A 72089-nucleotide genomic window follows, 5' to 3' on the forward strand; every position below is an offset into this window, starting at 1 on the left:
GGGCATGGCACTTCCCTTTATTCATGTGCCAGCTCTCGTTCACCGCATCACTCCAGGGGGGATTTGTTACCATATACATGTGGTAGTGATGTGTGTGAACACACTAGGACCGCCGGGGCATTTTTTCCCTCTTTAGGAGGTTTTTTCCCCCGTGCATTGTATATACGCCCATCACTCTAGGGCTATCTATCTTTCCATTGCACACTAAGTAACACACTCTCTATTGTGTGCCTTGAGCTTCCTTCGTCTTCTCCAAGCTGTGTGTGTTTCTCTGCAACCCTAATTCCAACAATACACAATCATTTTGAGTATCGAATTGCAACAAATCTAATCCTCTTTAAGCAAAGATAGAATTCTCACTTACATCCATTTAAACAAGACAATAGATTTGTTAACATTAAATATGTTTTATAGGTGTCAAAGAACCTATCAGCTATGATCCATGTCCTACTTTAAAAATATTAGGTTAGCTTCCTAAATTGAATTTTTGAAGTAAAAGAAGTTTCTTCTTAAAAAGTTATTTATCTTGTGTTTCCATCAGGAGGCCACTACCCCTTTAGATGGAAGGCGTTTAACAATATGTACTCTTCAAGTGTCAATGTTTTTACACTTTCAAAAATCATATTTTTAAATCATAAAAGATCATGTATTTTTTGTCATTTTCTATATCAATTGACTACCAACGACATGATCTTTTAATAAAAGGCAATCCATGTTTTCAGAGTGAATCTCTTTCAAATTTCCAACTTCTTCCTTTCATGAATCAATAGTCAAAGCCATATTATTCCACATTCTCAAAGTATTAACGCATTCATAGGTGGCTTCAAAGTATCATTCATTCAACATAGAATCCAAGATAAACAACAACTACCTAGAGAAGGAAAATTAGTTTCCAATGTATTTGACCTAGAATCTAACAAGTAGGTTTGACGATTCAATCAAAGAAAAATTTAGAAATCGACTACAGGGTAAAGCAAGTTGTCTTAAGCAAAAAATTAATGCTTAGCACAACCATCCGAGTAGAGTCCGGTAAGTGTATACAATGTAAAGTCTATGAGATGTTGGAATTAGGGTTGCAGGAAAACACACTACAGAGACTCTATTACTTAGTGTGAAATGAAAAGTTAACATAGCCCTAGAGTGATGGGCGTATATACAATGCATGGAGGAAAAACCTCCTAGTGAGGGGAAAAATGTGCCGGCGGTACTAAGTGTGTTCACACACATCGTATATGGTAACAAATCCCCCTTGGAAGTGATGTGATGAACGAGAGCTAGCACATAGAGTATAGGGAAGTTCCATGCCCTGTGAGGACATGATCAGTCCGCAAAGGGGAGTAAGCCCAAAGCTTTTCAGAAAGCTTCAAACTTCTCACCAAACAATGCCTTTGTGAAAATATCTGCAAGGTTGTCATGTGTTGGAACATAAGCCAAGCTGATCCCTCTTGTTGAGAGCCTCTCCCTAACATAATGGTAATGCACCTCAATGTGCTTTGTGCAAGCATGAAAACTTGTGTTTCTCGCCACTGCCAATGCGCTCTGACTATCAGTGTAAATAGTGTTGGCAGTGTCCTGTCCAACATCGAAATCAATCATAAGGTGTCTGAGCCATACACACTCAATTGTAGCTGTGAAGACTGTTCTATACTCAACCTACCAATTGGAAGTGGCCACAGTAGGTTGCTTCTTGCTCAACCATGATATGCATGAACTGTTGAGCATGAAACAAAAACAACTTGTGAACACTCATGTATCAAAACAACTAGCCCAATCGAAGTCCAAAAAAGCATGAAAGACTAGCAGCAATGATCCCCCCCTTGGGATAAAACAATCCAAGATGTAAAGTGCCACTCAAGTAGCCAAAAATTCTCTTAACAACTTACCAATTCTTAGACCTTGGGCTATGCTGACCTGTGAGACTACAAACTGAATATCCGACCTCGTGTTGCATACATAAATAAGGCAGCCAATAACAATTTGGTAAAGAGTGGCATCGGCAAGATCACCAGTATCATGAAGAATCAATTTCAAAATTGTTTTCATGGAACTGGCAATAGGTTTGCAATCCTCAAGTCCAAACTTACATAGAAACGTCTCTATGTAACTTGTCTAACACAAGGACATACCACCATCACACTGCTTAATCTGTATGCCCAAGTAATGATGCAACAACCAAATCTTTCATCTTGAAAGTAGCATTCAAATCAGCCTTAAATTCAGCAATATGTCTCTCATTTGGTCCAGTGATCAGCAAAGCATCCACATAGAGAACCACAATGAGAAGTACATCACCCTCATGCATTATATACAATGTGTTTTCTGTTGGACTGTTACGAAAGCCTCGTTTGACCAAATGGCCTTCTCATACCAAGCACGAGAAGATTGCTTCAACCCATACAAAGCTTTCTTACATTTGCACACTTTATCCTCTTATCCTTTCTTGACAAAACCGCGAAGCTGCGTTACACAAACTTCCTCAAATATGTCACCATTCAAGAAAGCAGTAACAATGTCTTACTGATATACATCCCAACCGAAATGAGATGCCAATGCACATAGAAAACGCACAATAGTCATATGACAAGTGGGAGAAAAAGTCCCTTCATAATCTATGTCTTTTTTATGTGCATAACCCTTTGCAACAAGTCAAGCCTTATAGCGATCAATCTCACCATCCACCTTGCGTTTCAACTTGTAAACCCACTTTGTACTAATGGCCTTTTTGGTAGGAGGCAAATCACATAAAGTCCATGTGTCATTTTCTATAAGTGCACCATATTCTGATTGCATGGCAACCATCTAATTTTCAAAATTATGTGCTTCATCAAAAGACAGAGGTTCCTCAACATCACATAAGCTAGACACAGCCAAAGCATAACAATCTGATGCATACGATGCATGGCAAGGACCTGAACGAGTACGACTAGACAAAGGTGCATCCAATTTACTGTTACGCAAGTATGCACCATCCATTTTGGCATACCTCTAGCCTGCTCATTCTCATCCCTTTCAATCAAGTACATCATGTACATCTGTATCAATAATAGGCTGATCTGTAACATTTTTAGAAACCCCCATAGGATGTACATTTGCCTCATTTGAATTTACATTCAAACTTCTACCACTGAAAAGAGGCAACAAAGTGTCATAAATGTCATGTGAGCTTACATTATTGTCTCTAGTACATGACATCAAGGGCTGAATAGGATCATCCACAAACACAACATCCCGTGAGACCCAGATACACTTTTTTGCGCATGATACAACCTGTAACCTTTGCTTTCAACACTATAACCAACAAAAATACATTTGACAACCTTATCATCCAATTTCCTGCGCTGCGTTTGTGGCAGCAAAGCATATGCCAAACAGTCAAAAACACGCATATACTCAATAGAAGGCTTTCTATCATGACATGCTTCATATGGAGTCATAGACTGCAAAGCTTTTGTAGGACACATGTTAAGTACATAAGTGGTACACATGATGGCGTCAAGCCAAAACGAATGCGGCAAAGCTCGACTTTTGACCATACATCGTTCCATTTCTGTAAGTAATCTATTTTTTCTCTCAGCAACACCATTTTGTTGAGGTGTATACGCCACTGTACATTGGTGTTTTACGACTAGCCAAAAATACATTAAATTCATGAGACATATACTCCCCCCCTCGATAGGAACGGAGGGTGCCCATAGTACATTTTGAGACATTTTCAGCCATAGCCAGAAATTGTTTGAAGCACATAAAATACTTCGGACGTCGCTTTGAGCGGATACAGCCATGCATACCTAGCTTAATCATCAATGTAAGTCACAAAGTAAAGGTAATTGCCCAAGGACGGAGTTTGCATGGGCCCGCAAATATCACTATGCACGGGTTGCAACTTGCACGTGGCCCTAACTGAACCGTGCTTTGGAAACTTGGAACGCTACATCTTACCAAAAATACAGCCTTCACAAACATGTTTAACAGGTGCTTCAAGAGGGCGGCAAAGAAGTAACCATATCACATTTTTGCAAACGCAGTAAACTGGTAAAATTCAGACGCCCAAAATGTGCATGCCAAAGTTTTGCATATGAAATAGTCTTAGAATCCACAATTGCATTTGCAAAATTATGTCTACAATTGTCGTAAACAATGAACTTATACAGTCCACGGCATAAAATGCCAGATGCAACAATTTCATCACCAAAACTGAGATCATGTACTATACATGTGTCATCCACAAATTTGACTACAAGACGAAGTCTAGCAAGTGCAAATACAAACAAAAGGTTCTTCTTGATCCAAGATACATAAAGTGCATCAACAAGTGTGAAAGAATTGCCATTTGCAGCAATTAGCACAATATTTTCAAACTCCCTTGACCGGAGAAGAGGCATTGTTGGCACAAATGACTGAATTCCATGAGGACATCCTCAAAAGATATAAACAAGTCACGATGATAGGTAATGTACTTTGTAGCACCACTCTTAAAGTACCACATGAGCATCTACAACAACTGACAAACATGCATCATAGACAGAAGGATCATAAGTGCACTTTGCACTAAAAGCCCATTTTGCATCAACATCACAGTCTCCTTTCACAGCATCTTCTTTCCTTTTTCACCAGAATTCGCAAACGAAGCATTAGGAACTGGTGATTTACCACTCGCTGAAGAACCATGAAAAGTGGCTACATTGTTGTTACCACCTTTTCTTTGAGCAGCAATGAAAGCATGTTCAGATCACCAAAATTCCAAGACGAATTGTTGCCAACAGAAGCATTAGGAACATGTGATTTATCACTCGCAAAAGAATCATGAGAAGTGGCTACACTGCTGTTAGTAAATCCCAACGAGCTTGCTCAACCGTAGGCAAAGCAACTCTGGCAGCATCAATCATGCCACCAAACCCTACAACATCCTCAACATCGTTTACATCCTTTGAGCCAGGACGTATATCAATGCCTTGCACAATGTTCTTAACGCCCTTCCACACAAGGACATGTTGCATCATGTAAGCCCACATATGGTAATTGTGCCCATCCAATCTATATCCTCAACAACAAACATCTTGAACACATCTGTGTTGTTGTCAACCATGGCGAATGTTGCACCTAATGTGAGAACTGCCCGAAAAGAGGAGAAACAAGGCAAGAACAACACACGTTATATATCACAAACCGTAGAAGACTGTAAGGGATCTGTTATGCAAAAAACGGCACTGTCAAAAATTCTGCACAAAATGGCTAAATAACCTACGTATTACTGCTTGTGGTGAAAACGAGGGCCAAAATGAGCTCGAATCAGAAATCTAAGGAGACAAACTCTAGAAGCCTTCCCACAGTATTTGTTGACATGTTCACACTCGCCAAAGCTCACAGAAATCGACGAAAGTGAGCAGGCATATGTTGGAGCTAATGGCGACAATCCAAGAGAACGCAACATGCTCTGGTGCCAATTTAGGGTTGCAAAAAAACACACACAACTTGGAGAAGACGAAGGAAGCTCAAGACACACTACAGAGTGTATTACTTAGTGTGCAATGGAAAGATACCCCTAGAGTGATGGACATATATACAATGCACGGTAGAAAAAACCTCCTAGTGGAAAAAAGTGTCCCGGTGGTCCTAAAGTGTGTGTTCAGACACATCACTACCACATATATATAGTAACATGTACATGGTAAAAAAAGAGTGCATCAACAAAACATACAAGCTATAAAAAAGCAACAAACCATATAAATCCTAAAACCATATGAACAAGGTTTTAAAAGTGGACTAAAAATGTTTGCAAAGTGGTGGGCCAACTAGGAGACCATTGGTACTTTAGAAGAAAGAGAGCATAAAGGCATTCCTAGGAAGCCTTTTTAAACAATCATAAAGCCGTTACAAAAGCACCAATATAGCAAAAAGCCCATCAATGAGCTCCCAAATAACACGGATCCATATTCAAATGTATTGAACTCGTGTTTTTCTAAATAAAAGGTATTCTAATGGATTCAAAATAAATATATTTACTACTTACATGGTGCAAGGACACTCTAAAGGGAAGAAAACACTAGATAAAAAAGAAGACCTCGAATGTAGTAATATGCACTCGACCATCTCTCTTTATATAAACACAAAGAGTCTTTTGACTTTCCACTTTCATGGGTTTTTTCATTCATAAACTCACCCTTCACTTATTCACTTTTGATGTTTTGAAAGGCCTTTCAATTTTCCAAGATTGGAGAGACCTAATATTGGAGTAGAGAAAAGAAAAGATGTGGCCACCAGAGCAATACAATATGATGATCACCACAAAGGATTCCAAATCTAGTTAAAACATTGGTCTAGCCATAATCTTCTAACCATAAGGTGTAGTAGCAAATGATCCAGCTGTCAAAAAGCATCAGTGAGCTTACGATCACGAACCTGTGCAGAACTCTTCCACCGCTTGTTCTACCTGGCCTTTCTCGCCCCTCCACCTCACCCTCACCCTTTCTCCTCCCTCTCCAACCACCCCAAGGCAAGTTTTGAACTAAACAAATCCTTTGCATGGTTCTTGGCTACAGAACTAGACCTATTTCAAGTTCAAGGCTATATGCTTAACACCTCTCTCTCTCTCTCTCTCTCTCTCTCTCTCTCTCTCTCTCTCTCTCTCTCTCTCTCGTACCCTCTGTATGACATGAAAAGCGAGTTAAAATACAGCCAAACCCAAATGACAAGATACGACCGAGGGAGGAAAAAACCCACCAAATAATCCTGTAGTACAAAGCTGAAGAGGTGAAAAACCAAAGGTGTAGTAGAAGGGATACAAATACAAGTAGACAAGGCCAAATAGAAATCTGAGAAGTGATGAGATGATAGCAATGCAACATGAACCTATTTGGGACAATCTTCGGCCACCAAGCGATGCAGCAACCATAGAAGCAACCTCCTGCGACTTTCCAATACTAACAATTGGCAAAACCTGAAACCACCATCCACATTGAAGAGAACAGCTTGTACTAAAGATCCTGATCACTGTGGAGAGAGCCTTCAAGAATCACCAACTCGATAAAGCTACGGAAGCTCCAGCCTGCAAAAAATAAGCATCCTGAGAATGCAGAGGCAAAGAACCTCCCCCATCTTCAACCACCCAAATGTCTTCCAAGACCAACACCTGTTCCACAAACAAGGGAAAACAAACATCCATGCACGGGCACAGGCACACACATCCCATGCACAAACAAACAACACAAGAAACAAGCAGCACATGCAACAAACATCGCACACAAAAGAAGACAAATGGACACACCACAAAAACAGAAAACAAGAGGAGGAAGCAAAAAGGAATGCCGATGGACAAGAGCCCAGATCTGGCGCAAGGTGGGTGACAGTGGTGGCAAGTCATCAAATGCAGCAGCGAGCTGTAAATGCAGGCAAGAGAAGAGCAGTACGGCGTAGAGAAAAACTGTTGGGCAGTGCACTCAGTTAACTCCCTCTTTTCCTCTTCTCTGCCCCCAAACCCCCGTTACACATACAGACCTACCCACCCACCCCTCACACACACCCAATTTTTTAGTCTTAATCCCACTGGGCCTGTTCGATAGAAGGTCTACTAACAATCTACTGTTTATAAAGAGCAAGTTTTAACTTTTAGAAGAGTTAAGATCTGAGCACCAGATAACCTGGAACTGTAGTCGTCACACCAAGTCATATATGCATATTATTTGAAGTTCGTCTGAGAACAAGTACATACACAACAGAGGACCTTGGAGCAAAACAACAACTCTCAAATGACCAAGTAATACAGAGTTCTCTGTCTTTCCACAAATGTATAATTTAGAGGTTTTCCCAATTCGATAGTCTCACAAATATGTAGTACCAATAAAATGAAGAGATAACTACCCACGTGAAGAAAGATAAAAGCAGAGAAATGCGACCGCGGAGCCTATTTCTAAGCTTCTTCTAGCTAGAAATTGGAACCGCAGGCGATAAGCGGCAGCCTTGCATGCGCCTATCTCAAAATTGAATATCAAGAATCTATGTGGCTTTAATAAACTGTTTAACATGATGCAACATTGTTATAGAGAAGAAGCTGCAGTAAACTCGATCGCCGTGGATATCCACTGTGATGCCCAATCAAAAACCTCTGCTTCAGCATTCATCATCAAACCGAGCGGTGTTATTGTTACCTAGTGTACAAAAAAGCCATCAACCATTTTTTTCCAGTTGTCACAAATCTAGACAGAAAAAGAAAATCAATGTTGTACTACCACTTACATAGCCTTCACTCAAAGCTCCGAAGTCGAACTGACTATTCATGCTCCCAATTTCAGCTTCTACAGTCTGCAAAAAACCCAAGTTTGAAAGTCAAAGAGATGTAACTCTCAGCGATGTATGTGTGCGACTATTGACTGTACTAGTGCCTCATTTTGCAAGGAAATGAAGCAATTTCGAACAACATAAGAATGTGAAACTGCCTGGATTAACACAGCTGAGAGAGGTTTTGCCTCTCTTTACCATCCCGGCCCGGAGAAATACTGGCAACAAGAAGAAGGAAGGGGTCCATCTATCTAATCCCTGCTTAAATTGAGCAGGGATTAGATAGACTAGCACCCCTTTCGGTATTTCTTATTAATACTTCGCCTAGGTACAACTCCCAAGGGTCCTCTTCTCCCAAGAATAAGGCCCCAAGGGTCCTTACAAACAGTACAAGGGATGCCCAATACACCCAAAAGCTTTTGCTCCGAAAAGCCCGTGCAAAAAGACTGCAAATCTGCCAGCGCAAAACGCAGAAACAGCCTGCCACGTCATAGTGCAATTTACGGAAACTTCAGCCAGGGTTCAAGCTTTTGACGTTTGCGTTTAGGCCCCTTGGCCGGTACTCATAAGTTGGTAGGGGTTAGGATTTTAATCCCTAATCCCTTAAGACCCCTCGGCCGATCTTCTGGGTTCAGTTTCTCTTGTCCTCTCGGCCAGTTCTTTCCATTTGGGCGCGCCATGTCATCACTTTGTGACAGTCCCCCATCTTGTAAGAACTGTAAAACTATGTACCCATGCACTAGACTTTCACAAATCCAGCACTTCTACACAGTCATTTGTCATTGATCAATAACATTTCTATCGAGGGTCTAAGATACAAATCATGATTATGGTAACCTATTTAGCAGTCACATCCAGACCGCGTCGATCTTTTCACAGATGTCTTGATCTACTAAGACTGGATACACACTGCCTATGCACTTGCCCATCACTTTTAAGGATGGACGGGTACCGCCTTGATCTATAATGGGTGTCTTGATGCACTAATAATTGCATACCCAGGCAATCTCACCCAATTAGGAATATTCAGTGGTTGGTACATCACAATGCAAAACAATTGCTCACATATGCATGTTACAAGACAACGAACAACGTTGCTAAGCACTCCCCCGAGACAGATGGTCTGCGGTATGAAGCTACTCAATGACTACTTCGTAAACCCCCCCGCAAATAGCCTAAAAAGGTTTGGGCCATGAGCTCAGAGGACTGATACAACCGAACGCTCCCCAAACCGCAACCTTCGTCGCTTGGAGGTTTCAAGCATACAACCAAACGCTCCCCACACATCCTATTTGCGTCGTTCGAAGGTTTTTCAGCGTACAACAAAACACTCCCCAAACATCCTGTCTACATCATTCCGAGGTTTTCAAGCATACAATGAAACGCTCCCCGACATCCTGTCTGTGTCATTCCGAGGTTCAAACATTACCAAAACAGCATTTTTCCTACTCCCCAGCAGGAGAAAATCACCAAGCATTGAAACCAGCATTAAAACCAGAGTACAATTCAAATCGGCACCAAGCCACGCTTAAAACAGATACAATCCATTTCAAACAGTATTTTCTCAAACAAAGTTCAAAAGTATTTAAACAACCAAATAATCCATTCAGGTTTTACTTCGGCCAATCGAACTTTGAGGATGGCTGGCTTGTCCTTCTGCATCAGGGTAATGGTACGGTTCCGGATCTAGAGGGTCGCGTCATTCTTGTCGTGCCAAGGCATGCCCAAGAGAACGTCGCAATTGCCTAACTTCATGATGTGGGAATCGGCTTTTCCATGGTATCCGTGTATGGTCACCGGAAGCGCACCGATGAGAGGTACCATGCCTAACTTCATGATGTGGGAATCGGCTTTTCCATGGTATCCGTGTATGGTCACCGGAAGCGCACCGATGAGAGGTACCACCTTCTGGGTCTAACTCTGCTTCAATTTCTCGTCTCCCTACATCATAGTCAAAGTCCATCTGCTTCAGAAATTCTGGATGGATGAAGTTCTTTGTAGCTCTAGGGTCAAAAAAGATCAAGGCTTTTAAGTTGTTGACATTGCCATAAGCTCTACACAATTCATTTGTACTCTCGAGGTTTATGCCATAAATATCAAGGACTAGTCCAATAGCGGGTCTAGCTCTCTTAGCCGGAGGTGGCCCTGGGGATCTTTTTGCCATCAGAGTAAAATGTTGCTATGAAGACGTCGAGGCTCGTTGAGGACATGTATTGAATGTATGCCCTATTTGAAAACATTCGAAGCATCTGCCTTCTTGTAACAGGTTTCTCGTTGACGCTGTGTGACGAGGCCTTTGAGGTTGGGTTTCACGAGACTCCCAAGGATTTGGTCGTTGTTGCCGAGAGTTCTGGTTAGTGGTCGGGGTTGCTTCCATGGCAAACTCCAGCTTTCCTTTCATGGGTTTGTAGCCGACCGCGGCATGGTCCATAAGCTCTTGCATGGTTGAGGCTTACTTGGACAAATAATATTCCTGCAATGGTGATGGTAGTCCAATGGTGTATTGCTCGCACTAGTCCTCCAAGGGAATGAACTTAAAGACACCGGAATGTATATGTCAAGAGACCTTTGGTTATTGTCATCCATGGTCTCTATGGCAAGCGTTTTCAAGTTGCTCCATTCTAACAAGATCTCGCCTTCAAAGAGAGAAGTCATATAATTGCGTGCAAATTTTGTCTTGAAAGCTTGCCAAGTCCTTGAAGCATGCGGTTGTGTCGCGATACCATTGCATAGCATTATCTTTAAGAAATTCCGCTACTCGAGACATCTTGGATTTTTTTGGATAGTTCCCCAAAGCATAGATGTTGTCAAATTGTTGTAGGAACTGCAATGCTTTCTTCCAATCTTTCACCCCGAAAATGGTGAAAAATTGGACTACCGTGCCGCCATCTTTGCAATCCTTCAGTTGATTAGGCGCATACCCCTTTTACAGATAGTAAGGGTATTCATAAGGCTCCAACCATTGTAACCTGGTGACGGTGGTGATGGGGGAGGTGGGGGCAACGGCGGTTGCACTAGATCAGGGTCAAATGGCTGCACCATATGCCTAAAGAGTCCCTCAATCAGAAAAGACCGCTAGGAAGGTTGTCGGTTGGAAGCTCCTGTACTTTCTGGTGCCGGAGGAGGAGGAACCACCTAGGGCATCATTAGAAATTATTGGAAACCTTGCAGCATCAGAAGATTCTGTTGGGGATGCAGATATTCTGTTGAATCTATAAACGCTAGTGGTCTTGGGTTCCTTATGGCTTATGCCCCTTACGACAGAGTGATGAAGACGGGATCGAGCGCGATGGACTAAGGGTGGGAGTGGCTAGTAAGTCCGGGGCAAGGACACAAAGATTCTTTGAAAACTTGCTCTGTCTGCTCTTAGGGACCAATATGCTTTCAGAAAAGCACATGCCTGAAGCTATGATACCACTGTAACAGAACAAGCAACACGTGCCAAAGGAAAAGACCAGACAAGACAACTTTAAACACTTCAAAACAACTGAACTGAGAGAGAGTGCACGACACATGAGACGGGGAGTGGCGAAGTTCCACCCCACAAGAGCATTGGCCCCACACCTTGGCGCCTCTATCAATATTTCTTTATAATGTTGCAACACAGTACAAGCGGGTACTCTGTCCTCTGCACTCCCACGCGGAGACATGCCAGAGACCGAGCCCATAGCACATATTTGAAGGCCCTTGGCCTTGAAAGAACAGTACATTGAAAGCATTTGTTTTAAAAGCACCTGGGCTCCAAAAGCTAGTGCTAGGAAGCTGTTTGTACAATTTGCCACGTCAACAACAGCCAACGCAGAACGCGGAAATCCGTACAATTTGTCAGCATGAATTGCAAAATTTGTTCGTAGAGCTTTTTGTCATCTCCTTTACATTGAATACCTTTGAGTATGTGTGGGCTGCTTTATTTTATTGTTTTTAAAGTCCTAGGGACTTGGGCCCCATCAAACGGGGTCCCATACGTTGGTAAAAACTTCTTTAGTCATTTGGAACTCTCTTTTTTAAATGTATGCCCCACTCAGCGAGGAACTGCAAGCTGGTGGAAACTTCTACTTCTAGCTTTTGGGCCGTCGGCCAGGATCTGCAAGTCGGTTCATGTTTTCAATGGCTTGATACGTCACCAGTTTGTGACACATTTAGTGCCATGTATATCTGCTAACCTTTATCATGGAGTCTTTCGTGAAACCTCTCGAACCGCGTTTCAAACATGGACCGAAACCTTTGGAAGCCTCTGAAACCATTTCGCATTTTGAGACTCTAGCTACTATGGGTAGACATCACAGCACATTGACGCAATGATGAATATTTATGGAATTCATATAGAAAGGTATTATACTCATGAGAATCCATCCTTGAAGGGATTCTTCAACACCCTTCCTTGTGCATGGGTTGTGTTTTGAACACCATTTACTAAGGGCTTCTTGTGTGGCTTGACCGTCGTTGAGAAGAGCTAGAAAAAAATTGTCCATCGTGCGCAAAGTAAATCTCAAATGGAGGATGGGAAGGGTTGCAATTATGAAATTAAGCTCTTGTCATGTCTGAGGTCTTTGTAATGGGCTAACAGTGATATTGTATTTAATGACTGTATGTCGATGTTCTTGTTGTTTTTGTATTGTAGCTGGCAATATATTGTTGTCCATCTTGATTGATGACTTAGACGATCTATTTCTCGTACAACATCATGATCAACCTTCATTTGTTCTGATGTCACTTTCTCAAACAAGTATAGTTGGTATGGATCTTTTATGGTGGGAAGTGTGTCCATGTGCTTTTATACTTGTGGGATGGAATTCAAGTGTCAGTAGCATGAGACCTTGGGATCTATCAATTGTATGTGTAGAGCCTTGTACGGGAAATTCCATACTAAGAATTCTTCCAGATTTAAAACTCTCTTACTTTCCTTTTGATTGGAGTCCGATTATGGCAAATGTTCTGAGTAAACAAATTGTGGCGTTCGTGGCGTAGTGTCGGCCTATGGTCTCATTTTAAACTCCACCACCCATTAGATAGACTCTGTGTCATAGTAGGTGAAATCTTTCACGAGTGGATAAGTTAGGTTGAATGTCATAAAATCTAATATCTAACCACCCCAAATAATTTTATCATATTAAATTGATCATTTAATGTGGGAGAAAAAACGGGAACAAGGGTTAGAATAAAGACATGTGCTTACAGACCTAACTCAACACGGGGGCAATGGTAAAGGGGTACCAACAGGGGAATTGGTTTTGGGCAAGTTTTGGGGCTGTTATACTGCCGAAATTTCGCCAGAACACGTGGTATCTAGTTGGATATAGGTAAAGAATTCTCAAGATTCTTCTTCTAATTTACCCTCTTAAAGTATAAAGAAATACCGAAAGGGGCGCCAATTTTGGGGCCTACAGGTTGTCAGGGTGTGCTCGGAGCATTCTAGCTTCCGAGTTGTGTGTGCTTTAAGTGTTAATTCCCATCGCAGGTTACCTTTCCAAAGTTCTCTCTGTGTGTGTCTAAAGTAAACATTTTCGAGTGAAAGCCAAAGTCTACCGCCCTACAAGCCGGTTTCATGGTTCCGTTGCAGGGATATAAATCACTTTTTCCTCAAGAAGTGAACCTTGGTTGTTTTGGGTAAAGACACAGAGTACAAGAACGCGGGATTACACTATGGCCGACAAAGGGAAAGGCATTATGGAAGAGGGGTCCTCTTCGTAGGACAGCAAGAAATTCTTATGGTGTTTGAGGTTGGCGAGAATTCACGGCCACCCCTGTCTGCACCTTTTCCTAATGAGAATGCTACTCCAGTACAGGGCTTTATGACTAGGCAACTTGAGGATGATGCGTTCAGGACTCAGTTAGTTGCCGCGGTGAATGTGTTTTCGCGACTGGTGCAGAACCCAAGGTTTATAGAGTTCTTCCAAGCGCCACCAGTGCCACATCAAAATAGGCAACCTACACCGCGAACAGAGCTAGATGAAGTTCCTGGGATTCCTTCAGCTAGTGATAGAGCTTGTTGAAGCTAAAGCCCAAGTACTTCATGTGTCTCAGCAGAATAAGGAGCACTCGCATGTTGCGGAGTCAGGGGCTCCAAAACAGGTTCCTCCCGTCCTTGAACAGGTGATTAGGACGCCTATTTCACAGGCTATGCCAGTTCAGCCCGCCACCTTTCAGAGCCCGCATATTGTTTTGAATGGACAGGGAACCGGTTACTAGGCAATGCATCCAGTTTTTCCACCACCCACGGTACATCCTCGGTATTTTGGGGGTGGATCTGTGTTCCAGAGTATGGCTGGTTATGCGCCTGGAAGCCAACCGTACATGACAGGAACAGTGTTTGGGGGTGTGCAAGGCATGATGCCAAACCCCATGTATGGTAGCATGAGCATGCAGCAAGATTTTCAGAGCAACCAGGGCCAATTTGGGGTGCCACAAGGTCATTTTGGCATGGTGGTTTTTCTGGACAGCAGCCAAATACGGCACCTATGACACAAAATATCAATGGCCAAGACGTGCCGATGATCCCTACTATAGTGCCCATGTTGCAGACAATTCCTTATGACAATTTGGGGGCTGGAAAAGCCGAAAGCTTACAAAGAAGGTGGTACAGCTGTAAAGTTTCGCACTTTCAGCGGCTTCGAGGATAAGGCAAAGGCTCTTACTTTCCTCCAGCAGTTTGATACAGCTTACGCAGGAGGGGATTTTATAGAGGCCTCTAAGGTCAGGAAAGCTGCCACTTTCTTGAAAGACAATGCGCTTCCATGGTGGACGACATTGTTAATGCAAGGACAGGCACCCGCCACATGGGTCTACTTCAAGCAAATGTTTGTATTTGCTTGGCTGTCAAATGAATTTGAAGCCGACGTCATGACAGATTGGCACCAGCTTACTTCAGCTACTTTTAAGAGCTTGCTGGAGTACAATCAGAGGTTTTGCAAAGCGTTACTCTCAATAACCTCCTGCAGATTCGTGCCAATGACAAAGCAGATAGAGAAGTATTGTTGTGGACTGTCTCAAGGGCTTCGGGACTACTGTACCAAGAACAGAGTGGCTACCCTCACCCAACTTATGGAAGTTGCTAACAATGGTCTTGCCTTGTTGAAAGGAGAGGACAGTGGGTTTCCGAGCAACAAAAAAGAAGGGCAGCAGAAGAAGAATCCCTTTGTGAAAACGGCTCCTGAGGCGTGATAGGGGTCAGAAAAGGCCAACAAGGATAAGGACTTAGCCGGAACTTCTTGAGCGCAGGCAAAGAAACAGAAAAGGAAGCCTTTGTTTGAAATGGATGGTATCTGTTTTTAACTTGTCTTGGTGCCGATTTGAATTGTTTGACTCTGGTTTTAATACTGGTTTCAATGATTGGTGATTTTACTCCCGGGTGGAGTAGTGAGAAATGATGTTTGAGAATGCTTGTTCATACTCATGGCCCGGACCCTTGTGACTATTTGCGAGGGGAGTATTGAATGTGTAAGGTGCAGCGGAAGTGAATGTTGAACTTTGCTCAAGATGAGTGCTCTGGACTGTGCTCAAGGGTTCCTTTTACTTACAGAAGGGAGAGCCTTCCGTTCCTTTAGTGAGAGAGTGCAATAGACACAAACAAAGTGGTGATCACTATGAATGAAGGTGCTGAGACTGAGAGATAGAGAGAGAAGAATATGACACCAGAATGTTGTCAAACCCTCCTTCGAAGGCCCCACTCTCTATGGCGAGAGCGGTCTACTATTGATTGCACAAATCTCCACAATGCTTGGACTCGCCGATGATGTCGACGACGATGAGGACGACGACGAGACGGGCTGAAATTTGAAAATGCCAAGGGCTGAAATCTGCAACTCTTTATTTGCTGAACTCTGACTCTATGTCGATGACGACGGCGGTGAAGACGATGCAACGACGACGCGCTGAAAATGCAGATGCTGAAGTCTGCGTTTTCCGGGCTGAAACTGCAAACTACGTTGGATCTGACCGTGCAACAAGGATCTACCTGGGAAGGTGAGATCTACGAGGTTTGGACTTGTTCTGCGGTGAGTCTATGCTGAAACTGAAAACGCTGGTGTTGCAATGGATCTTGTCGCGCAGAATCTGCAAAACGCTAAGAGGTCATGCTGATGCAAAATGCTAGGGCTGAAAAGAGTCCTGCTGTGGAGAACTGCTAATGCTAGGACTGATCTACCGTTCTGCAAAACGCCAGGGCTGGTCAATCATGCAAAAATGCTAGGCCTTGCTGCTGATGAAGAAAACGCTCGGGTCTCTTGTGGGGGTCCTGTTGAGAAGGTGTCTGTTGAACAAAGATGCTCCTGCTGCCTCTTCTGTCAGAAATGCTATTGCTACGGTTTTCTTATATAGTTCCTTGCAAAATTGCCCTACCTAGTTCCCAACAAAAGTCACTTAAAAATAATAAGTGGAAAATGCCAAAAATAGGGGAAATAGGTATATGCACTGTAAAAATGCTCCCGATGGGTTCTGATGGAAATCTGATGATCATGTTGTGTGCAACCAGAGGATATGCATCTATTCTAAGTGTCTAGACATGCACGATCTGTGAACAGACTCACAAAAGTGCCAAAACACTTCCTATTCTAGACTGACTGTGTCACAAAGTGATGACGTGGCTGCCGTTTGCTTGGGGTTGGATGACATGAATGCTTGTCTGCAGAAACCCTAATTCTGGAAACCCTAACTCTAAAACCAACAAACCCTAATTTCTGCCAAAAACCCTAACTACTAGAAACCCTAATTCCTTGACGACAAAAATGCCACGTGGCAACAGTACGGACGCGGAATTTGCGAGCAGTTTTTTTTACGTGAGATTTCTCTTGCGGCAGCTTTTGCTATGCTGGGACTACTTTATTTTTTAGAATTGCTTTATTTTGGGAAGCTCAAGAGAGAGCTTGTCAGAGAAAAGAACCTTTGCTTTATTTTAAGCTTTTAGGGCTCTGCTTTTGGCATCCCTTGTAAACAGATAAATACATGGTTTGGGCTCACACTCTGCAGAGCATCTGGACGCAGAGTCTGAGAGTGAAACCCAACCACTCTTGTACTTGAACTTTGATTAATACAAAAAGAAATACCAAAAGGGGCACTAGTCTTTGGGGCCAATATCTCTAGGCACAGAACTCCGCCGGGCCAGTGTCAATCTATTGTGAACTGTGAACTGTTTTGAAGTGGTTATTTGGTGTTGTCGCGGTTGATTCTTGACTTGGAGTGTCCAAGTCAGTTACAGACTGAACTGAACTGAATCCTTGTTATGAAGTAGCTTCTCCACGTACACAAAGGGTTACATGTGTCACGTGACATCCCCTCCTTTTCAAAGTGACGTACTGGTACCGAACTGTATGGCGTCGAGGGAGATCGCCAACAACGTCTGGATGAATCCTGGGAAGGACTCTTCGTCGGCCCACTCTAATGCGTGGGTCATGCGATACTTGAACTTCATAAAGGTCTGCAACGCTTGCTTCTTTGGGCCGCGCCGAAAGCGACACAAAGTCATATGTGGCTCCTTCAATGCTTCAACTTCGCCTATAGTCATGCGTTTACCATCTTCAAGAATCTCCGAGGCTGAAAATTCCTAAAACCGCTTCCAATACAAAAACATGAATATACCTGTTCCATGTAAAGTGACTGGAAAAATACTATTCCTTCGAAAAAACTGTGCATGCAATGCAGAAGAACAAAGTGACGGAGTGCCAAACCGTCCATCAAACACACACAAACAATGAGATCGAATCGTGACTTTCTGATCTAAATCTATCAATTGTGGCAAAACACAATGGAAATGCCTATGCTTGATGGTCAATCCTTCTTGTGCTCTTTCGGATACTGTGTTATGCCAAGGAAGAGACATGGAATGTGACTTCTTTGAATGCAAACATTTCTTCTTTTCATGAGAGTTCCAAGAGGACTTGGGTTACGTGCGACCTCAACAAGCAAAAAAATAAATTATGTGGTTCTTGTGGTACTTTCTTTGAGTAATACAGAACACTGCCAAAGCTCTGATACCAATGTTAGGTGCAGCAATAGTGAATGTTGAACTTTCCTCAAGATGAGTGCTCCGAACTGTGCTCAAGGGTTCCTTTTACTTACGGAAGGGAGAGCCTTTCGTTCCTTCAGTGAGAGAGTAAATGGACACAAATAAAGTGGTGATCACTGTGAACGAAGGTGCTGAGACTGAGAGATAGAGAGAGAAGAATACGACACCAGAATGTTGTCAAACCCTCCTCCGAAGGCCCCACTCTCTATGGCGAGAGCGGTCTACTATTGATTGCACAAATCTCTACAATGCTTGGACTTGCTGACGATGTCGACGACGATGAGACAAGCTGAAATCTGAAAATGCTAAGGGCTGAAATCTGCAAATCTTTATCTGCTGAATTCTGACTCTATGTTGATGACGATGGCGGTGAGACGATGCAACAATGACGGGCTGAAAACGCAGATGCTGAAATCTGCGTATTCCGAGCTGAAACTGCAAACTACGCTGGATCTGACCGTGCAACGAGGATCTGTTGTGGGAAGGTGAGATCTGCGAGGTTTGGGACTTGTTCTGCAGTGAGTCTATGCTGAAAACTGAAAACGCTGGTGTTACAATGGATCTTGTTGCGGAGAATCTGCAAAACGCTAAGGGGTCACTGATGCAAAACGCTAGGGCTGAAAACTGTCCTGCTGTGGAGACCTGATAACGCTAGGACTGATCTGCTGTTCTGCAACTGTCAAGGCTGATCTGCTATGCAAAACGCCAGGGCTGGTCTGTCATGCAAAAACGCTAGGCCTTGCTGTTGATGCAGAAAACGCTAGGGTCTCTTGTGGGGGTCCTACTGAGAAGGTGCATGTTGAACAAAGGTGCTATTGAAATGCTAGCGTTAGGGTTTTCTTATATAGTTCCTTGCAAAATTGCCCTACCTAGTTCCCAACAAAAGTCACTTAAAAATAATAAGTGAAAAATGCCAAAAATAGGGAAAATAGGTCTATGCATTGTAAAAATGCTCTTGATGGGTTCTGATGGAAATCTGATGTTCATGTTGTGTGCAACCAGAGGATACATCTATTCTAAATGTCTGGACATGCACGGTCTGCGAACAGACTCACAAAAATGCGAGAACACTTCCTATTCTAAACTGACTGAACTGAATTGAACCCTTGTCATGAAGTAGCTTGTCCATGTACACAAAGGGTTAGATGTGTCACGTGACAGAATGATTGAAAAGAGTTGTTGTGACTCCCGGCTTGGACCTGGATGGTTATGCAGGAGGAGTATTAAGAAGTCTGAGCAGTGGTTACTCTCAGCACCTCCAAACGACGCAGGCTGCGGTCTAGGGGGCGTTTGGTTGTAAAAGGCCTCTAAATCTCCCGGCCCGAACCTTTTTAGGTTATGCGGGAGGACTGATGAGGGTGTCGTTGAATATCTCCCGGCCCGGACCTTGCTAGGTTATGCGGGAGGAGTGTTCGTCGGGCAACTTTATGTTTCTATGTCTTGTAACATGCATATGTGAGCATTTGTGTTGGATTGTGATGTGCCAACCACTGAACATTCCTAATTGGATGAGATTGCCTGGGTATGTAATTTTAGTGCATCAAGACACCCGTGGAAGATCAGTGCGGTCTGGGTGTGATGGCTAATTTTACTACGCCGGAATATCAAGAGTTCCGATCTGGACGAAAGGAGAAGCCAACTCCTTGATCAAAAGAGCCGAAAGGAGAAGCCAACTCCTTGATCAAAAGAGCCGAAAGGAGAAGCTAACTCCTTGACAAAAAGAGCAAACTGATTGTCCCTCGGAATGACCCTAGGAAATTTTTGAGCTAGCTTGAGTTGTTTCGCAGATATGTTGTAATCGCGGACGATTACTCTCTTTCAAGAAGGGGAGATGTCACAAACTGCTGACGTGTCAAAGCCCTGAAGAATAAAGCCAACTTGCAGATGCCGACCGAGTGGCCTAAACCCTAAGAAGAACAAGTAATAGAAGAAGAAGTCCTACCAACTTATAGGGACCCCATCCAATGGGGTCCCCAAGTGACATAAAGGATTAAAATAAAGCAGGACCCACACACACACACAAATCCGGAAATTGCGCTGACATGATGACGTGGCAGAACTGTACAGATTTTCGTGTTTCACGCTGATAGTGCTGACGTGGCAGTTGTACGGGATTCCGTGATTTACGTTGGCAGCTTTTTGGCATTGCTTTTGGCCCAAAAGCTTTTGAGTTTGAAGGCTTTTCATGTAAACTACTTTTCATTAGCCAAGGGCCTTTAAATATGTGCTAAGGGCTCATTCTCTGGCATGCTTCCTGGAGAGGGTGCAGAGTCTGGAGTACCGGCTTGTATTGTGTTGATGCAATATAAAGAAATACCGAAAGGGGCGCCAAGGTTTGGGGCCAATACTCTCTGGGGTGGAATTCCACCACTCCATGTCGCGTGTTGTCTCTCTCTCAGTTCAGTTGTTATTTAAGTGCTAAAAGTCTGTTCAGTTTGTTCTTTTCTATTGGCACGTGGTGCCCGTCTTTGACAGTTCAAGCTCATTGAAACGTTTGATCGAGATTCTACGATGAGAGCAGTCACCCTTCTTCGACAGTTATTTGCCATCAAGTTTCCACCCAAAAGTCTTTGCAATCATTTCTTATGAAGGGTAAAGTTATTCATGATCAACTAGCGGCTATGAAAAGTGCACTGACTAGTCAATTAGCTGCTTTGGTATTCACAAAGTTGCTTGAGGTGTACGAAACGGTGTCTAGGACACTTCGGCTAGAAATCACGAAGCAAAAGCTGGATTTGATGATCTTAGCTCTTTTCTGATTGAGGAGGAAGCCATGTTAATAACTCAAGGCAAAATTCAGATTTTTGCCAAAAGTGTGGAAGCACTTGCTGCTTCGGATTCCAGAAGAAGTCCAATAGCCGTTGTTACAACTATGAAAAGCGTAGTCATTTATCTAGAGATTGCAAATCCAAAGGTAAAGACAAAGGCTCTACAAAGGACAAAGGAAAAAGCAAGCATAATGAGGAAAGCAATGATAATGACTCAAGGAAGGAAAGTAAGGAATCTGTTGGTGTGGTGGAGACTACGCTGGCAAGGACTCCCGCCTTCTAGTTAAGTGGAGACCGTTGCCGCCACTAGCTTAAGCCAGAGAGAGGATTGTGGCAGAGAGGGGCAAGCAATACTCCATATAAATAGTTTGGAGCCTAAGTTATCGGTGTTTGAACACGTGGGTCAAATTCAAGGCACATGCATCTCGCAAAGGAACCAATCAAACATATCTAAAACACTATGGATGAGTGCACCAATCCAATGTTGTTGGCCGGATTATGGACAGGATGTGTTTCACATTTCAATATCTTGGAATATTTTGGAAGTGACATGTTCACAAATCACAAATGGGGATTCTTTTCTTAAACGTAGTGTGGTCTATAGTTCAATATGCTAAAAGACAACTTGTGCTCAAGATGGCATTCTTCTAAGGTACATAGTTGGAGGTAGCAAATCCGAGGTGTATCCAACAAGGAGGTGTTGCTTGGGTGTCCATGGTAGCTTCTTCATCGACGACTTGGTCTCACCATTTATGTCCACTATGAGTTGCAGAGAGGGTGTTAAAGTTATGGCATCTCAAGTGAACTATCCAATGCGATCCCATTATTTATTTTGGTTGTTAGGTATTTATTTTATTTATTTGTCAAAGTCTAAAGACCAAGACAGACCGAATCAAAGTCCTTGAACAATCGAGGCTTCTCAAGGACACTAAGATTTGGTTTGCAGGAAAATGGGCAGTTTATCGAAGAGGTAAGTAAAGCCATTATCCAAGAGTTTCGAACTCCCAAACCGGCCCCCTCACCTACCCCTCTTTAGGTTTTGATCATCTTATCTTCTCTTTTGTTTTCAACCCTCGTTGGACCCTTAGGCCTTAACTAAGACGTATCTGACGACCCCCTCACTTAGAATGAATCCTTATAATGGTTTGATTTCAATCCCATAGGTCATATCTGACCTTCGTGGACGATAATTCTCTCTCTCTCTCTCTCTCTCTCTCTCTCTCTCTCTCTCTCTCTCTCTCTCTCTCTCTCTCTCTCTCTCTCTCTCTCTCTCTCTCTCTCTCTCATCAGAGGATCCGGATCACTTTGGCCCGACATGCACGACGCCCGGTCAAACCACTGACCATGGAGGAGATTGATGAGATCCGCCAACGACCGATGCTGGATCTCCTGTGATTTAGTTATCCCAGCTAGCTGCTTAGTTCACGCCTAGCAATTTAGGATTCCATAGCATAGTATTTTTATTGTCATTTTGTTACTTTTGTTACTCTGACTTTGTATCAGATCCACCACATTGTAGCTTTATGGTCTCATAGGTCACTTTGGCCTTTTAAAGACGTTAATATATAACATTTCATCTCATCTCATCTCATCTCTCTCTCTCTCTCTCTCTCTCTCTCTCTCTCTCTCTCTCTCTCTCTCCCACCCACCATGGACAAGTTGCCTCCTTTTCAATACTCTCTACAGGTACCCTTGAGGTCTCTGACACGGGTAGAGATTAATAGACTCATTCGTCAGGATCTGATCCAGCTGGACACGAGGAGGACATGGATAGAGCCGATACAGGAGTTGGGCACAAAGATGGCTTTCTATAGAGAGCAACTTCTCCACCTCACGGGGGATGGGTTTGTGATTCGACCTAGCTATATGGACACGCATCTTTCTCATGGTTTGCGTTGTGCCATTGGCCAGATACGCACGTCCTCACATTAGCTCAAGATTGAGACTGGCAGATACAGAGGGACACCAGCAGATAACAGGATATGCCGCTTATGCCATCTAGAGCCAGAGACAAAGGTACATTACATATGTCATGGCACAGGGTACTATGAGATACGAGGCTGCTTTCATTGTCTATTCAGAGAAGGTTTTGGGCCTCTATCTAGGGTCATGAGTTATGAGGATCAGAGATGTCTTGTGCTATATCTACTCGAGTTACACATGCATAGAGAAACTTTACTTGGGAGAGCTGAAGAGAGACAACCCCAGAGACAAATCACAGATTTCTTTACACTGGATAATGTACACCCAGAAGAACAGACAGAAGAGCAGCCAACAGTGGAGAGGTCTGCCCGCACTACTGGCATTCTCATAGACCGAGCATTGGAGCTAGGTGTGAATGATGTCCAGCCAAATGGCAGTGAGGGTATCCTGAAGGAGCTGTGGAGCCGCACTTAGAATACGAGCTCTCCAAACATTCCATAGTGTAATACTAGTGATGACTGAAAAAACTTCATCACGTGTCTGAGAATCCCCCTGCCAAGCAATATGTGGTAGCATAGCCAAAGTCCCTCGCCGATAACCAGTCAAGGTAAGCATAAAGGCTGGATCTGTATCTGAGCCCTCGTAGAAAAGATGGGGGCCGGGCATCGGCATCAACCATGAGACAGATCCCCAAGTAATCCATGCTGAACACCTGCTCTGCTAAGCAGAAAGCAAACTGCAAGCCACACTACATGGGAAGCTGAGCATGACCAAAGACAGTGTGTAGGTGACTCAAGTAGTCGCAAAGGACAGCGAGTCCATAATGGATCATGACCCATAGTAGCTAGCCAAGTCCCAACTGGAAGCCCCGCATGTGCAATCATCCACATGAAAAAAGAAATACGACGAGCCGCATGTAAATCCCAGATGGCGGACCAAAACTGCTGTAGATAGGCATGGGAGAGGCCTGAATGTAACCAGAAACGCATACGAGTAGGCTGCTCTGGCTGCTGTCTCATCAATGCTAACCGTCCAATCCTGACAGTGTACTCAAAGAAGGATACAGGAGCACCGGTGGGTTCAAAGTGAGGCCAATGCCACTCTCCTGGGTCCCAATAAAGCTGAGACAGGGCACGACCCTCCCACACCCAAAGCCTCCAAAGTGCAGCATCAGCGGAAGTGAAACGGGGGTCAACACAACGACGCTTCCTGCGGGAGCCAACTACTCTAATGGCCTCCCATCGAGCTCCAGGAAGGACAAGGTGCGGAGAGGTGGCATCATATGTCAATCTAGCATGAATCCCCTGAGACTGGTCAGTATCAACTGTGAATAGCATGGTGTCTAAACATACTAATAAGAGAGTGCGCTCTCTCTCTCTCTCTCTCTCTCTCTCTCTCTCTCTCTCTCTCTCTCTCTCTCTCTCTCTCTCTCTCTCTTTGACTGCTGCTGCTGACGCGCGCCAACTGCCTGTTGCTGACCTGCGCCACCTGCTTGTTGCTGCCTGCGCGCCACCTGTTTGCTGCTGCCTGCGCCACTTGCTGGCTGCTGCCTGCGCGCCACCTGGGCTGCACCCTGCTGTTCAGCTGGACTGCGCCCTCCCCCCCCCCCCTGTTGTGACAGTGCGCCGCCACCCCCAACCCCCCACCACACGGCATTACTAGCGTCTGAACTGCGCCCCCCCCCCCCCCCCCCCCCCCCCCCCCCCCCCCCCCCCCTCAAACCCGCAGGTGCATTACAGTGCGGACATTTTCAGATTTCCTGCAGGGAAAGTTCAGAATCTCAAGATTTAAATAATTTGCAGCATTGACAAGAAATTGCAGAAATTTGCAGAAAATCAAAAATGTATGATTGATATGGGGAACACACATGTATGCATCATGCGGGACAGGGATGTATGTGTGATGTGGACATAGGGGGTTTGACTTGGCAGAAAGGGCAGATTGTATTTTTTATTTTTGATGGACGTAATGACTGCTTCGCCGGTATGTAAGCCCCATCCGAAGGCAACTTTTGTGCTTACAAACAAGCGGATTACACAAATGGAGAGGGAGATGAAAGGCTGGAAAGCCGATATGGAGGGATGGTGGAAAGAGAAGGCCAACCTTCTTCAAATGTTTCTCAACGAAGGCGCGCAGTGGAAGAAAGAGAAAGAGGACCTGCACGCAGAGCTACAAGCAATTAAGGAGGACTCCAAATCACTTAAAGAAGAGGTCTCGGCTCTCAAGCGAGAACTTGCCGATAGAGCGAGTAGTGGACTAGAGGAGGGGGAATTCCAGCCTTCGGTAGTAGAGGAAATCAAGGTCATCAAAGAGCAAGTACGGATGATCAAAGAGGAGGAGAAACAAAAGATGGTAAAGACGTCTTCGTGGATGGATGCGATCACGAAGACGCAAAAGAAGGCGGATGAGACCGAGAAGTGGATAGAAGTCGCTAAGAAAGGCAAGGGGAAAGAAACCACATCTGTCCCCACTCCTACAATCATCAACATGACTCTAGAAGAAGAACAACGAAGGAAAACTAGAGCTTTGCATATAAGAGTAACCGGTCTAAAAGACTGAGATGATGTGGAAGGGGAAGTTGAAGAACTTCTCCGCATGATGGGTAGTGAAGCTACTCATACAAAGGCATGGAGGGTGGGGAAGAAGACACAAGGCAATGGGGAGACTTCAAAAGGGAGAGCTCTAATCATCCGTTTCCCATCCATGGAGGCAAAGAAGGACTTCTTGAAGAAGCGTCCTACACTAAAGAAAACGGGCATATTCCTTGGAGATGACCTCACTCTCACACAACTTGCGCATATGAGAGAGGTAATGCCAGAGATTCAAGCGGCAAGGGAGAAGGGAAAGACGGCCTTCTCCAGAGATGGCCGGGTTGTGATTGTAGAGCGGCGCTCCACATGACGGTGCGAGACCCGTGGGACCACCCTCAAAGTTGTCACGTGGAATTGTAATGGATCTATGCGACTTGATGTGGGCGCCTTTGAGGATAGTTTCAGGGGAAGAGACATCGTCTTCTACTCTGAGACACATCAGGCCCATGGGCAGTCTATGCCTCACATCAGTGGATATAGATGGGAGACTGCCTATAGACAGTAGACACGATCAGAGCGCAAAGGGCAGGGATCAGGAGGAGTGGCAGTGTTATTCAGGGAGGAGTTGCAGCCATTGATACATATAGCCCGCAGAGATGAGCAAGCTAGGTACATGTGGGTGAGGTTGAGAGCAGAGACAGACAGATATCTTTACATTGCTATTTGCTACTTTCCCCCGAGCACGTCAGTGTATGCACCGCCCAGAGGACAGTCCCCTTTCTCTATTTTGGATGATGACATATGGGAGTTCTCTAGAGATGGTGACATCATCATTCTAGAGGATTTCAATGCTAGGACTGCCCATCATCAGACAGTATTTTATGATACTTCAGAGGAGATGCTGAGAGAGCTGGATGCTGCAGAGACAGGCCTATCCAGACTATCACAAGATGGAGAACACACTGAGTATGGACGACACTTGATAGACATGGGGACTGCACATGGATTGGCCATCTTGAATGGCCTAGAGAGATTTCCCGCCTCAGGGGGTTTTACATGCTTTCCACACAGACATGGAGCCAACACAGTGGACTATGTCATGGCACAGTCGAGCCTCATCTCTAATATCCAAGATCTCACGATTGGACCAAGACCTGTTGGTGTGGCAGTGGATCGTGCTCTTGTGTCAATGACCATCTCCTTTCAGTTTAGTGTAGCACACAGGCTACGGACAACAGCCCCTACTCGCTACACCTTCACGCGGGAGACAGACTCTGTATACATAGATGGGATCTACAGACGCCTATGCACAGAGGAGCCAGGGCGACCTCTGGAGGAGCTTACTACTATATTGACACAGACACTACATGATGCAGCAGCAGAGGCATACCCACATACCCAGCGTGAGCAAAGACGCTGTTCGAGCATGCCCCAGAACAATTGGTATGATGAGGAATGCCGGGACACTAGAGCTAGACTTCAGAGGGAGGTGCTTTTGGGGGACATCAATCACAGACAGTCACAGATTGACTTCCGACGCCTAGTGCGACGGAAGAAGAGGGCATTTTTGGCTCAGCTAGAGCAGGATCTATATCAGTTGTTCTTGAGTCAGGATTCACGTGAGGCATGGCGGCTCTTTCAGGAGCACTCTCCCCCCCCCCCCCCCCCCCCCCCGCCATCACTTCTACAGAGGACTGGGGCCAGTACGCATCATCTCTGTACACAGTTCCTGAGCAGCCCTCCCTTCCCGACCCCCCCGATCCATGCCCACACACACGTGCTTTTTTCACCGCAGAGATGGTGAGGAAGGCCATTGACAGGATGAGGACTAGGAGAGCTTACGATCATGATGGTTTAGTGGCTGAGCATTTCACACATGCCCGAGATCTACTAGCAGAGCTTCTAGCAGTGATGTTTAACCGTGCCATGTGTGAGGGCTTGCCTGATACTTGGAGCCTATCTACTATTGTACCTATCTTCAAGTCGGGAGACCCTATGGAGCCTGGGAATTATCGCACTATCATGATTGGACACACATTGGCACGGTTGTACGCATCCATTCTTGAGCAGCAGCTGAGTAGATGGGCAGAGAGGGAGGGGATACGCGCAACCGGGCAGGCAGGGTTCAGGAGGGGTTTTTCTACTCTTGACCATATCTTGACACTCAGAGCCATCATTGAGGAGGGTAGATCGCGTGGGAAACGGATCTATTGTAGCTTTGTGGATTTCCGCAAAGCTTTTGACAGAGTGCCTAGAGCTAGATTGATGCGCAGATTACAGCAGATGGGAGTACCCACAGAGCTCATTTGGGGGGTCATGGCATTATACAGGTCAGTAGTGGGGCGGGTACGCACCTCAGAGGGCCTATCCACCCCGATTCACTCCACTATTGGGGTGAAGCAGGGCTGCCCGCTCTCTCCTACTCTATTTGGTATGTATGTGGATGAGGTTTCTGACTACATTTTGAGAGATGGTGATAGAGGTGCACAAATGGCAGGGACATGGATTCCATTATTGTTATATGCTGATGATATTGTGTTGATCTCCGACTCTCCGGAGGGGATTCAACGTCACTTGGATGCTTTGAATAGGTTTGCTCAGGAAAGTGGTTTGTCCGTCAACCTTGGTAAAACCAAGGTCATGGTATTTAATACCACCCCACAGTGGATCAGGAGGTCAGCACCAGCATTCACATACGGCCAGGCGACTGTGGAGTATACAGATGCGTACACTTACCTCGGAGTGGTTTTTAGTGGGCCAACATTTTCATTGAGGAGGGCAGCAGAGACTAGACTGACCAAAGCCCATGCAGCATTGGGTAGATTGGAAAGGATGTGTTCACATGTTTAGTTTCACGAGCCTAGGACGAAGCTCTGGCTCTTTGACACTCTGGTGGCTTCTGCATTACTTTATGGAGCTAAGATCTGGGGACCTTCATTAGATCATTACGGGAGGACAGGCCGCAGTGATGGATGGGGGGACATGGAGAAGCCTCTGGTCTCTATGATCTCGCGGCTCATTAGAGCCAAGGCCTCACTACCACGTGCTATTGTTCGAGCAGAGCTAGCTGCCCCCCCACTAGTGGTTGAGGCGCTCACCAGATCGGTCTCCTTCATACACCGCATGTGGGAACTTCCCAGAGACAGATATGCTCGCCTTGCACTTGAGTCCTCTCGAGAGTTAGCCATGCAGGGAGATACAGCAAGCTGGTATGGGGAGATGACATCATGGTTTCAGGCGCATGGGTTCAGCATAGACAGATTGCCTCCCTTCCAGTACTCACTGGATGCACCCTCTCTGACTCTTACACAGTCCGAGACCACCAGGCTCATCCGCCAGGACTTGACTCGGCTAGACACCAAGAGGACATGGATACAGCCAGCACACGAGCTGGGCACGAAGATGGCTTTCTACAGAGAGCATCTCCTCCAGCTTACAGTTGATGGCTTTGTGACGAGGCCGAGATACATGGACACCCACTTGTCTCATGGGATACGATGTGCTATGGCCAGATACGTACATCTTCACACCAGCTGCGGATCGAGACTGGGAGATACAGCGGAGTACCAGCAGAGGCCAGGACATGCCCCCTGTGTGACATCGAGCCTGAGACAGAGTTGCACTACACATTCCACTGCCCCGTCTACTACGAGATACGAGGCCGCTTCCATTGCTTGTTCAGAGAGGGCTTTGGACCATTCTCCAGAGTCATGCAGTACGAGGATCAGAGATGCTTGGGTTTGTTTTTGCTCGAGCTACGAAGACATAGAGAGAGCCTGATGAGAGGAGAGGCTAGCCAGTCCCAGAGACAGATCACAGATTTCTTTAGAGCTGCCACTGGACACCCGGAGGAGTTACTACCACAGCAGAGCTCGTCGTCTCACACCAGAGGCACACTGATCGACCGAGCGACCGAGCTTGGAAGATCCAGACGCCCACGACTGCGGAGGACTACACAGCATCGACGGAGGCTGCATCAAAGGATTCGGATCACTTTGGCTCGACATGCACGACGCCCGATCAGACTACTGACCATGGAGGAGATTGATGAGATCCGCCAGCGACCGATGCTGGATCTCTTGTGATCTAGCTATCCCAGCTAGCTGTTGTTCACACCTAGTAGTTTAGGATTCCATAGTATTTTATTATGACATTTGTCATTTCATTTTTGTCATTGTTATCTTATTACCCTGACTCTGACTTTGTACCAAATCCACCACATTGTAACTTTCTGGTCTCATAGGTCACTTTGGCCTTTTGAAGACGTTAATATAACATTTCATCTCTCTCTCTCTCTCTCTCTCTCTCTCTCTCTCTCTCTCTCTCTCTCTCTCTCTCTCTCTCTCTCTCTCTCTCTCTCTCTCTCTCTCTCTCTCTCTCTCTCTCTCTCTCTCTCTCTCTCTCTCTCTCTCTCTCTCTCTCTCTCTCTCTCTCTCTCTCTCTCTCTCTCTCTCTCTCTCTCTCTCTCTCTCTCTCTCTCTCTCTCTCTCTCTCTCTCTCTCTCTCTCTCTCTCTCTCTCTCTCTCTCTCTCTCTCTCTCTCTCTCTCTCTCTCTCTCTCTCTCTCTCTCTGGGGATCCTATTTTCAAGTCAGGGGATCCTATGATACCCGGGAACTACGGTACCATTATGGTAGGTCACACTTTGACCCGACTGTACGCATCCATTCTTGAACAAAAATTGAGTAGATGGGCAAAGAATGAGGGCATAAGGGCAACAGGACAAGCTGGATTCAGAAGAGGTTATTCCACTTTAGATCATATTCTTACGCTCCCATTATTGAGGAAGGAAGAGCAAACGGGAGAAGGATGTATTGTTGCTTTGTGGATTTTCGGAAAGCTTTTGATACAGTACCAAGGGCCAGATTGATGCGCAGGATGCAAGAGTTAGGGGTCCCCAAAGAGATTATTTGGGGGATCATGGCCTTATACGGATCAGTAATTGGTTATGTACGTACTCCAGAAGGGGATTCCGACGTTGTTCATTCCACTGTTGGAGTAAAGCAGGGATGCCCACTGTCCCCTACTTTATTTGGTATGTACATCGATGAGGTATCAGATTACATTGAGAGAGAAGGTGACAGAGGTGCTCAACTTGCAGGGTCATGGATCCCTTTGCTGTTGTATGCAGATGATATTGTATTGATAGCAGAATCACCAAATAGAATGCAGAGGCAGCTAGATGCTTTACATCAATTCGCGGAGGACAATGGACTGTCGGTAAACTTGGGTAAAACCAAAGTTATGGTGTTTAACCCCACACCGCAGTGGGTTAGGAGATCGGCACCTACATTTGCATATGGCCAGGATACAGTAGAGTACACAGATGCATACACATACCTTGGGGTGGTATTTGCAGGACCGAAGTTTACTCTTAAGAAAGCAGCGGATGCTAGATTATCTAGAGCCTCTGCGGCCTTGGGAGGGTTGGAGAGGATGTGTTCACAAGTGCAGTTTCAGGAACCACGAACAAAACTGTGGCTCTTTGATACTATGGTGGCTTCGGCTATGCTTTATGGGGTCCAGATCTGTGGATCAGGATAATTGGAAGTCAATGGAGAGACCTTTGGTATCTATGATTTCCCGATTGATTAGAGCCAAGGCCTCCGTACCACACGCGATTACCCAAGCGGAACTAGCGGCCCCTCCGATAGAAATTGAAGCTCTTACCAGATCAGTGTCCTTTATGCATGGTTTGTGGGATACAAATAACTGCCGATATACTAGATTGGCCCTCGAATCCTCTCGACAATTGGCAATGAAAGGGGATACATCATGCTGGTATGCGCAACTGTCATCGTGGTTTCAGAGACACGGGTTCAGTATGGAAAGATTACCCCCCTTCCAATACCCACTTGAGGCTCCATCACTGGCAATTACACGAACGGAGATTAATAAAATCATCCGACAGGATCTTATACAGTTGGATACTAAGAGGACATGGGTAGACCCTACACAAGAACTGGGCACGAAGATGGCCGACTACAAAGAAAACTTCCTACAACTATCTGAAGATGGATTTGTGATTCGCCCAAGTTACATGGATACCCACCTGTCTCATGGTTTGAGATGTGCTATTGGTCAGATTCGTACATCCTCACACCAATTGGAAATTGAATTTGGCAGATTTAGGGGAATCCCACCTGAAAGCAGAATTTGCAAGTTATGCGGAATGGAGCCGGAGACAGAATTACACTACATATGCCACTGCACAGTATACTACGAGATACGTGGGCGTTTTCACTACCTCTTTAAAGAAGGCTTTGGACATCTAGATAGAATCATGCAATACCAAGATCAAAGATGCTTAGGCTTGTACCTACTGGAACTACATCGGCACAGGGATAATCTAATGAGAAGACAAAGAGCACTACAGCCTCAGAGGCAGATCACAGATTTCTTCGGATCGAGTGAAGCAGGAGTGGAAGGGGAAGCAAGAGGCCAGCAGCCAACACAAAGGAGTACCCACATTCATACCAAAGGCACCCTAATTGACAGAGCGATTGAGCCTAGGAAATCGAGACGACCAAGACCAAGAGGCAGAAGCACACTTCACCGGAGGAGACTACAACAAAGGATTAAAAGCATTCTAGCCAAACACCCAGAATGCTCCTAAGAAGTTTATTTAATACTTTGTATTTAGTTTTTCACATTCACTTTCACACTTTTCACACCTAGTACTTTAGTACACCACTTTGTATCAGTTTGGTCTCATAGGTCATTCTGGCCTTTTGAAGACGTTAATATAACATTTCATTTCATTTCTCTCTCTCTCTCTCTCTCTCTCTCTCTCTCTCTCTCTCTCTCTCTCTCTCTCTCTCTCTCTCTCTCTCTCTCTCTCTCTCTCTCTCTCTCTCTCTCTCTCTCTCTCTCTCATTCTCTCCTTGGTCTCTTCGCTTCCGCATCGTCAAATTTGACATCATCTTCTTCCTCCTCTAACATCTGTGTCATCCAAGCCCTCGTTGTCATAGTTGATTGCATTCCTAAGGTGTTTCCCAAAAGCACCACGATGGGTACCTCAAGAACCGAATGCATAGAGACGAGCACCCTTGGCCGCCATGACGGAAAAAGCAGGCTTTCTTCCAACTAACCAAGAAAGATTTGACTTGCGTGGTTTGGGAACTAGAACATGCCCCAAACTAACCATCTCTCGATACACTTGGCACTCAACCTCTTATCTATAGACTCTCAAGAGTGATGGAAGAATTGGATCCTTTCTGGTTGGTAGAAGACGTCGACTTTGGTTTTGCTTTGATTTCATTGGCATCTTTGTATTTAGGGTTCACTGTTTGCCACTTATTATAGACTTCTGTCATTGACTGAATCCATATGTGCTTGGCATAGAGAGGATCTTCCACAAAACCAAGAAGTCAATCCATGCAGACTTGTACCTCCAACTATCGCCATCAATCGGCAAGAGTTGAATCTATCTCTGGGTCGAGAGCCACTCACAAGGCGGTGCATCCATAGCAAACACACAACTAAACTGGGAAACTGATAACACCTGAACTTAAAAGAGCACAGGGGATGAGACATGAAAGAGCGTAGTTCCCTACCCAGATACACTAAGATAGGCACGCCACACGGTACTACTTTTTATAATGATAGCTTTGCCGAGGAGCCACTTTGCAGGCGTGTAACTAGACACTAATCTTCCACAAGTGAATCCCAAGGCATACTTGAATAGGCACACGAACCATAAAGCAACTAATATAGTGCATTCAAAAGGAAAACTTCTGTCCCTCTCTCTCCTTAAGGCATTCAAACTTCAAAGGCAAATTTCTCTCCCTTATACCCCTCAACAAAATGGTGTTGTGAGGGCCATGAGAAAAATGGCTACACCCGCTTGCATCATGTCTCTCTCTCTCCCCCCTTCATCTTGGAATGAAGTTGTGGCTATCTTTTAAGCTACTCTCTCACAAAAGCAATGGACGGTATCATTTCAGAAGAGTTTTTTATAGGTCGTAAACCCATCGTCCATCTGCATGATTTGGGTTGTGATGCCCATGTTCATGTGTCTTCAAAGAAAAGGATGACTTTGGATGCTAAATCATCAACAATTATAGTTGGAAGGTAGAGTCTAGACAATGTAGGAGGTTGCCTGCGTCCCTTGGAAAACCATGTGGACAAAATTGCTCGAGTATCTATTTCAATTCTAGTAGCCAACACAAAGGAAACATGAAAATATTGTTGCTTGCCCAAAGATCGTGAAAATAACCAGCCTTTGTCTTGTTTGCTGCTAAAATTGTCAAAAATTTGAATAGGCCCTTTCACTGAAAAGGTGGGAATGGGGGTAGTGCAAAGATAAGCACGCTTAACCAGAGCCTCACAAATAACATCTTGAGAACTTCCAGAATCAAACAACACGACCACTCTTTGAACATTGATGTGACAGTAACATTTAATGAGATCCTCGTTGTAAACGTCCCTCCTACTTATCTTCTAGCTCTACCAAACTTAGGATGTCAACCTCAGGGGTTGAACTAGGTTGAGGAGTGGTAGAATTAGATTTATATTCTTCCTTTGAACAGCCTGTTTTAATGTGACCTTGAACGTGACACTAAAAGCACCCGGTACAAAGCTTGTTCCTCTTTTGTTAATTGCCCACCGAAAATTATCTCAAAGACTTTTTTATTAGGAGAGAGTTTAGGTTTGTTAGATTTATACTTAACCCCAATTCTATTCCTTGTCATTCTTAGTATTTACCATTAATTACCATCGTGAGTTTTCCCTTATTATGATTCATCTCCTTAAGTTGTAATGATGAGAGAGAACAAAATTCCTTCAAAGAAGGATCCCTAACGAAATCCTGCGGACTGGAAGGCATAATCCCAAAAAGTCCTTTTCTCTGCTTATGCCTACCTCAACGGTGTACATGAGGTGGAGCCTAGCTGGTACTGCTAACAAAGGCTCATATGAGCTGGCGGACACTGATGGAGCGGGAAACTATTGGAGGCTTGTACCTAGCTCTCTGGCTGGCCATTGCGGAGCACGGTTGTTTATCTCAATAGTGCTGCAAGCTTGGCTGCTGCTTCATGCTGAGGCAAACAAGACATCATTTGGAGCCTACATGGAAGCTCTTAAGATTCCATTCAGTATCGAGGAGGCGGTGTTAGCAGAGAGTGCATCTCCTAGATGTGTTGGAGACTCTATTTTGTACAGTTAAACATGTACACTCTAGATACGGAATTACGATTTTGGAATCGTTGGTCATTTTGGACATTGCAAATCATAACAAAACTTTCTTCTTTTCCTTCTAGCAAATATAAAAGAACTGCCCCATCCAACACTACATCATAAAGGAATCTGTGGTAAAAAAACATGTCTACTTAATGATGAGGATTAAGCAAATCTGTAAGGTTGAAACCTTGATGGCTTACAAAAAAATTGGGATGAGGAACCTCACATCATTCAGAAAATATAGTTTTTTTGAAGATGCCGAGGGTCCAGAACCATTCTCAGGGCCAGCAACTGACTCAATCTCCGTGTTCTTCAAAGGAGAATTCAATCGGCGAGCAGCCGCCTGTAATTTGCAAAACTTGCACGTCAATTATCATTTAACAAAAGGATTCACAACAATTAGTCTTGTCTTCACTGAGAACACTGATGCGGGAGGTCATTCATGCATTCAAAGTCTCTTGTTGATAAAGTCATGTCCAGAAATCATATTCAAAAATAATAACTCTTCATTTAACTGATCTGATACAATTCTTGCAGACAATAGTAAGGGTACAAAATTCAGATGAATCGACAGGTAATAAGCATAATGATTCTGTGAAAGTGCAAAAGGCCAAATCTCCAGTCAAACAAGAGCTGATTCAAAGCATGCTGTCTCCAGACTTGACTAGTCCTAAGAAGGGTGAGTACCTACACACGATACAACAGTTTCCTAAGAAAATTTTCTGTAATATTGTTTGTACAAATCTACTCTTGAGGTGATGCCAAAAAAAAAAATTCCATTGCCATCCTTTCAGAAATGATCATAGCCCCACTCAATTGTCGTAAAATTACACAAACAAACAAACATATGGTCTTCGGTCCTCACACAATCCCTCCATGTTAAAAAGTACCTTCCCTAAAAGCCACTTACACTCTCATTATACTGAAGAGAGCTAGTATAAAGTGTGAACCACATACCACCGCAGATGCAGCTGAGCTAAGCTCAGCAAGGCACACTCCAATGGCACTCTCCTTGCATAATCCAGCCCCAGAGAAGCGACTGCTTGGTGACACTGCACGCCACTTTGCAGCCAACCTTGAAGATCCTTGTCGCGTAGTTCTATAACCCTGCACACAAAGCCATATGACTAGGCCAACAGGACAGAATAAAACGCAAGCAATAAGCTTTTATTAACCTTGTTCTTCAAGGGATTTGTTGGGATATCAACGTTAAGATAACATCCTTTCGAAACAAATTCTCTACTGGTATCTCGCAAAGCAGCCTTGATGATTGGCAGACAAAGACTGGCAGCCATTTTGAAATCTGTATCAATACTTTCTCCCCTCTTCCTGTTTTATTTAAGATGGATAGTTAAAATATGTATCAGAATGGATAAATCAATATCTTGAAAGCTCAATGCATCATACCAGTTGAGTGAAAATGCAATAGCAGGCACTCCACAAATTAGTGCTTCCCGAGCACCTGCCACAGTTCCCGAATAAAGTCTGCCACATGAAAAGTAACATTTTAAGCCGGCAACAGCACTGTAAATGAAATGCTACTTTGTGCCTTCTAGATCTTTTTCTGCCAACTTGAAGCATGTCAGCTGTTGAAGAACAAAAAGTGGACGTGAAGTAAGCTACTTCTCGGCACCATAAAAGTGTTGTTTGTGACACACCTAGGTAAATGCACATGCACATGGCTCTATGTGCCACATGGACATGCTACATCGACTTCCAGAGCCAATCCTATACATAAGAGTGTCTTAGAGACTAGGGTATTTGATACCGGTAATTTTGTAAGCATGTTCGCAAGACCTGCATGCTCGGGTTTTCCAGTTTTGGAACCCTCTTGCATAAATGGTTTGTATATGTCTTGACGGATGTTATTGCACTTTGGTGGGCATCATTACGAGCATGTAGATTTAGCTTACAGGAATCCAAAGTGCCAACTATTCAGGAGATGTGCAATAGTTCCGCCGAGAAACTAAGCAATCTAGACCCCTCTTTAAAAACGAATATGATTAATTTTTTAAATCATGTCAAGTCATTACCCTACCTCAAGTGAGCAAAATATAAGAGGATACTCCCATACATATAAAAACCACGATCTGGAAAAGGGAGAGCACCATCTCCAAAGGAGAATCAACATTGGTGTTTCCTACACCAGCCAATTGGCACCCTTTTCTTTAGGGTTCAGCCACAGTGGTTCACCCCCATCTCTGCCAAGCGACTCCTCTTTGCTGGTGGAAGTCGGCTAGAGTACACGCAATCTAGAGCATATACCACATCGGTAACTGCATGGAGGGGCCTTGAGAGGGTTGGTTGGAAAACTATCGGTGCATCATTACTAAGAGAGAGAGGCTCACAGACCGGGACACACACCCAAAGACAGATCACAATGTTCTTCCATCCAAAGATTGAGCAAAGACAAGCAGCCAGAGAGGATGGATACGAGGCATATCACTAGCAAAGGTATATGGAGTGATTGAGCAACACAGTTGGGGAGATCCAAGAGGCCTAGGATGAGGGGATGCTCCCATCACCGAAGGAGGTTGCAACAGAGGATCAGATCTATATAGGCGAGACATGGGAGACACCCTGAGCAGACTCTCACCATGGAGAGCATCGACATGATCATGCACCAACCAATGTGAACCATCTTCAGATTCTGATACACATATATCCACCATTTTGTATTTGTTCTTTGAGATACACACCAACCTTTTGTATATGTACCCCTCAAGCTCTTTGATACCCACCTTTTACAACCCTAGTAGTGTTTCTATTTAGTTAGTTTCTTTCTTTTAGTTAGAAGTGTTTCTATTTAATTAGTTTCTTTCTTTTTATCCGGACCTTGTATCACATTCAGCATGATGTAACTCTTTGGTCTCAATGCTCATAGGTCATTTTGGCCTTAGCAGAAATTAATATAACACTTCCCTTCATCATCTCTCTCTCTCTCTCTCTCTCTCTCTCCCCCCCCCCCCCCCCCCCCCAACAGAGGAGATGACTAGGGAGCTTGATGTTACAGAGATGGTGTCACGACGACGTGGCAATTGCTAACACGAATTATTGGTTTCTTTCCGATGATTTTTGTTTAAATTTTGGGGACCCTCTTTTTGAAGTTGCAAATGGCCGGACATTGAATGGCCCATGTGAAATTTCACCCGCAGACGGGAAGTTGTTTGGACTGGAATTCGAGTAGTAAAAGGGTGTCTAGGCTCGGTTCAAAGTCATCTAGGTTCCCTTGCCCCACTTAATAAGTTGGTGGATACTAAGAAGTTAACTCCAAAGAGGCATAGTGACAAGGTGGGGTCACCCAGAGAAAATCGCCCAAGAACTTGGCTACATTGCATTTTTGGACGTTGTCCAAGTGGTGAACAATGGTCAGATGGCCAGTGAGAGTCCAATGGAAGCATTTCCTAAAATTTAGTGAAGTGCTATTTTGGGCCACGAAATTTGTTCGCGTCATTAGCTTCAGAATGACAAGAGGAACATTTTATTACTCTGTTGCAAAGTCAACTGATGCACCAATCAAGAGATTTTCAAGTGGGAAGCCCAATGCGAGGAAATTGCATTCATGAGTGCCAAGTGGCACTTTTTGGCCAATTTACCAAGTCTAGGAGAACAGAACTCGTAACTGACTTTTTGGAGCAGTTTCGAAGGTTGATAACTCTGATTTTCAACCATTTCTCTGCATTTTTGAGCTTCCCATGACTTTACCTAGGACCAAGGAGCTCATTTTCAGCATTGGAAGGCATCAGATGCGTGTTTACAGGGCTGTTTTGCTGCGTTTTCAACGATACGCAGGTTTTGGCAGCCATGGAACTCTTCCCCTTTTGCATCTATTTGTTCACAGATGCATTACAAGTCAAGCGCAGAAGAGGGGGCGCTCGATTTATGATGGGGGGATGCTTCATTGAGAACCTTTCACGTTAAGAGCTATTGACTGCAAGCTTTCCCTCATGTACAGTGTAGTGCAAGAAGTCATGTCCTGCACATCTTACACTGCTCTCTCTCTCTACGTGCAGCAATGTGATGCCCCACAAGAGGGCTCTTCATTTGAACTATGTACAGCTGTGTGGTCATATGTGTTTTCGCTGAGGCAAGAACCTCTCTGAGCAGTAACAGGAGTAGCTAACTGCTGCTCCAAAAGCAGGCACCGGTGAGGGTGATAACCTCACCGTACAAGTGCGTTTTCAGCGCTGGTTATGTGCTGAATTTGGACTGTTTTTCAACCATACGGATGCCAAAACCATTGGGAACAGTGCCCCACTGTACAAGGACTGTTTAGGAAAAAACAGTAAATACATCGTGCTGTATCTACTGTTTTTGGGCAAAAAACAGAGGGTTTACCATTTATGTCAGTGGAAGTGAGTTCCAGCAGGGGAATTGGTTTCAGGCAAGTTTTGGGGTTGTTATGCTACCGAAATTTTGCCAGAACAGGTGGTATCTAGCTGGATAGAGGTAAAGAATTCCTAGGACTCTTCTTTGTAATTTACCCTCTTAAAGAATAAAGAATACCGAAAGGGGCACCAATTTTGGGGCCTACAGGTTGTCGGCTTTGCTCGGGGTATTTTAACTCCCGAGCCGTGTGTGTGCTTGAAGTGTTAATTCCCATCGCAAGTTACCTTTGCAAGTTCTCTCTGTGTGTGAAAATCTGGAGTAAAGTAAAGAATTTCGGGTGAAAGCCATCGTCTACCGCCCTACAGGCCGGTTTCAGATGGGCCTATCCACACTATCACTGGATGAGGAGCACACTGAGTATGGCCATGGACACATGGGGACTGCACATGGATTGGCCATTTTGAATGGCCTATAGAGATTTCCCACAATGGGAGGTTTTACATGTTTTCCACATCGACATAGGGCTAGTACAGTGGATTATTTTATGGCTCAGCCAAGTCTCATTCCATTTTTTCAGAATTTCATGATGGGCACTAGGCCAATTGAACTAGCAGTTGATCATGCTACCTTGTCTTTCACGCTCATGTTTCAGTTCGACACAGCTCCATTAGGAAAGGTCTCCACACACACTCGGTATACCTTCATGAGGGAGACGGCTTCTGTGTACATTGATGAGATATACAGGCAACTATGCACTCAGGAGTCGGGACGGCCACTAGATAAGCTCACTCAGATACTGACAGAGACGCTCCATGATGCAGCATCAAAGGCATATCCCCAGTCAGTCTACACGGAGACGATCTGGGAGAATGCCCCAGAACAGCTGTAATGATGAGGAATGTAGAGAGACGAGGATCGGACTAAAGAGGGAGGTGCTTATGGGTATTAACACAAATAGACATCACGGATTATCTTTCGCCGCCTAGTGCGACAAAAGAAGAGGGCTTATATAGCTTAGTTAGAGAGGGAACTGTATCAGCTATTTATAAGATAGGGACTAAGGTGAGGCATGGAGGCTATTTCAAGAGCATTCACCACCACCACCCATCACCTCCACAAAGACATGGGGGGAATATGCCACATCTCTCTACACAACATCAAGGCAACTACCTTTGCCGGACCCACCACAGACATGCCCAGAGACATGCACTTTCTTTACTGCTGAGAGGGTAAGTGTCACGTGACATCCCAACCCTATGTGTCCGTGGACAAGCTACACCACAGCAAGGTTCAGTTAGTCCAGTCAAGTCTAGATTAGCAGTGATCGAGCACTTTTGTGAGTCTATTCGTAGACCATGCATGCCCAGTCACTTAGCATAGATGCATATCCTCCGGTTGCACACAGCATGATCATCAGTATTCCCTTCAGAATCCATCAAATTCAGTCAGGGGAATTTTCCAGTGCATTTAGCCTATTTTCCTATTTTTGGTTATTTTCACTTATTATTTTTAAGTGACTTTCCAACAAAAGTAGGTAGGGCAATTTTGCTAAGTTAATATATAAGCAAACCCAAGCTAGCACTTTCTGGCAGAAGAGGCAGCAGGAGCTTCCCGCTCAACATGCAACTTCTCAACAGTACCCCCCCCCCTCATGACCCCCTAGCGTTTTCCATCTCCAGTAGCCATCGCCATAAAACTCCAGTGCTTGGTGTTTCCAACCCTTACCGGCAGCAGCATCAAGTTTCCACTAACGCTAGCCATCCTTGGTCATCATCAGCGATTTCAGCCATTACTAACACCAGCATCATCAGGCACTTCAGCGTTTCTGCTTTGCAGAGTCAGATCAGCCTAGCGTTTTTGGCTAGCAGCAGGAACCATCAGCGTTTTTCAGTTTCAGCCCTTATTGCATCAGAACCATAGTGTTTTCAGCCTACGACACAGTAGCAGATCAGCCCCCATTTGGTTGCAGATGATCCCCCATTTTCAGCCATAAAAACGCAGCCAAAACAGTCATTTTCAGCCACTGAAAGTCCCGAGATTCAACGATTAGAAGATCTCAGATTTCAGCCATCAAGTCGTCGTCGTCATCGGCATAGTCCCATTGCATCAGTCCATTGCATACGCATTGTACACCTTTGTGCAATCAAAGTTAGACCACTCTCGCCGACGAGAGTGGGGCCTTCGGAGGAGGGTTTTACAACTCTCGGGTGTCGTATCTCTTCTCTCTCCTTCTCTCGGTCTCATTCACTTGCACGCACAATATCCACTCACTTTGTTCGTGATCATAGCACTCTCCATAAGACGGAAAGCTCTCTCTTTCCCTAAGAACTAAAAGGAACCTTGAGCAATAAAGATCACTAATCTTGAGAAAATACAACATTCATTCCGCTGCACCTTACAGTAAGGAAAGCCATTGACAAGATGAAGACAAGGAGAGCACATGATCATGATGGTATGGTAGCGGAGCATTTCATCCCTGCCAGAGATATGCTTGCAGAGCTTCTTTCTATGATGTTTAATCAAGCCATGTATGAGGGTTTTCCTGGGACTTGGAGTATGTCCACGATTGTGCATATCTTCAAGTCAGGAGATCCCATGATTCTTGGTAATTATCGCACAATCATGGTTGGACACACATTGGCTAGGCTGTATGTCTTGAGCAAGAGTTGAGTAGATGGGCAGAGAGAGGGCATAAGACTGTCAGGGCAAACAAGATTCGGGAGAGGTTTCTCTACTCTTGACCAAATTCTGACACTCAAAGCTATTATTGAGGAGGGTAGACACCATGGCAGGAGGATCTATTGTAGCTTTGTGGATTTCCGCAAAGCTTTTGACACAGTCCCGAGAACCAGACTTGTACGTAGACTTAGACTACAGGACATGAGTGTGCCTCCAGAGCTGATTTGGGAGATCTTGGCTTTATATAAGACATTGGTGGGGCGGGTACGCACTACTCAGGGCATGTCTGACATGGTCCACTCCACTATTGGGATGAAGCACGGATGCCCCCTATCTCCGACTTTTTGGGATGTATGTGAATGAGTTTTCAAACTATGTAGAGCAAGAGGGAGACAGAGGTGCTCAGCTAGTAGGGACATGGATTCCGTTGTTGATAAATGTTGATGACATTGTGTTGATTTCATATTCTCAAGAGGGGATGCAGCGTCATTTGGATCCATTACAGGTGTTTTCCCAGGATAGTGGAATGTCAATGAACCTTGGTAAGACCAAGGTAATGGTGTTTAACACCACGGCACAATGGGTTAGGAGGTCAGTTCCCACCTTTACGGGTGGTCGAGAGACTATGGAGTATACATATGCATATACCTATCTTGGGGTGGTCTTTAGCGGCCCGGTATTCTCCTTGAGGAGGCAACATTAGGGAGACTAGAGAGGATGTGTTCACAAGTTCTCAGGAACCTTGAACAAAGCTTTGGCTTTTTGACACTCTAGTGGCTTCAACTATGTTTTATGGAGTTCAGATATGGGGACCCTAGGTGGATCACCGTGGCAAATCTGGTAGCACTGATGGATGGAGAGACCTCTGGTCTCTATGATTGTCAGATGATTGGGCTAAGGCCTCAATTCCACATGACATTATTCGAGCCGAGCTTGTCACAAGACGGGCACCACGTGCCAATAGAAAAGAACAGACACAAACACTTTAAGCACTTCAAATAACAACTGAACTGAAAGAGAGAGACCACACACGACACGGAGTGGCGGAATTCCACCCCAAAGAGTATTTGCCCCAAACCTTGGCGCCCCTTTCGGTATTTCTTTATATTGCATCAACACAGTACAAGCCAGTACTCCAAACTCTGCACCTTCTCCAGGAAGCATGCCAAAGAATGAGCCCTTAGCACATATTTTAGGCCCCTGGCCTATGAAAAGCAATTTACATAAAAAGCCTTCAAACTCAAAAGCTTCTAGTCCAAAAGCTACCAGCGTAAATCATGGAATTTCGTACAACTGCCACGTCAACAGTCAACGCAAAACGAGGAAATCCGTACAGCCTACCACGTCATCATGTCAACGCAATTTTCGAAAATCTGCCATGTCATCAGTTCATGCGCAAGCCTTTGTGTGTAGGTCCTGCTTTGTTTTAATCCTTTATGTCACTTGGAGCCCCATCGAACGGGGTCCCCATAAGTTGGTAGGACTTCTTCTTCTGTTACTTGTTCTTCTTAGGGTTTAGGCCCCTCGGCCGGCATCTGGAAGTTGGCTCCATTCTTCAGGGCGTCAGCAGTTTGTGACATCTCCCCTTCTTGAAAGAGAGTAATCGTCCGCGATTACAGCATATCTGCAAAACAACTCAAGTTAGCTCAAAAATTTCCGAGGGACAATCAGTTTTGCTCTTTTTGTTAAGGAATTAACTTCTCCTTTCGGCTCTTTTGATCAAGGAGTTGGCTTCTCCTTTCGTCCAGATCGGAACTCTTGATATTCCGGCGTAGTAAAATTAGCCATCACACCTAGACCGCACCGATCTACCACGGGTGTCTTGATGCACTAAAATTACATACCCAGGCAATCTCATCCAATTAGGAATATTCAGTGGTTGGCACATCACAATGCAACACAAAAGCTCACATATGCATGTTACAAGACATAGAAACATAAAGCCGCCGATGAACACTCCTCCCACATAACCTAACAAGGTCCGGGCCAAGAGATATTTAACGACTCCCTCATCACTCCTCCCATATAACGTAAAAAGGTCCGGGCCGGGAGATATAGAGGCCTTTTACAACCAAACGCCCTCCAGACCGCGCTCAGACTTCTTAATACTCCTCCCCGCATAACCATCCAGGTCCGGGTCAGGAGTCACAACAACAATACTCCCCCCGTAAAATAACCAGAAGAGTCCGGGCCATGAGTAAAAACAACACTTTTCAATCATCATTTCTCACTACTGCACCCGGGAGTAAAATCACCAATCATTGAAACCAGTATTAAAACCAGAGTCAAACATTACAAATCGGCACCAAAACAAGTTCAAAACAGATACCATCCATTTCAAACAAAATTCAAGCAAATTTTCAAACAAGTTCTCAAACAGATTTCAAACTTAAAAAGCAATCTCGACATCAGTCGAGCTCGAAAAGTCGACTGACTTTCCATCCTAAAACCTGCACCAAAAAATTAGGGTTAGGTTCATTCCATAGGGTCGTAGCCGAGCCCAGCATGGTCCATCAACTCTTGGACAAACAGTGTTTCTTTGGCGGCGATGGTAGTCCCAAGATAGCAATCGCACTCGACCTCCAAGGTCATCTACTCGTGAAGAGACATCTACTGGGAGATGTCGAGAAACTTCAAGTTATAATCTGCTAGGGTTTCCATGGCAAGCATTTCAGGATACCCCACTCGGCCAGAAGTTGCACTCCGAAGGAAGATGTCAGAAACCATATAGCTTCGAGCAAAAAAAATTCTTGAAAGCTTGCCAAGTCCTTGGAGTGTGTTGCTTGGTAGTTGTAGACATCAACATCTGCATGGCACTGCTTTTGAGAAAAACAGTGACTTGAAACAAATCTTGGATCCTTCTCTTGCAAGTGATCTTAATAGCTTATGCCCTGTAAGACATGAGCGGTGAAGATGGGAGCGCGCCCGAAGCGCGATGCAGTAAGGGTGGGAGTGACTAGTAAGTCCGAGGTCGGAGCACGAAACCAAAATTTCAAATGAACTTTGGAAGTGCGATCTTGCTCTGTTTGCTCTTTGGTAGGACCGGTATGCTTTCAGAAAAGCACACGCCTGATGCTCTGATACCATTGTCACAAGACGGGCACCACATGCCAATAGAGAAGAACTCCTTGAATGCACCCTCCCTATCTCTCACACGAACAGAGATCACTATACTCATACGTCAGGATCTGATTCAACCAGATACCAAGAGCACATGGATACAACCGATATAGGAGTTGGGCACGAAGATGGCTTTCTATAGTGAGCATCTTCTCCAACTCACGGAGGACAGCTTTTTGGCGAGACCTAGATACATGGATACACACTTATCTCATGGGATACAGTGTGCTATTGGCCGTATACGCACATCCTCGCATCAGCTTCAGATCGAGACTGGTAGATTTCGAGGAGTACCAGCAAAGGCCAAGATATGTCATTTATGTCATATTGAGCTAGAGACAAAGCTGCACTACAAATGTCACTGCCCAATGTACTATGACATCCGTGGCCACTTTCACTGCTTGTTCAAAGAGGGTTTTGGACCACTTTCTAGAGTCAATGCCTAGGCCTGTTTTTACTCGAGCTGTGCCGACACAGGGAGAGCTTGTTGAGGACATCAGGGGAGAGCCAGTCTCACAGGCAGATCACACATTCCTTTACACTAGATATTGAGAAGCTAGAGGAGTGTCCACCACAGCAGAGCTCAACTCCAGATCACACCCATACCAAAGGTACATTGATCGATCGGGTGATTGAACTAGGGAGATCCAGACACCCACGACCACAGGGGGCTTCACAGTATCGGAGGAGGCTGCAGCAAAGGATCCGGATCACCCTAGCTCGACATGCGAGACGCCCTATCAGAGTAGTGACTATGGAGGATATTGACGAGATTCGCCACCGATCGATGAGGGATTTTGTCACGTGACACATCCAACCCTGTGTGTTCGTGGACAAGCTACAGCACGACAAGGGTTCAGTCAGTCCAGTCGGTCTAGATTTAGAAGTGATCTGGCACTTTTGTGAGTCTGTTCGCGAACCGTGCATGCCAAGGCACTTAGTGTAGATGCATATCCTCTGGTTGCACACAGCATGATCATAAGCATTCCCATCAGAATCCTTCAAGGGAATTTTTCATTGCATTTAGCCTATTTTACCTATTTTTGACATTTTTCACTTATTATTTTTAAGTGACTTTTGTTGGAAAGTAGGTAGGGCAAATTGAGTAAGTTTGTATATAAGCAAACCTAAACTAGCACTAATTGGCAGAAGAGGCAACAGGAGCACAAGCTCAACAAGCAACTCCTCAGCAAGAATCCCCTTGGTAGCTTTCCCTCCAAGCAAAGACCCCCATCAACCTAGCGTTTTCATCATTAAGTAAGCCTCACCATAGACCCCCCAATCATTGGCGTTTTCAGCAAGAAGTTCATCGCCAGGATACCCTTCTGCTAGTGTTTTTGATCCAAGACACTAATCGTCAAGAAGTCCTCAGCATGGCGTTTTTCAGAGCGCTAGCGTTTCCAAAATTGAAGCCTCATCCATGGCGATTTTCAGCAGATAAAGACCTGCAATTTTCAGCCCTAAAGACCATCAGTTTTCAGCCCTAAAGAACCGCAGATTTTCAGCCATAAGGACCAGCAAAGGAAAACTCTTGCGTTTTCAACCGCAGCAGAATTCAGCCATTAGCGTTTTTGGACAGCAGTACAAGAGTAGCAGATTTCAGCCCTTAGATCGGTCTCGTCATCCCCATCGTCGTCGTCGATCTAGCCTAGACTTGCATCAGTCACATGCATCCACTTTGTATCAGTTTGTGCAATCAATAGTAGACCACTCTCGCCGACGAGAGTGGGGCCTTCGGAGGAGGGTTTTACAACATCTCTGGTGTCGTATTCTCTTCTCTCTCTATCTCTTAGTCTCATACACTTGCACGCACAGTGTCCATTCACTTTGTTTGTGATCATTGCACTCTCTCATTAAGAACGGAAGGCTCTCCCTTCCATAAGAACAAAAAGGAACCTTGAGCACAGTTCGGAGCACTCATCTTGAGCAAAGTTCAAACATTCATTCCGTTGCACCTTACATTGGTATCAGAGCTTTGGCAGTGTTCTGTATCACTCAAGGAAAGAACCACAAGAATCACAAGCAATTTTTTTTGCTTGTTGAGGTCGCACGAACCCAAGTTCGCTTGGGTGTGTCGATTCCTAATCGTGTTTTTGAAAAGTGACAGGAATCCCAGGAAAGAAGGGCTTGTCCAGCCTCCCCTTGTGTCCTTTTCACTCATTAAGAGCGGACTTTGCACTTAGCGGCCAGCCAATCGACGTGAGGTGGAAAAAAGCAACCTTGGTGTGAGTGAAAGGCCGCCAAGGGGTTTGCCCGCGGAAAAGAGCAGAACTCGGGTGAAGAGAAGATCCTTCTCGAACACAGACTGCGAGCGAAAGAAAACCCTCAAGACCTCAAGACCCACAAGAACTCAAGAACCCCAAGAACCCAAGATCCTCGTGAACTTAAGAAACCAAGCCCACAAGAACCCACGACTTCAGTGGATGGTCATCACTCGAAGCGGAATGGATACTTCGCTTGGAAGTGATGAGCATGAGAGAGGCGAAGAAGAATTTTCCCCACCAAGATTTTTTTTCGACCCTCCCCCTTCCCCATCTACGTCAAGGATTGCACTAACTCCTATGAAGGAGTTTCCGCAGTTGTTTATAGACAAGAAGTTAGAACGAAAAGCAAAAATAGAGCATGAACACGAAGAAAAGATGGCAGCCATAGAGCGTCAACACACAGAAAGAGTGGCAGCCAAACATCGCGAGAACAAAGAAAGAGAAGCACAATTTGTTCGCGAGAACAACGAAAGACAAGCAGAATATGACCGCAAGAACAAAGCAAGACAAGAGAAGAGCGATCAACACATGAAAGAATTCTTGCGACTCTTTTCTCAAGTTCAGGCACAGATGCAATAGATTCGGAAAAAGGAGATTCTCTTAGTCTCTTCTTCTCCCAAGCATGACACACATGATTTGCATGATGATTTGGATGATAATGATGAGCATAATGATTTGCATGACCAAGATGTGATTTCTCACAAGCATGATGATTTGCATGAAGATGATGTGATTGTTCACAAGGATAATGAGTTAGTCGATGCTTTTTCTAGCGAAGCTAACCTCGTTTCAGATTCGATCAATCACGAAGGATCGATCTTGGCTCTCGAGCCTAAGTCCACAGAACCCCTTCAGGAAGAATCGATCTTGGCTCTCGAGCCTAGGTCCAACGAACCCTCATAGGAAGCATTATGTGTTCGCATGATTGATACACACGCATTGTTTGAGTGTTTCATTCGTGATCGTTTACTGTACCAGCATCTTTATGTGATCCCTTTTCCTAGGCATGACATATTGTACGTTGAGCACGTTTCACGCATGAATGAGCACGAATGTATGCGGATTGTCCATGAAAAGCTGACAAGTATGTATGTAAGGAAGTCACATTCCATGTCTCTTCCTTGGCATGACACATTCGTAGAATGAGCACATGAAAGTATGAGCATTTTCCGTTGTGAATTGCCACAGTTGATTGCTTTAGATCCGCAGAGAAAGATTCGATCTCATTGTTTGCGTGTGTGTGGTGAACGGGTTAGCACTCCGTCTCTTTGTTCATCTACATTGCATGCACAGTCTTTTAGGAAGACAAGATTTTTTCCACTCACTTTACATAGACTAGGTATGTTCATGGTTTTGTGTTGGAAATGGTTTCAGGAATTTTCAGCCATGGAGATTCTTCAAGAAGAAAGAAGCATGACACTAGATGAAGTTGAAGCATCGAAGGAGCCTCCAAAAATTGTGTCGCTTTCGGCGCCGCCCAAAGAAGCAAGCATTGCAGACCTTTATGAAGTTCAAGTACCGCAGGACCCACACATCAGAGTGGGCCAGCGAAGAGTCCCTTCCAGGATTCCGGATGCTATTGGCGATCTCCCTCGACGCCATACAGTTCGGTATCAGTACCTCACTTTCAAAAGGAGGGGATGTTAAGTGACACATCCAACCCCATGTGTCCGTGGACAAGCTACAGCTCGACAAGGGTTTAGTCAGTCCAATCAATCTAGATTTAGTAGTGATCTGGCACTTTTGTGAGTCTGTTCGCAGACCGTGCATGCCCAGGCACTTAGTGTAGATGCATATCCTCTGGTTGCACACAGCATGATCATAAGCATTCCCATCAGAATCCTTCAGGGGAATTTTTCAGTGCATTTAGCCTATTTTACCTATTTTTGATATTTTTCACTTATTATTTTTAAGTGACTTTTGTTGGAAAGTAGGTAGGGCAAATTGAGTAAGTTTGTATATAAGCAAACATAGATTAGCACTAATTGGCAGAAGAGGCAGCACTAATTGGCAGAAGAGGCAGCAGGAGCACAAGCTCAACAGGCAACTTCTCAGCAAGAATCCCCTTGGTGGTTTTCCCTCCAAGCAAAGACCCCCATCAACCTAGCGTTTTCATCATCAAGTAAGCCTCGCCATAGACCCCCCAATCATTGGCGTTTTCAGCAAGAAGTTCATCGCTAGGATACCCTTCTGCTAGCGTTTTTGATCCAAGACACTGATCGCCAAGAAGTCCTCAGCATGGCGTTTTCCAAAGCCCTAGCGTTTCCAGAATTGAAGCCTCAGCTATGGCGATTTTCAGCAGATAAAGACCTGCAGTTTTCAGCCCTAAAGAACCGCAGATTTTCAGCCATAAGGACCAGCAAAGGCAGCATTTTCTCTTGTGTTTTCAGCCGCAGCAGAATTCAGCCATTAGCGTTTTTGGACAGCAGTACAAGAGTAGCAGATTTCAGCCCTTAGATCGGTCTCGCCATCCCCGTCGTCGTCATCGATCTAGCCTAGACTTGCATCAGTCACATGCATCCACTTTGTACCAGTTTGTGCAATCAATAGTAGACCACTCTCGCCGACGAGAGTGAGGCCTTCGGAGGAGGGTTTTACAACGCCTCTAGTGTCGTATTCTCTCAGTCTCATACACTTGCACGCACAGTGTCCATTCACTTTGTTTGTGATCATCGCACTCTCTCATTAAGAACGGAAGGCTCTCCCTTCCATAAGAACAAAAAGGAACGTTGAGCACAGTTCGGAGCACTCATCTTGAGCAAAGTTCAAACATTCATTCCGTTGCACCTTACAGACTTCCTTTGAACCCCCCCCCCCCCCCCCCCCCCCCCCCCCCCCCCCATCCGCCTACCTCTATATCACCAATTGCATCAGCCCACCCCTTGTGCCATTGTATCAGCTCTCATTTCTCTCCTTCTCCCCCCCCCCCCCCCCCCCCCCCCCCCCCCCTCTCTTTATGTAGTTGTACTCAGACATTGTACTAGATTCACCACTTGTAACATTTTTGGCCTCATAGGTCACTTTGGCCTTCTGTAGACACTAATATATCTGGATGACTTTATGAAATAAGTACTTCGAACTGGAAATTCCCGACATAAACCTGATTTATGTGTGCTCTCTCAATAGTGTCTGCGTGCATGTTTGAAAGAAGAAATGATTCTAGCATTTTGGCCTTGTGATTCCATATGAGATAGACATGATAGCAATAAGTAGTGAATCCCGACATCAATGAGGTCTGAGATAGATCTACATGCGATTGCTAAACACGTTGCCAATAGATCATGATCCGATATCTCGATGGACTTTATGTGATTGGATTTGGATGTGAGTCGAATGTTCAATGACTGTCATCTTTGTGCAAGTGATGACGTTGCATGACCATCTGGACGGGAATCCGGATAGTGGGAGGTCTAGCCCCTAGAGAAAGATGCAGATGAAGTTTTACCGATTTACAGGATCTTCCATGGGCCCCAGATTAAAGAGTCTTAAGCGTACAACTTATGGTACCCATCCGAATTGGCCCAACAGACAAAAGGACAAGAAAATTGCGCAAGGATGCTGACGTAGAAGAGTTGTACGGACAGCCCACGTTTACTGTCGACAACTGATGTGGCACTCTACAAATTTGCGTGATTTGCGCTAGCTGCCTTGAGCGCTAGCTTTTTGGGCATGGGATGCTTTTAAAACTTGAAGCTTTTCACGTACTACTTTTGGGCATCCCTTGTATTGTTTATAAGAGCCCTTGGGGCCTCACTCTGCAAAATCATCTGGACGCAGAGTCTGAGAGCAAAGGTCCCTTAGAAGTTGTACCTTGTTGAGATCAATAGAAATACTGAAAGGGGCGCCAGTCTTGGGGCCAATGCTTCTGGGCGCGGAACTCCAACACGCTCTCTCTCTCTCTCTCTCTCTCTCTCTCTCTCTCTCTCTCTCCCCACTGACAGAGGAACAAAAAGACGAATACCTCAAAAGGGATAAGTGTTTTGACTATGGGGAACGAGGACATATATCTGTGCGGTGCCCCAAAAAGGCACAAGAATGAGAACGACTGACAGACTGAAATAGAACTGGGCGAGGAGATACTCGCTCCAAAACAGATACTGAATAGAAATTTGAAAAAGATACCAATTAAATGAATAACTTTGAAATAGGAATTCCGAAGATGACTCTGACTTTTGTACGAAATTAATGTGTGTGAAAGATCTGGCTATTTGTGAACAGTGAATGCAATTGGGAGCAATGACAGCTCCAGAATGACCTTGACCACGATTCGAGATAAGAATCATGAATTTTGAATGATGATAATGACTGATGATGAATGATATAACTGGATATTGTGGTGAGCGCATCAAGAGTTCCCAAGGGATGAGATGGCTACACAGCGATAAGATGACTAAACTAAATGATTGAAACACTCAACTCAATATAAACTCAGTGTGTTATTATAAACTGGAATTCCTGGAAATGAATCTGATTTTTGATTACTCACACATGTGATTGTGTTTGAGTGCAGGATTGAAAGACGGAATGATTGACAAAATGACTGCAGCATTTTGGTCTTGAGAAATCTCAGCATTTTGGTCTTGAGAAATCTATGGACATGATGGCAATAAGAATTAGTTAATTCGAGATCAATGAGATCCGGTGTGGATCAAGATGCTATTACTAAATATGTTGCCAGGAATCATGGTCCTAGATCTCAATGAATTCTATGTGATATGACTTGAATGTGATGTGATGTGACTGTCGTCTTTGTACAAGTGTTCGATTTGTGTCGTCTATTGCATCGGTACTTAGAGTCAGTGTCTACTGAACTCGGTTAAGGCTTATGTCTGATTTTGCAGGCGTAAACGAGGGCAATTACAATTCTTTCAAGAAAGGGGTATGTCACAAACTTGACAAGCAACTGAGCAGAGAGGACCCTCGGTCTTTGTACTTTGCTCAAGCATTAATATACAAATAAATACCAAAGGGGCGCCAGATTTTGGGGCCAATACCTCTGGGCATGGAACTACGTCGCACTGGGTCGACTCCATCTTAAATTGTGATGAAGTTTGTGAAGTGTTTTAAGTGATTCTCTCGTGTGTCATGCCAGATTTCCGACTTGGGGTGTCCAAGCCTGTAACAGTGGTGGCAGCTTGGACTGATGACGTGGCAGTACGGAATCCCCTTAATTGCGCTAGCATGTTGACGTGGCAGCAATACAAATTTTCGCGTTTTGCGTTGTGCCACGTGGCAGGCTGTACAGATTTCCGCAGGCTGCTTTTTGGCCTAGTGCTTTTGAGTTGAAGCTTTTCATGTAATTGCTTTTGAGTTTGAAGGCCAAGGGCCTATAAATATGGACTTAGGGCCACTCTGAACTCGGTCTACTGACGAGCAACTAGGCAGAGAGGACCCTCGGTCTTTGTACTTTGCTCAAGCATTAGAATAATAATAAATACCGTAAGGGGCGCCATATTTGGGCCAATACCTCTAGGCACGGAACTACGCCGGGCCGGGTCGACTCTATTTTAGATTGTGATAAAGTTTGTGAAGTGTTTTAAGTGATTCTCTCGTGTGTCCATTCAGATTTCCGACTTGGAGTATCCAAGTCTATAGCACCTATCATAAATGGTACCAAACAAGTGGGTATCATTGTCTGAACTGTCAAAAAAGGACAAGGTTTCCTCCACTAAACTACTAGATTGCTTTCTAAACTTCTTAGATCTACTTGTCTTGCTTTTCTTCGTCTTTCTCCGTTTCTTCCACCTTTTCTCGTCCTCATTGAAGCTAGAGGGAGAGGAACTATCGAACATAGGATGGAGCTAATCAACTTGATACACTTCATGATTGTACATCCTTGAGCATATAGATGTGCCCCCCCCCCCCCCCCCCCCCCCCCCCCTCCCCCCCTTCATAACCATGTATCTTGTATCCTGGCCTCCCAAAAATCACCCACTCCCTCCCCCCTACCTCAGGACCACACTTTGTTGATTTGTACTTTTGTCCTTTCCCGATAGATGGATGACACATGCGTATATTTGATTTGTCTCATAGGCCGGCTGCGGTCTCTAATAGCTAGCCCCACACTTCCATACACATACTTCCCAAGTCCCCAAGTCCCTCGGCATCCTCACACATCATCAATAATTCTTGTGCAGACTCAAATGCCTCGTTACAAAACCTTAATGCTTTGCACCAAACATTTCAGACGAGTACATATTCACAAGAGGACACTTTGACCATGCACTTAACAAGCCACCTTTTCCTGTGCTTTTTGCTATTAGAACCCACTGCCCATCATTCTGAAACAACAACAAAAGGGTTTGTTACCAACATACATGTGATAGCCGCAATTTGAGCCCTTGTTTATTCCACTGAGTACCTATCATCATTCAAAGCACATCAGCAAAGCATCACAGTAACCATGTAGATGGGACAATCATACCATTCACAAAGTGAGGAAAGGCACAACATACCAAAGCAGGTTTCTTTGAAGAAAAAAGGAAACCAGATAAGCTAAGAGAAACACAATCTGCAGGTGTTCCTGAAAGAAAATTACAAATTGAATTATCCATAACGATGAATCAAACGATCCGCATAAACTTCACCGAGTTCCAAAAGAAAGCAACCTGAAACTTCATAGGCAATAGCCCCTTGAATATCAACAGAAGAAGCTTCAACAGTCTTCCGAAGTGTAATGGAATGACCAACACCAGACTTATTACTGAAAGCCAAAGTTATGACAAAGACACTTGAGGCTCATGTAAAAATGACACGCCAGATGAAAACAGAACAACATGCATCAGAAGGTCATCACATAAGACTCAACAGTGCCTAGGCCAAATGGATGTTGGATCAAATAACCAGAAGCTAGAAGGAACATTATGGGAAATCAATGTAGAAGATGACTGAGCAATCATGAATGCTACATCCAAAGAGCTTCATAAGCACACGAGACGATATGATCTAATATTAAAAGAGCCCAAAAACCAACGACTATCCAAATGGTTTGGGAGTGTGATGAGGCAAAGTGCGCACGCTAGGCCTCCTGGCAAGTTTGATCCGCCACCCCAATCCCCAGGAGCACCTTAGAAAACACGCTACCATAGAAAAAAAACAAAACTGGATGAAAAAGTATGCCCTTGCATGTGTCCTATGCTTTTAATTAGCCTCCTGACTGATACTGACACAATCTCTATCTAGCCCTTATCTGCACCTGAACAAAAGCAATCATAAATTGAGGGGTGTTACCTATTGGGAGCGCAGACATAGACATGGCAGCACTCACTGTTAACAAGGGCCTCCACTAGTGCTCTCAATCCAGGCGCGTTAATGCCATCGTCATTTGTGAGCAAAACAGCCGGTCGATTATCACTACATGAGTCGGTCTCCTGTAAATGAGTTACTGTATTTTTTGCGTTACTCCCTGGTTCATGCTTCTGCTCCAAACAATTGCCTTCATGTTGCTCCTGCCCTACATGGCCTACGCTATTGGGATGATGTCTCTGGGACTGGCGACTCTTCAACGCATCCTTCAAACTCGACACGAACAGAGGAGGTGTCTCCATTCTCTGCTTAAACAGCGATCATACAAGGAAGAATTCTGGATGCTTAAGTGCATGCCAATAAGAAGGTACTAGTGAAGTTAAATGTATGAAACAAGGCGATGCATCGAAAGAAAACACCGTTCACTGGATGACCCGACAAGCTTTAAAGCAGGAAAGCGAGGGAAACCGAATGCGAAAATATGAGGAGTTGAGGACGGTGGGTTTTCAAGGTCGCCCAAAACAGCAAAAACGACACAGAAAAGCGCAGGAAAGGGAAAAAATTCTTCTTTGCAAAGGTCGCCCAGGAGGAAAAGCCCGGAGGTAAAAAAGCGCTATTGGAAATTGAGATGGTTGAGAGAGAGAAAGAGTGGGAGGCAGTAAAGAGCGGCGGTTAGGCCTGTGGTGAGTGTGACGAGCTCAAGTCGGAAGAGTTGACTGCGGGCGCGCTTCTCCTGTGTCTAATATCAATGTGATACTGCACCTCTACCCCCTCCTTTTAAAAAACTAGCTTTCCTATGATAATACTTCCTGGTTATAAACTGCCGGCAGCCGTCAAAGTTAACGGCCTCTCTGCCGGCCAATTATCTCAATTGGAATTTCTTCTCTAAGGCTTGTGTCACACACAGAGCAGTTGACCTTAAGCTCGATTGCTCTTGTCGCAAATAGGGTGCATGTGTGGGCACCCTAGCATGACATACATGAGTGGCCCTTGTAACATCTCTGACCATTGTGAATCTCACTCAATGGACACAACTTTAAGAAGCACGAACAATATCCAACCTGACGCGGTTAGAAAACAAAACAAAACAAAAAATCCAAAGCAAACCAATGGCTTCCAAGAACACGAGCACAAATCTAATCAAGGAAGCCTCATGCAATGAAATTTTGCTAAAGCTCAAGACACCTCCTAAATCATCGCAAGAAGCAAGTCTCGCCTCGAGAAACAATAGATCTTCTTAGATCTCAAGTAATGGAGCGAAAGAAGGATAATGCAAAGCTTAACCAGGATAAAAAGATGGATGTGCCTCACGTTATCATGCTAAAGTGCATAGCTAGCTCTAGAGATGATTTAATGAGGAGTGTAATGGCAAGTCTATCACACCCTCCATCCATTGAGAGATGTGTCAAATTCTTTGTTATCAGTGAAGCAAGTACACCTAGACAATTTGGGAAGAATAAGGTCTCAATGCCACAAAGTGCAAGCTTTGAGCCATCAAGAACTCATGAGGTGGCACAAGCCGACCTAACAAATGGAGGAACCTAGTAAAACCTCTACTCTAACCACAAGGATACAAATTGGTCCAAAAGACAAGTATGGAATCCGATGCCTATTCTCAACCTTACTGGATGAAATGGTTGAATCAAACCTGATGGCTTATAAGACCTAGATTCTTATTTGTCAACTTATGCTCCAAGAGCTATATATGGGCCTATGAGTAGCTTTGAAGGTCTTCCCCACAAGTGTGTAAGCAATATAGTAGCTTCCTTATCCATAGGTTTTCACATTATAGGTGGTTGTTTGTATGTGACAACATCATAAAGCCTAATAGAATAACTAATACTAGGCAGGGACTTGATAATCCTTTTTGGGAGATCCTCTACTATTGTCACAATGACCTTACACATGAAACTAGAAATGCAAGGTCACAAATGCTAAAGCTAAGTGTCTGACAAGTAGGACCTATTCAAGCTTGATCTCAAGACACCACCACCCCCCCCCCCCCCCCCCCAAAAAAAAGAGGCTTACGTCGTTGCAAAATCCAAGTTCCAAAGAGACTAGCCAAGAACCAACAAGATTTTGAGATGGTAAAGTCTAATTTCCTAAGGCTTTAGGTGCCAACCCATCGCGAAACGCATTGATAGTGCACACTCACAACAATTCAACCTTAACTGTCAAGTCTTCTTTGTTAAGTGAGCACAAGCAAAGGCAAGATAAAAGTGAGCTTCCAATTGCCTTGCTATAGGTGAACCTCATAAATATCTAAACATCTTCGTGGGCTCCAAGGTAACAATAGCTCAAACACCAACAACACAAAATCCACTACCAATGTGCCTAGTTTTCTAGGTCAATCTAGAGAAAAAATCAACACAAGGCTTGTATAAACGACCATAGAGATGAAGCGGTCTCTAAGATCCCTATCCCCATGATAGTGCCACCTATAAGGATTGGAATTGTGCTAGAATCGAAAATGGAGCTATTGTCGAGTGCATAACCCTACAATATTGAAAAGCAAGGTGAAAATTGGTCTCTCACCTAATTTGGAGCATACTTGGCAAACCTCTGCTCCAAAAAGAAACCCATGCAATAGTTGCTATCCTTAACATCCAAAAGCACTTTGATAAGGGGGCATTTGACAATGGAAGTGCCAATGGTACAAAGAAACTACAACACTTTTTCTTATCTCCTTAAAATATAAGTGCCGCTATTGCAACTAGTGAAATCAAAGATGATGTCAACCTTGACATCCTCATAGCCTAAAGCTTTGGTGCTACTTTCGCCTAGTTTCCACAAGACCATTTCTTTTTTTGAAAATCCAAAGCGGAGTTCTCATGCCTCTGTGCAACTAGTGAAATCAAAGATGATGTCAACCTTAACATCCTCATAGCCTAAAGCTTTGGTGCTACCTTCGCCTAGTTTCCACAAGACCATTTCTTTTTTTGAAAATCCAAAGTGGAGTTCTCTTGCCTCTGATCTCAAAATTTGATATGTGCTGCTTTGACTAATCAGGGAGGTATCTTTGTACTAAAGACAACAAATACCAGACAATTTCCCTCCATCGATTAATAAAACGACTCTCCACCACAACCCACAAAATCATAAGGCAAAGGTGTATGTGTGGTCAAAAGACTTCTACGAGCATTCAAGGCCATCAAGGATAGTATAGCCATGGGAATACAAAATTTTTGCTCTATTTTGCCTAAAGAAGTCAAATGTAGAAATTTATTCAAGGCTTAATACTTCATTAGCCATTATATTTTTGTAGGGTATCTTCCCATGGATTCATAAAATCTTTGTATAGAATGTCTAGGAATTACATAGAATTGAAGTTATTGCCTCAAATTCACTCGTACTCAATGATTAGCATTACATTTCAATGTTTATCATCCAACCTATTATGGACCCTGGAAGAAGATTATATTCATGTGTAAAAGTGACTTAGTCAAAGAAATTAGGACTCCTTCATGTCATTTCTAAGGTGCATACTTAGAGGCAAGAATATAACTTTTGAGATTGGACCTCCATCTCCATTTTTTAGACAATCCGAGATATATAATGTGATCTTTGTCCTTCAAGCTTCTTAGCTTGTGACATGGGAGCTTTTAATGTAATGGAGCTCATCGTTCCTTCTCTCTATTTTCTCTATCTTCATTTGTCAAAAACTCATGCTTAATTAGTTGTACGATTCGTTAAATGTGTGGCTGAAGTGCTTAATCTTTATGGTTGATTCTTAAGTTGTCCTAATGAATACAATGGTTGTATGATTAGCTAAAAGTTGCAGTGTTTGGAGTGTAAGGGTTAGTGGAGAAGCATCTCTTTGTTTGTGTGGGTGGTACATCGCCTTGCCCAAGGAGCGCTTTGCATTGGTGGGTAAAGTAGATAGAGAAGAAGAGATTAACATTGAGTGGCACAATTGAAGTGTGAGATTAGGGAAATTCTCAATGTACATTGTGAGCAGAGCATAGTTTCTTCCCCGTTTCTCTTGTACACAAGAGTAGACTTGCCATAAAAATTCCTAGGGATTGAAAGAAATCCATTGGTGTTATGCTACTTGTGTAGTGACCCTTCATCTTCTTTTGATGTCATTGTTGAGGATTGATCCTTTTGGTGTTAGGATTATGTGGGTTACTAAGTAGCGACTACAATGATGTACTTAATGGAGAGAGATATAACATACACAAGAGAGAGAGAGAGAGCACAACATATATGTGGTTTACCCAAGTGTTACCCAAGTGTGGGCTATGTCAACTTGAAAGTAGCCCCTCAATGTCCTTACACTTCAAACTGAAGTAGTTTACAAAGGGCTTGGAAACCGTTAATGGTCGTCCCACGTGATTCTCTCTCTACCTTGCACTTCTTGTTTCTTCTCGCTTCTACTTTTCATGTGTAGAAGAGTCCTCCGTTTATAGATGCAAAGGAGCCTCTATGGGTTGCCCTCTCACATGAGAGGTATCCATCCATGTGTAAACATGTCCACCCTTAACCGGCCACCACTGGTCATTAACTCCGCATACCGACCATAGACCACCAACCAACATTGACTACCGCCCAACAGCCATAAATTTGCCGACCATATTCTTTTGAGGACTGGGGACTGAAGCATGCCTCTTTCCACCTAACCGTGCCCTACTGATTTGCTAAAAATAGGGACCCCATGTACCACTGATCCGTCCTAGCCCTCGGCCTGCTCAATCTTACCCTAGGCCTGACATTACTCCCCCCTTGGAGAAGTGTTTTCGTCCTTAAAAACAAAAGTGTTGATATCTTCATAATAACACTAATGTTTTTTGCAGTGGCATCGTTCATGGATCCAGCTATCCATTTGATTGGAAATTTGTCCAGTAGGAGGTTTAGTGAAATGAAGAATAACATCTTGATTATCCATATTATTGTCCCTTTGCAACCATTTTGTGTAATCGGCTCATATCTAACATAGTGTATAGGCTCTCTTTAGAACTAACTTGAGTATACTAAATGAGTTATCACAACAAGGAGGTGTCGCAAAGGATACATCTTCTCACTTTCCATGAAAGTAACATGTTGATGAGACTAAACCTAGTCGCAAACATGCTTTACCTTATGATAAGCAAACTCCAACTAAAGCAATACATTCTTTCTAATTGAATTGCTTGGTGCTAGCGTACGCGCTTCATTAGCACAAGATTACACGTGTAATCTGCCTATCCTCTTTGGATAAATGATAGTGTCGAGGTGCGTTTCCCAACTATTTACAGACAGTCTTCCAATGACTGGTAAACAGGGATCACAGTGCCTTACAACATTGCTGAGGAAATAACAATGCTATGAATAACCATCTTGGTTAACTTGAGAGATCCACAAGCACCCAAACGAAGCCATGACCTCTATTGGTGATTGGTAAATCAAAAATTCCCCCATAAATATATTTCACATAGAGCAAAGATGCTTTATAAGTGATTAATGTATGAATGTGCATGCCACTCCAAACCAGCCATTGTTAAACACAAGGACCCATAACACCTAGTGTGCATGCATTTAGCAAAAAGAGATTCAAACCTACGTATCCATGATCCTACTTGCCAATGCTTATGGCTAATGTTATGTTCACGCCTCACAAGAAAAGAACTAAATACTTTCCATGTGAAAGCCGTGAGAGCATATTTGTAACATTATAGAGTGTGAAAATTGAGCGCACCTAGGTACCAAATGAAACATGTTCATTAACAGAACATAGCTTTGCTACATGTATAAACAATGATTCTTTAAAGTTGTCTAACAACACTTGTACCTTAACAAGTCTGACTAGATGTCCGACAATTTTTGGCCACTGAAATTGTTCCTAATATGACCTGCTCAAAATGGTCTTATAATGGATTTGACCAGCACCTAGGGACTTTTTCCTGACACATAATTGAAATAGCGGGCGCCAGTGTTAGTCCCAGAGACTCGTATTCTCCACATGTGGAATATGACTAATGATAACCTTGTAATTAGGATTTTGATACATGTTTTGACTGAGGAAGAGAATTCTAAGCTGAGGAACATTCCTTAAGTTACTGCTTTGCTTATGTGTTGTGCATCCTATGCCTGGTTGATAGCTTATCCTATAAGCATACAACACTCTGCTTGTACAATGATCTCGTAGAGAGAGGTAACATAAGTCACATCTTGATCCAACTACCTTGTATGTGGTCGTGACTTAAGTATGACACTTTGCCCGTGAATTAAATCCTTGAGTTATGTTCCTTTTAGGGCTGTTGTGTGTTGACATCAACAAAAGAAACATAAATAAAAAATGTTTTAAGCCACCAATAAGTTCGAAGCTGGTGTTATAGCGAAAGTGTAAACAATAATGAGTTGAAATTCCATCTACCTCACTCACATGCCGTGCATGCAGAGGTGTAAGCCCTTGGTGACACTGATAGTCCTACACATTGAGTTGATATCTTAAGTGCCATGCACAATCTATACTGGTATGTATTGCCAATTCCCCAAACTTGTGTGTCAGTGCCCTTGATCCCGAGTCAATGGGTAGTACCTTGGCATGAGTTAGAAGCCTTGCTTCTCATGAATCTTTTCAAAGCACTTGATTTGTACAACAGAAAATCCTTACCAATCTTAAAGATCAAAACATAGAAAAACTTGAAATTGGCTAGCCTGATTGTCCTATTGTAGCCAGTTGTCCTAAAATTTTGAAGAAAAAACTCACACGAAGTTGGATCAAATCCATCTTTCCTGCAAGAGAGAGAGTTGTCGTAGGGGCCATATATGTCATCTTGGCACGTAATGAATTAACTTGCAGACACATTTTCAAGTTCCCCGCAAGTTTGTATGCTCATAGCATATTCCAAACATGGGAAGTCTCAATGCTAGATGCCTAAACTGAAGCCTTGCTTCACATAAGTTCTCCAAAAGAATAAACAGGATGGACTCATAGGCAACATACATTCCTGTCAGCTACAAAATTTTGCTTCCTAAGCCATTCACAACTTTGTTGTTACAAATTCAAGTCATGCTTGCTTAGGTAGAGATACTACAATAATTGTACATCAATTGAGGAACATCGTAATGGGTGCATAGCCTTGTTGTAACTTAACACAAGTCGTACTTGTCTGAAATGATGTGCAAACATATCGTATATGGTCATAGGTAGATGCAATTCTAGAAATGAACGATCAATTATGTTTGCCAATCCATGCAAAGAAATGAATTGACTAAGTTCAATAACATCCTTGTTGTAGCGATAATCAAGCCATGGGTGAGAAATTCCAACAAACCCCTTGGGCGCCAATCAGTGCACAAGTTGGAATTCACAAACCTGAACAAAATGAAATAATTGCATAACTGATGCATAATTAAAGCAAAAACTTAAACATGAGTACTTGGAGTCTTGTCGAATGTACTATTATGCCATGCAATACGCTGAAGGATCCTCAATAGATATCAGCTTTCGTTTGGAATCATTGACTATTCGGATATGGATGGTCTCGTCAAGTTGCCTTGCACGTGACATACATTTGCGAATTACTTCGATCATTGGCAATTGTCAAGCCTTGCCTGACATGCCCATGATTATTCTCCATTAGCATGGTTACCTGACAGTCGTTCGTCCCCTTGAGATCTGATCGCTTAGGTTTGATTACTCCTTGCATGCCAAATTGGCCCAACTTTGCCGACTCTTGACATTGTCAAGCTTTTCCATTTGTGCCGCAATTGCATACGGCCTAAAGGCCTTAACAATCCTCACATCTCCCCTTGATCTAGCTGAGCTTGACTTCATTACCATTGAGTATTTTTGCATACCATGCATAATCATTGCATGCTAGTTTTCATGGTCGTTTGCAGATGATTAAGGTGACATCTCTCCACAAGCAAGATTCAAGGCAATCATTCCATGTTCCTCAAACATGACATGCAAACACTCACAGCAATCAGACAGCTTCATGTGCTTTTGCTGCCACAAAACTGGGGGAAAATTGAATTGGAGGACTCTCAAGAACCGGGTTGGCAGCTTGTTCTGCTTCATGGGGTGTGCATGCACCCCAAGCAAAATTTATATGGTCACTTTCAACCTTGGATGCCCGTCGATGTGAACACAAATCTTTGCAAGCCAACATGGCGAGCAAATCAAATTGCGAAGAGGAAGGAGGGGAAGATAGCTTGCGACCTGCACCCCTCATGATCTTGCCGCAGTGTCAAGATTTGATCCCTACAACAACGCGACCTCGTGGATATGCTTTGTGCACGATTTGGTGCAAGTGGCTTCACTTCTCCTCTAAGTGGCCGTTCTTGCACCGTCTCGGCCCTGAGGAAAAACCGCCATAATTGTGTGTGTGTGTGTGTGTGTGAGAGAGAGAGAGAGAGAGAGAGAGAGAGAGAGAGAGAGAGAGAGAGAGAGAGAGAGAGAGAGAGAGAGAGAGAGAGAGAGAGAGAGAGAGAGAGAGAGAGAGAGAGAGAGAGAGAGAATATGCATGCCTCATGCAACCACCCAACTCCATGCCTCCTTCCTACTCTGTAATGGAATTGGCTATTTAACTTGAGAGTAGTGGAAATTAATGAGAGTACTTTTGAGAAATTACTTTGTGAGCATAACAGGTGAACATAATTGAAGATAACAACATAAACATAGCAATTACTTAACTTGGCATGAACAATACTTTTGCAAGAGAGAGAATTTAGAGAACATGACAATAGTTGAGGACCGGATTTATGTGGAGCCGGTCCCCCCTCCAATAGGCATTTGTATTATGATTTTTCCCATGAAGAGAGACTTGTTACAATACAATCTTTGTGTTCCTTGTGACCTAGGTGATGCAATGAAGATGGAAAGCTTCAAGCATCACAAGCATAACATAAACTTTGAAGAAAGCTTTAACTATTCCAAGCCTCAGTCCCAAGACCTCAAACACCTTCGAAGGTGGAGAGAGCTAGTAGGGAATGAGGGTAGGGAAGAGGAAGAAGAAACATTTCATAGGAGAAAGAATTAGTTCCTCACTTATCATAACTCTTCTTGCTAGCATACATAATAGCATAGTAATGAAGATGGAGAAGATGGCAAGCTTAAGCGTTGAAGCATGGCTCTTGGTTGGATTTGCACTCCATAGCCAAGAGTGTTGGTGTAGGCTCTCAACTTCTCAAGGAGCTTGGAGAAGGAGATGGAGCTCTTGCACTTTGCATAGCACACAATGAGAGTGTGCGTGCGTGTGTGTGGGTGAGTATAACCCCTAAGAAACCCCCTAGCTTGCTTTGGTCGACCCCCCCTTGTAGGTCATTGGACCCCTCCAGGCCTAGCCAATCACAAGCAGGAGGCATTACAAGCAACAAGGGTAGCCTTGGGACAAGTGTCCCCCTTTCCCCATTGAGAGAGAGGACTTGATAAATGCAAATACAATTAATTAAATGTCCTAAATTATCATTGGACCCCTTGGGTGGCCAACCAATAGGCTTCAGGCACACCATGAGGGCAACATGAGGAGGAACTTGACAAGTGTCCCCTTTGCTTTCTTTGTACTAGGCATACCTTGTGTGAGTGTGTGTGTGTGTTCTCTCTCATCCCCCTCATGTAGGGATCGCCCCCTCCTTGTAGGGATTGAATTTTGACATTTGACAGCTCAAGCCCCTCAAGCCTAGGCCCAGTTCCCACCACAAGCTTGGCCCTTAAGTACTTCAAGCTTGGGTTGGGTTCTCACCTCAAGTACAACCCTAGCATCTCAAGCATGTCAAGCACCTAAAGCATCTCAATCATCAAGCACTTCAAGCATCTCAAGCACCTTAGTCATCAAGCACCTATTACCATATACATGTGGTAGTGATGTGTGTGAACACACTAGGACCACCGGGGCATTTTTTCCCTCTTTAGGAGGTTTTTTCCCCCTGTGCATTGTATATACGCCCATCACTCTAGGGCTATCTATCTTTCCATTACACACTAAGTAACACACTCTCTATTGTGTGCCTTGAGCTTCCTTCGTCTTCTCCAAGCTGTGTGCGTTTCTCTGCAACCCTAATTACAACAATTGGTATCAGAGCAGGTTGCGTCCTCCCGAGCTTAGTCGCCAGTTGCTCCAGCACACGCCTCCTCACTTTCTTCGATTTCAATGAGCTCTGGCGAGCGTTCGCAGGTCGACAAAAATTTCGGGCGAGCTCGTGGAGCACAATCTACTCAGATTTCTGATTCGGGCTCATTTCGGCCTCCGTTTCCACTACGAGTAGTACTGCACATGCTATTTCGTCATTTTGTGCAAAATTTCTATTAGTGCCGTTTTCTGCATAATAGGTGCCTTACAGTCTTCTATGGTTTGTGCTATATAGCACGTGTTAGGAGCACAATCTACTCAGATTTCTGATTCGGGCTCATTTCGGCCTTCGTTTCCACTACGAGTAGTACTGCACATGCTATTTCGTCATTTTGTGCAAAATTTCTATTAGTGCCGTTTTTTGCATAATAGGTGCCTTACAGTCTTCTACGGTTTGTGCTATATAGCACGTGTTAGGAGCACAATCTACTCAGATTTCTGATTCGGGCTCATTTCGGCCTTCGTTTCCACTACGAGTAGTACTGCACATGCTATTTCGTCATTTTGTGCAAAATTTCTATTAGTGCCGTTTTCTGCATAATAGGTGCCTTACAATCTTCTACGGTTTGTGCTATATAGCACGTGTTAGGTGCTTCATTCTCCTCTTTTCGGGCAGTTTTCACATCAGGTGCAACATTTACCATGGCTGACAACAACACATATGTGTTCAAGATGTTTGCTGCTAAGGACAAGTTGGATGGAGACAATTACCCTATGTGGGCTTACATGATGCAACATGTTCTTGTGTCAAAGGGCATCTGGAATATTATGCAGGGCATTGATGTACGTCCTGGTTCTGAGGATGCAGGCGATGTTGAGGATGTTGTAGGTCTTGCTCCAAGGATTGCTGCTATTAGAGTTGTTTTGCCTACAACAGAACAATCTCGTTCGGATGGAAAGGATGCGCAGGCTCATGCATTGATTGTGTTGTCTGTGAATCACACCATTGTTCCTCACATTCGTTCAATAAAATTTGCAAAACAAGCTTGCGATATTTTGGCTGGTCGTTATGCAAGTCGCAATGAGGCTAAAATTGCTTTGCTGCGTAAAGAGTTGGAATCGACAATTATGCATGAGGAAGATGATATGGACACTTTCCTTGCTGGTGTCAAGGATATCAATGAGCAACTTATGTCTACAGGTGAAGTCATTTCAGACAGTTCCCTTGTGCAGACTGTTCTTGATGCCTTACCACATTCTTACAAGACTTCTGCTAGTACTAGGAGACTTATGACCCAAGGAAATCCTGACGTTGTCAAGTTTGATGCATTATGCACATTGTTGTTGCAAGAGTCACTTTCCAAAAAAACTAGGACTAGACAGCGTCCAGTTGAACATGCTTTTATTGCCTCTCAAAGAAAGGGTGGTAATAGCAATGCAGCCACTTCTTATGGTTCTGCTGCGAGTGGAAAAACTTCTGTTACCAATGCTTCTGCTGGCAGCACTTTGTCTGGCAATTATGCTGATAAGGGAAAAAAGAAGATGCGTTGCTATTATTGTAAAGCTAATGATCACTTGATCAAGCAGTGTCCTAAGTTGAAGGCCAAAGACACTAAGAAGAAAGAGGGTGGTTTCACTTCAAATGCTGGTTCCACTACAAATGCAGCCATTGTCGAGTCTTCTGTGAAAGGAGACTGTGTTGTTGATGTTGATGCAGAATGGGCTTTTACGCAGAGTGCACTTACAATCCTGCTGTCCATGATGCATTGTTAAGGCGGTTACGCCGCTAGCGGAAGCTAAATAGCGAGAACTCAACCAACAACAGAATTTGTCAGACGAAGACGGGGCTTGACCCGCAGGCGCATGGAAACAACTAGGTGGGTGTCAAATCACCTACTCGACCTTCTAATGACAATCACTACTAAGGAAATCAAATCTAAGTTCTAAAATACGCAAGGGACTGAAATCCTTACTACGAACGAATGCTATACGAAATAGGATCTAGAATCATTGAATCGATCTCAAACTCAAGGGGAAGTCTATACACTAGGTAAGAACAACACCCTAAAGACTTGAACTGCAAAATCAACCTATAACCACTCCGTGCGGTAAACGCGTATGAAGACAGGCCGAAAAATACAGGTGACCGAAACTTGACCCCGATGGTACTAATGCGTAGCTCTACTCGTTGTGGTTCTATAGATATGCTGCACGCTCAATTCCGACACACGAGTTGGAAGAAAACTCACACCGAAGCTCGTAGGAACTTACCACACATAGAAGCCGATAGCGTGCACTCTTGGTATCTGTGCGTAGCTCTCGCCGTTACTAACACAATGGCGGTGTCGCTTCTCCAATGGCGGCTCCGTAGCTCGCGTAGCAAGTAGATAAGACTCTCTCTCTCTCACTCTCTCTCAGACACAGTCACGGCGCTCAAAAACTCACTTTGATTAATAATCTGAATCCTTTAGGTTACAAAAACTTTGGCTTATATACCTCAGCCTAGGAGGTGAGAACATTTCTAACTAATTACATCAACAAGTGAAATTACTTCGGAATTACAAGGTGGAAACTCAATTGAGTCCCGTTACTTAATGAATGGCTCAAATCAAAATTAATGTCGAAAAGACATTTATTACAATCAATGGTTACAAAATGATGAGTGTGAGCAAAAATGTGGGTGTGATCCTCTGCTGGCTCAACACTCCCCCCCTCCTTCTTCTGGCTGAGCCAGAATGCATCCTATTGCATATGCCGAAGCATCTATATGCACATGAAATATCTTCTCCCAATCTGGTGATTTCAAGACTGGAGCAGTAATGAGTGCCTCTTTCAATTTCTTGAATGATTCCTCACACTCCTCTGTCCATTCAAAGTTCACTATTAGCCTGTAAAGTGGTTGGCCTATTATAGCGTACATGTAAATGAATCGTCTATAATATCCGCAATGTCCCATAAAGCTCTGTACTTGTTTCGCATTGGTTGGTCTAGGCATATCCATTATAACTTTTATCTTCTCTAAATCCGTGGATATTCCGTTTTGTGAGACAATATGTCCCAGAATTCTGCCCTGTTGGACCATAAACACACATTTCTCAGGATTGAGACAAATGCGATATGTCCTACATTTCTCAAATACTTTTCTTAGGTGTTCTAGATGCTCATCTCTCAGAAGAGAATGTACACATAAGTCATCCATGTATATTTCTAGAAATAACCTTAAGTATTCTTTGAAAGCATGCGTCATCAGCCTCTGGAAGGTTGCGGGAGCATTGGTTAGACCAAAAGGCATAACCCAATAAGCATAAATTTCCCACTCCGTTGCAAAAGCTGTTTTATGTTGATCTGGCGGTGCTATGGCTAGCTGGTTATATCCTGAAAAACCATGAAGAAAGGAGTATGCTGTTTTCCCTGATACACGCTCTAGAACATGATCAGTTATCGACAGGGGATAATTGTCCCTGATTGTTGCAGCATTCACTTTCTTTAAGTTGACACACACTCAGAGTTTTCCGTTCTTCTTGGGTACCACCACAATCGGAGATACCCAATCGGTGTGTTCAATCTCGTATATGAATTCAACTTCCATTAGCTTATCTATCTCTTCTTTGATTCGCTTAGCAAACGTATCATTGTATGTGTATGGTCTCTGTCTGCTAGGCTTTGCGTCTTGTTTTAGTGGGATTGTGTGTTGGCATATCGATGGGTCAACTCCCTTTAAGTCCTTATAAGACCATGCAAACACATCCCTGTACTCTCTGAGAAGACTCAAAAGTCTCTCTTCCTCGCCTGGAGACAAATCTGTGGCTATGTACACCGATCTAGGTGTCTCACCTGGAGCTGCTAAATCAACTTTTTTTGCATCCTCCGTTCCATCATAAGATTCGTTCTCCTTTCTCTCTCGAATAGGTTGGGTTAATACCACCTTCCTATCCTCTATTGTGAATTTCCTGTAGTGAGAGGGAACATCCATGTTTTCCTTGATTTTGGCGTTTTCGTCCTCTCCACTCCTTGATTTTGGCGTTTTCTTGAGCTCTTTGTACTTGTTTCTACGTTCTAACTTGGACTCTGTGTGTTCTCTGTTGCGCTTGTTCTTTTCTGATTTTTCTGTTTCAGTTTTCGTTTCATTCCTTTGAACTTGATTTCTTGAGCTTCTTTTGTCTTTTCGTAAGGTCTTTTGCTCATTGCCTCTCATTCTTCCAGAAATCTTGTCCTTAACACAATCTTCCGCCTTTACTAGCATTAGGAATTGATTTTTTTCTCTTATTCTAGGCATCGGATTGGTTCTAACCCCCTTTGTTTTTCTCTTTGCTCTATAGCGTTTCTGGCATTGTTTAGTTTGGTTCGAAAAATCATAAAATCGGACATCCGTTATAGTTTCTTCGTTTCCGCTTGAATTGTCCATTGACTCGTTGTCTGCTTCATTTCCCCACTCTGGATGATTGGGAATGTCGTGAAACACCTCTTCTTCATCTTCCTTTTCCAGTGTATCGTTCTTTTCAGTTTCTTTTTCGAGTATAGTTCTCAGCATGAAGTACGGAACCACGTCGTACCCGTCCTTGTCGCAAAATTTCGTTGTGGAACCATCCGGAATTGCACAAACATCTAGGGTTGCTAGAATGTGTGTCCATTCTAATGGTTCAAGCGTGTCCTCTGGAAAGGGTTCTCCTATATAAGTTTCGTCTTCGATAGCCCTTTCTAAAACATATTCTTCTCGCCTCAGACTTCCACATTTCGAGGCCCCACACATCCATAACTCCTTGGGCTTACCTAACCAAGCTGGAAATTCGGATCCCGCCAAAGTAGCTGAATCAAACTCCTCTACCGGTGTTCGGTTCACATCTTTGTAGCTATGGTCTCTCAGGTTCACACGTGTAGTGGTTTCCTTATTTCTCAGGTATATGTGATCGTAGCCCCAATCCTGGACCATTTTCAATTGTCTCATGAATGGTCTTCCCAGTATGATATCATAGTTATTCTCCTTGCCAAAATCGACAATAGCAAAAGTATGTTCGTATTCAATGCCACAAGAAGTCACTACGACTTTCTCTAATAACCCCATAGGTTTCTCCATGTGTCCATCTGCTAATTGGATTTTCAACCTAGTCTTCCTTATTGCTGGTTTCCCCCATTTTTTCCAGATTTCTTTTGTTGCAATGGCTACCCCAGCTCCGCTGTCTAGTATTGCCATCGTGTTCACTCCTTGGAATTCAACTGGTAAGGTTGTATTCCCCTCTTCACCTTCGCAATACTCTCCGACCTTGTTTAAGGGTACAGGCTTAGTGTTCTTTTGTGGTTTGCTCAGCTCTTGTATACCCTCTTGCAGTCTCGATGTTGGGTCTTTTATCCCAAATTTCTCCAAGCATTTTCCTACAGTGGTCCACATATGTGGTCTTAGCCTCAAAAGCTCAGCTAGAGTGATAGTGCATGTCACTGGTGTTGACAAGATCTCTATCAATCCTTGAGAGTCCATGACTTTTTCTGATGAGATTCTTCGTGAGGGAAGTGCTCTAATCTCGGATTTTGCTTCATACTCTCCTAAGTATGAAGGTAAGGTATTCAGTGAATGAGGTTTGCTCTCCATTGTTCTAACAGAGCCCCCATCTCCCCAGTAAGATTGCAGATCCAAGTCCACTTGAGATCCTGCCTCAAATTCCACTATGGGAGGATTCCTGATGTCCTTTTCCCAATTTGTCTGATTAGCTTGGCAACTTAGCTCGTTTGCAAAGTTTGCCTCTCTCACTTGTTTCCAAAATTCATTGTAATCCTCATCTTTTTCGTAAGACCTCTGTATGACTGGATGAAAACTCTCTATCTCCTGATCGGTTGTGTTCAATACTATGCGGTCATCCTTGTGTGTATCTTCAGACTTTTGTGCACCGTGAGTCTTTTCAGCTACCCGTGAAATGATAGTCTCTTGCTGAATTGGGTTTTCCGTTCCACAATTCATTGTTTCTCTTGGTGGTTCTAATAAGGCTTGTGCAGTCTCGATCATTCTCTGGCACATTTCAAGTCTCTGCTTTTCCAATTCCGCGTTTGGGTATGTCATCCACCTCTGTTCTTGTGTTTGGTTGTTCTTTAACCTAGCTTCATAAGCTCTCATCAGTGCGTCCAAAGGTTCGTGTACTTTGTCGACTAGCACTGATCCCCCTGAGCTTAAGCTCGTTGTTTCTTTGACACTCTTTTGTTTCGTTCTTTCCAGACTCATCTCTCGTTTCCCGTTTTGACTCTCAAGTTTTTCTAATCTATCTTTAGTTCGCTTTAGTTCCCTAGCTAGAATAGCGTCTTCACGTTCTTTTCTCAACTTCATGCGTGCTTTTCTAGCTTTCCATGTGTTTCTCTGACTCCGTGGTCCTTGACTAACCACTTCAGTCGCTAACTTTCCATTCTCAGGTTCTCTAGTGGTTTTCTTAGCTTGAGCTCTAGTAACAACTTGCGTTGGTATCAGAGTTTCATTTTCAGACCCACTACTGGTAGGAATAGTTTCTAGCATATTCAATGTCGTCTTTTGCACTTTGTTTGGATTCTTTGAACAATCCTCAATGAAGTGAGTAACCCCACACTCAGTGCAATAAGCATTAATTCTAATGATTTCCGTATGTGGACAAACATTCATCAGATGGTCACCTCCACACTTGTAACAGGGTCCTAGTGCTGGTCTTGGTCCCACTTGATTCGTCCTTTGTGGATAGGATGGTCTTTGTCCTGTTAACCCTCCATGAGCTATGAACATCAATGTTCTTGCGTCCAAATTGTATCTCTCTTCATCAGAAGCACTTGTAACTGTTGGTGTTCCAACATTCCCAATCATGCCCCATGGTTCTGGTTGTTTGGGTTCTTCTGGTGGGTAATACACAGTTGGAGACATGTGTGCACCAGATTCTTCATAATAGGCTTGAACAGGCACTAAGGCTTGTTCTTCCTGATTCTCTAAGGTTGGTGCATATCTAATGCCCACTGGTCTTGCTCCTGGTAAAGGTGGTTGTTGTCCCAATACCGGTTGCGGTCTTTCTATCCCCATAGGTCCTGGTACATTTCCCGTTGGGTATCGAGGTACTGGATGTACCTGAGGTGGTGCTAATTGAGCAAGAGGTGCATACTGACGCTCCCTTACATACCCTTTGTTGTAATAGCACTCCTCTGTTGGATGGTTTGTCCATTTTTGTTCAATAGCACACCATTTCAGTGGTTTTGGCAATGGTTTTTGGTATGGTGCCATCCTTTTTAGAGCATCTTCTATCATTTGCTCTACATTTGGCATGGTTGTTGTTTGAACATTCTTTTTAGTGGTAGTCTCGCTCGCTACGGAGGAGGAGCTACTGGATGCAAAATCTGTATCCGCTGACACCTCTCCATAAACCGTACAGTTATCCACTAAGTACAATGCTTCTCTCGTTACTTGCCCGAAACTTGTACAAGCTTTCAAGTGCAAGTCCTTCTTGAGAGTGTCGTTTCTCAATCCTTCAATAAAGAGAACAGATAGTCTGTCATCCTGTGGTCGTTCACGTACTGGACATCTCTCAATGTATTGTTTGAAGCGAAGTGAAGCTTCCTTCACTTTTTCGTGTTCTCTCTGTTTAAAAGCATATATTTGTGAGACCGTATTGTGCTTAATCCCTCATTTTGAGAATTCCTCAGCAAACTCTCTTAGCAAATGGTCAATGTCATGGAATCCCCCTCTGTTCAGTGGTTGAAACCATGTCAATGTCGTACCTTCTAGAGTAAGACCAAATCCCTCGTATTGTGTATGGAAATCGGTTATCTGCTCAGCTCTTAAGACTTG

General features: G+C 44.0%; 1 protein-coding gene across 1 annotated transcript; it reads right to left on the reverse strand.

Annotated features, from left to right (window-relative positions):
• Positions 1 to 7652: 7652 nt before the first annotated feature.
• On the reverse strand, positions 7653 to 55078 carry LOC147452983 (uncharacterized). Its single transcript, XM_086518534.1, has 10 exons — positions 54297 to 55078; positions 53675 to 53769; positions 53522 to 53589; positions 53384 to 53427; positions 36082 to 36159; positions 35850 to 36003; positions 35632 to 35781; positions 34901 to 35017; positions 8233 to 8298; positions 7653 to 8144 (listed from the first exon to the last, which is right to left on the reverse strand). Exons 1-10 carry the CDS (start codon positions 54611 to 54613, stop codon positions 8034 to 8036), a joined length of 1200 nt encoding a protein of 399 aa, XP_086374660.1. The 5' UTR covers positions 54614 to 55078; the 3' UTR covers positions 7653 to 8033.
• Positions 55079 to 72089: the final 17011 nt, after the last annotated feature.

This window comes from Adiantum capillus-veneris, chromosome 8 (assembly GCF_014529385.1).
Source record: "Adiantum capillus-veneris isolate H3 chromosome 8, ASM1452938v2, whole genome shotgun sequence".
Lineage (NCBI taxonomy): Eukaryota > Viridiplantae > Streptophyta > Polypodiopsida > Polypodiales > Pteridaceae > Adiantum > Adiantum capillus-veneris.

Excerpts from the sequence above, each read along its gene's own strand:
- LOC147452983 (XM_086518534.1), bottom strand. The coding sequence starts at position 54,613 with ATGGAGACACCTCCTCTGTTCGTGTCGAGTTTGAAGGATGCGTTGAAG. Across the intron at positions 53,428-53,521 it reads CTTCAAAGAAACCTGCTTTG|GTACTCAGTGGAATAAACAA; the intron begins GTATGTTGTGCC and ends GAATGATGATAG. Across the intron at positions 35,782-35,849 it reads CAAATCCCTTGAAGAACAAG|GGTTATAGAACTACGCGACA; the intron begins GTTAATAAAAGC and ends CTTTGTGTGCAG.